Raw genomic sequence first — 72,089 nt, forward strand, 5'->3', positions numbered from 1 at the left:
CTAACTGTACTTGCAAAATTATTACCTCAGAATTGTAGTAATAATATTTTGCAATTAATGGTATAACAATCTAGATCAGAATATGTTCCTTAAAAATGGATTTTAGACAATAAGTTCTCCATAGCAGGCACCATTCTTCTGTTGATATTAGGGGTGGGGAGAGCGTGTTTCTTTTGTCAGAATAACCAGAAAGGTGCTTTTATTTTCAGGTAAAATCACTGATAAATTATAATCATGTCATAATCAAATTGTTGTAATATGCAATATTTAGAAATGTTAGATAAAAATGTAGATCTTTTCTGTCTTCAACACATGATGGGCTCTGGGACCCCAGCTGAACTGAGTTGGAGGGCTATGACCATGGGAATGATAAACTCTCAGTTAACCCCAAAGTCGCGTGGGATTTGCTGATCCACCTGGATGCATACAAGTCCATGGGCCCTGACAGGATTCATCCCAGAGTAGTCAGAGAGCTGACTGATGTCATCACAGGACCTCTCTCAATTATTTTTCAGTGGTCTTGGGAATCCGAAGAGGTCTCCGTTGACTGGAAGCTGGCAAACATGGTCCCAATTTTCAAGAAGGGCAAGAGAGAATATCCTGGCAATTCCAGGACTGTCAGTCTCACTTCAGTGCCTGGTAAAATTATGGAGAAGATTGTTCTGAGAGTTGTTTAAAAATACTTAAAAGACAATGCAGGTGCTGGTCAGAGCCAACATGGGATCACTAGAGGACGGTCATGTCTAAAACATTTAACTTCCTTCTATGATGAGATCACCCAGCTTGTTGACCAAAGTAAGCTTATAGATATAATCATTCTGGATTTCAGTAGAGCTTTCAATACTGTCCCTCACAATATCCTTCTGGACAAAATGACCAGAATACAGTTAGATAAAAGTGTAATAAAATGGATGAACAATTGGTTGATGGGTCGGGCCCAGAGGGTTCTTGTATATGGGATTACATCAGTCTGGCAACCTGTCACTACTGGGGATCCCCAGCGCTCCATTTTAGGATCAGTCCTCTTCAATGTTTTCATAAATGATTTGGATGAAGGACCTGAAGGTTTTTTGAGCAAGTTCATGGACGATATCAAATTGGGTGGAGCTGTTGACTCCATCAAGGGTGGTAAGGCCTTGTAGAGAGATCTGGACAAATTAGAGAGCTGGGCAATCACCAACAATATGAAAATTAACAAGATCAAGTGCCAGATTCTGTACCTGGGAAGGGGCAACCCTGGTGATATGTACTGGGGGACAAGATGCGGGAGAGCAGCCCCACAGAAAAGGATATGGGGGTTATGATCAACAGCAAGCTGAACATGAGCCTGCAGTGTGCCTTGTCAGCCAGGAGAGCCAACTGTACTCTGAGGTGCATCAGACATGGCACTGCTAGCTGGTCGAGGGAAGAGACCAGCTCTGCTCTGCACTGGTAACACCCTGAGCGTGTTCAGTTCTAGGTGCCACAGTACAAGAAAGATAAAATTGTTTGAGAGTATTCAAAGGAGGGCAACAAAGATGGCAAAGGGTCTAGAGGGGAAGATGTATGAGGTGTGGATTTAGTTTAGTTTGTTCAGCCCAGAGAAGAGGAGACTGAGGGGAGGCCTTGTGGTGGCCGGCAGCTTCCCCACCAGGGGAGTGGAGGAGCAGGCCTTGAGCTCTGCTCTCTGGGGATAGCGACACGATCCAAGGGAAGGACATGCAGCTGGGCCAGGGGAGGGTGAGGCTGGGTGTTAGGAAAAGCTTCTGCACCAAGCAGATGGTAGGGCACTGGGACAGATTCCCCAGGGAAGTGGTCACAGCACCATGCCTCAGACACATGACCTGCTTGTCTTTTGTATGGCCCTTTGGGAACCCAGTAGTTGGACTTCATAATCCTTGTGGGTCCCTTCCAACTTGGATATTCTATGATTCTCTGAAACATAATCTCTGTCTCTAAAGAGAAAATTGAGAAAATATTTAAGAAATGATTTATGATCTGATTCTAAGTTTTTTAAAAGAACATCGCTTATGAAATGTAATGTTGAGTATATTCCAAAATGATGCATTTCTTGAAATCCATCATTGTATGTTTAAAATGCCAATGTCTATTTAACTTCTATCCACTCTTTAAAACATTTTTTTTTCAAATTATAAATACTTTTCATTAAGCAAGCCTATAGTCTATATGTGTGCAAATTTCTATATATACATCAATCTTTATGTGTTGCTATTCTTTTTTCTCTTCAGAAATATTTATACAGAGATCAACTTGATCTTATTGTCTATGATGTTTGGCAACAGCTCATTGGACAGTTATACTGTTTTAAGTGTCATACTAAAAGGGAGAACATTAACAAAATGTTTTGCAAATGAATGCATAATACTTCTAAAATTATAATTGTGTGGGTTTGAAACACACTTCAGAGAACACTATTTGCATTCTGCACAATAAGCAATTAAAGGAAACATTAAAAAGGGACAACAGATTCATGTTTTCCTATTATGTATAACAAAGGGCCAAGAGATTATTTTTATAAATTTTGCTTATCTGCTTTTATGCTTTGGCTGTGAGTGGGGTCCAGAGCTGCAGTTCACTGTGGCTCAGGGATACATCTATAGCAGTGATAATGGCTCTGCAATGTTTGTCAGGGTAGACCACTTTTCCTTCAGCTCTTTGCTCCAAGGCTCTTGTACCACTGAAGTAGGATCCAGCAGCTTCTGGGAAGGCATTCTTTGGTTGCCAGCATTTAGAAACACTGCAAGAGATGATGCTGAAGACAGCTGGAGCCCTTGAAAGTTTCTAAGTCCCCAGGCACTGAAGGCTTTGTAGTAATCACAGCAATTTTTTGCGCCTACATAGCACTTTAGAAACATTCATTTTTTAATTGTCAGAAACTTTCTGCGAGTGTTATCCTCACAGGACGAGCACATAGAATGAAACAGAGAAATTAAGCCAATACTTCTGCAACTGCCTGTGCATAGCTACCCTTGTGAATAATGATTTGCTGCTCAGAGCTGCTCAGCTTGGACACCTCTCACAGCCTCTGTGGTTTGATACAAACGATAGGTGTTCAGGTTTCCCAGAGCAACCTGTCAGCTGTGACAAATGCTCTGTCAGGATTGGGACCATTTCTTTGGTCTTCATTCTTTGTTCAGCTTGCTGGAACTACTGCCTCTTCACTGTGAAACTTCATCTCCTCATGGCTGGAGGAACACAGATGCATGGTGAAGTTGCCCAAGGCTGCGCTCCGAGCTGGAACACCTCTCAGGGAAGGGGTGGCATTGCCTTCTGCAGCTGCCAGCTCAGTGGTACATTTTTAAAGTATCAAATGCATCATGGGTATGATTTTCCCCTAGCTTCAAAGTTCGTAATTATGAAAAACTCTAGCCATTATGAAAAACTCTTGCAATTTTTTCTCCTTTTTTTAAACACAATAGCTGAAATAACAAAGTTAGTATGTATCACCTCATATTTTTAAGAATTATTTCTACAATAAAATGATTAATTGGGTCTATTTTGTTTCATATTTCTGTTTTCTTAAGGATGACCTGCAGAAATCTGAAGTTTTACATTAAAAAACTCATAATAGCAATTTTAACAAGTCTAGATTTCAGAACAGAGTACAGGGAAGCAAATAGCAAGCAACATTCAGAAGGCCTAGGCAAAGGACATTCAAAAGCCATTCAGAAGCAACCTGCTGTAGGTGACCTTGCTTGAGTAGGGGAGTTGGATCAGATGACCTCCAGACATCTTTTCAAATCTCAGCCATTCTGTGATTCTGTGACATTACAGGCTTAGATCATATCAAAGAAGGACCATATATAAATTAACCTTGTTTCAAGTAAACATGTACAAAGCTCTGAAAATGATCCTAAGACCTTATATTAGTATTCCTGAAAATACAGGCAGTGATCTCTAAGAAATTAACTCATATCAACACTGAGAGACTGAAATGATGTTCAGACTTTATGAAAATAATAATTTAACTCTAATTCTTTGTTTACAGATCATGCAAAATAGATCATAGTCTACCTCATAGCCAGAGTTACAGGCACTTATCCCAAGACTACCACTACTCCTGAAACAGTTTGTTCACTGTTGTGTTCATTCCCAAGCATGCTCTAATGATCTACATACATTTCATGACACATGACTTTACAAGTAGTGATGGTCAAGGTATTTTTATATGAATTATACGTTTATATAAACAGAAGTCTGTATACCAAAACCTGAACCTTGTTGGGAAGAAGCATTTAGAAGAAATAACTTAATGATTTTCTTAAACTTAATATTGGTTGAGATGTTAGCACTTTCTATTTATTGTCTAGACAGAGACATTAGCACTTCTCAGGTTGGGGCAAGAAGGGCAGTCAATAAACCTATAGGCACAATGTTACAAACTGACATCCCGATTAAGTGATGAACTACCACAGAGTTGTGGTGCAGCAAGGACAAATGTCTGAATCTGAATGGAACCTGCAAAAAGAAAAGGAGTTTTGTATAGTGACAAATGCATCCCACAGTCTAGATCTCCTTCAAGATAAAGCAATAACCAACCTGCAGGTCTTGCCATACAAATGGATTTCAGCCAGTAAATCATGTCAGCATGATTACAGCTTGTTAGCTAAGTGAAACAGATAGACAACCTGAAGTGTAATTGTTGCTTTTTTGTTTATATATATATATATATTTCTCTAAGCACTGTAGTGCTTTATCTTGGTTAATCTTTAGATTTCTAAAGATTAATTACCTACTTCTACTTTAATGCTTGTCTAATGCAGAGGTGAGCTTAAAGGACCAGCAAACTGTGCCTAGATTTGAAGTGATTCTTAAACCACTTGCCAAACATCCCATAAAAGATATATTAAGTAACAAATGATAGTGGGAATATTCTTCAGCTAACTGGCTTTTTATTCCATGGTAAAGATGCTATTGCTACGGCAGAAAAGTTTCTTCCACTAGGAAATCATATTCAACATATACTTGGTATGGGGCAAGACTGGGAAACGGCCTAAATTTCAAGGATCAGTACCATTACATTTGTTACTCGTAAGAAATCATAGTAGGATCTGAATTCTAACCAAAGTTAATAGTGGATTTCTCATACAACCTCTCCTCCTCATCCACTAAAGCTAACAGCAACATGACCAAAAATGGTGGAATATGATTCTGACAAAACAGTTACTAAATATTTCAATAAATATTGAAATAATTATTAAATAAATAAATATTGAAACATTTGCTTATTACTAAACTTTGAGAATTTTTTGAACTACAAAATTATTTGAATTTAGTGGACTTTAAAACTAATTTAAAAATATCTAATGGGCTTAAGCTTCACTTAATCCTTGGTTGTTTTCATGGCCCAGTTACCTGCTTGGTTAATGGTGTTGCCCTTTTAGATGTTCTTTTAGCACTAAGTCTATGAGGAAAATAGATATATATTTGGATTTTCCAAAGGGATCCATGACATTAAGAGCTGTTAAAAATAGCTATTATTTATAAAACCATATGTTTTATGGCTGGAGGATTTTTGGAGAATTTTATACTGCCTTTAGTAAAGAATTTGGTGGTAGATCAGTTAATATAAATTTAACCAAATATTCTGTAGTTAAAATCATTTAGTTATTAAAGGCATAGTAAGTGAAGGTCAATGATGACTCCTCTATGTTTAGATAGCAGAAGGTTTTATGGCAATTAATATTTCTAGTATATCCTAGATTGTACCTTTACAGACAAATGCAAGTCTTTTCATGGAAAAGCTTCAACTACCACACTGTCTGGAAGGTGATGTTCATGGTGTTGTTCAATAATCCTCTAACAAATCAAATTTGTTGAAAAATGACAATTTATTGAGCTAAAAATGACTAATCTGAAGCACTTGGGATTCCAGAAATTCTCACCAAAATAAGAAAAGGTTTTGAGTAAAACCTTCTGTACTGGGTTTATGTGGCAAGGGTTTGGCAATATGGTGGCTGCAGGGGTGGCCTCTGTGAGCAGCGCTTTTTTTTTTTTTTGACACGGTTCTAATTTTGTTATCACAGAGGAGACTTCAGCATCACTGATGGACTCAGCTTTGGCCAGTGGTGACTTCTCCTTTTGGAGCTAGATGGAATTGGCTGTGTCCAACTTAAGGACAGCCCCGGCCTCTTTCACAGAAGCTGCCTTTGCAGCTCCCCTATTACCAAAATGTTTCCATGTAAACCCAATACAGACTAATATTGAAATGATAGATTATGGGTGCATATAGCCGATTGCACCTATACTAGGATGCTTAATTTATGCAAAAATGTTAAGCCAGACCTTATGAATTGGCTTTACATTCCTCTCCATTCCTTATTCTCTTCAGTATATTTTTATCTATTGGTGCTTTCTAGGGCACCAGCTGTTGGAAGGTGGTTGTGGAAATTGCTGCTTTAATCTCTGAAGCCTCACATAAAAATACTGTTAATTCTAAAGACAGAATGGAAAATGTCCTTATAAATAATGTCTATTTGTAATTAGTGTTGAGCTTTTTTTTTTTTTACATTGGATTACACAATGTAAATTTTCATCCTTTTTTTAAGCCAAGCTTATGTGTAGAACACCATCCAACAGTGACAAATTTCTGCTGCCTCACATCAATTACTTATAAAACAAATGGAATCAAGACAGTACTCTTTGTCTGTTCTCTTTGAAATTGTACTGTCCTCTTGTGTCCTGCAGGATAAATTATCTCCTGATATACTATCTTCTATCAGATCAAAAGTATGCCCTCATGATAATGTGATTTTAGTTCATCACTGCCATGAGCCTTTTCTCATTTCCATAGCCATCCAGGCTCAGTAGTTGATTGAAAAGAGTTTGGAGTTATGTTCTAGAGAAATCCACATGGATTTCTAGTATGGCTTTCATGTGGTCATAAATGAGTAAAACATCTTGTGTGGGTATGAAATGCTCTCTAGTGAGTGTAGTAAGTACAATTGTGAAAACAGATTGGTAGTATGCTTATTTTGTTAAGAATACAGGGTAATCAATTTCCAGCAGGGGACTAGAACAGAGGGCTAAAATTTTGCCTTTCATGTCAAACTGTCACTAAGAGTATCTCCACTGAGTTAAGTCAGATTTACAGATGAGACAGTATTTGATACTAAGTCTTGAAAACAAACTAAAAGAAGAAAACTGCTCACTTTTGAAGGCATGGCTTTTATGTATATTCCTGAGCCCCAAGGTATGTCAGTTTGTGAGTTCACTATAAAATTGAAGGAAAGTTGAGCTGAAGCAACTGGAACACTAAGCACCACAGAGACTTTTAGATACAGGAAGGTCAAAGCCTTTTTTCTTACCTTTGGTTTCAGATCTGTAAAGATAAGCCTATGGGCTTATCTTTTTGCATAGTGACATATCCCACTGAGGTAAACAGTACTGCTTAAGTTATATGAAATAAAACACTTGCATAAACCTTTGTAGAACATCTGTAAGTAGTTTATAGTAACCTTGATGTAGCAGGATTATTTTGATGCAGTATGCTCAAGCATAATAATTAAAATATTCAGAAGAGAGGTGTAGTTTAAGCAGCATAAAAATTAAAGAGCTACAAAAGTTAAGTAGGAGAATAAAGTTTAAATTAAACTGAACAGTAATGAACAGGAAGAAGAGTTATGTGAGTTGAGTGCATGAAGATCCCCCCCCCCCCCCCCCCAGCTATTTTTTATTTTTTTTTAAACAGAGATAAATATCACTGAAGGAAGAATGGGATGGCCATTCTGATGAGGAGAAAGTCCTGAGATAAGAACTGAGATAAGATTAACAGTAATAAGTTAATTCCATATAATCTATACTACCTATATATACTATATAAATACATTGTATACATACTATATCTATATATTATATACTATATATATATATACACTACCTTTATCTACTCCTTGAGCAACAGCTGAGTAGTTTTGGATGACAAATGAGGAATTTACATTAGAAAAATTAGTCTGGGATTTATCTAAAATATATGGATTATTATCATCCACATTTCAAGAGCTATATTCTATTCAGATTAACCATTCATTTAGAAGAAGTTAAAGAAGGTGAGCTGTTTTTTATATCCCACTGCCCAGCCATGAAAAAATGTTGATGTTTTTGTTTCTTTTATTATATGTCTTGCTGAAGAGAGACAAATGCTGAATGCATTGAATGAGAAGAAGTTATCTGACTCCTTTCTAATGGCCAGACTTTTGTCCAAACCCAAGTTGCCACAGAGCATCTTCCAAAGGGAAACTTTAATTTTCCTAATATAAGTAAATTATATAAGTGAGAGTATGAGGATTAAACAATAGAAGTTCAGCAGCCCAAAAAGACAACCACATCCTGGACTACATTAAAAGACACAACACCAGGAGGTTGGGAGAGGTGATTCTTCTCCTCTACTCTGCTCTTCTGAGACCTCACCTGGAGTACTGCATTCAGCTCTAGAGAAGCAACCCAGAAAGGACATGGTCTTATTAGAATGAGTCCAGAGGAGGACCATGAAGATGATCAGAGGGCTGGAGCACCTCTCCTATGAAGCCAGGCTGAGGGAGTTAGGGTTCTTCAGCCTGAAGAAGAGAAAGCTCCAGGGAAACCTTAGAGTGGCCTGCCAGTACCTAAAGGGGATCTATAGGATAGCTGGAGAGGGACTCTTTTTCAGGGGGCATAGGATAAGGAGTAATGGCTTTAAGCTAAAAGAGGGCTGTTTTAGATTAGATATTCTTTACTGAGGGTGGTGTGTGGTGAAACACTGGAACAGGTTGCCCAGATAAACTGTAGATGCCCCATCCCTGGAAGCATTCAAGGCCAGGATGGGGTTTTGAGCAACCTGGTCTAATCGGTAGCATCCCTGCACATGGCAGGGGTGTTGGAACTAGATAATCTTTAAGGTCCCTTCCAATCCAAGCCATTCTATGGTTCATAATTAACGCTGTAACCGAACCTAAGGCAGAGGTCCTGTTATTATAATTATCTTTGATCCCAGTTATATTTTTGAGAGACTTGATGTACTTCAAAAGATTCATTGAGTTCTACTACATGCCCTGTAATTTAAAATGGATTTTCAATTGAAATCAGATTAAAGCATAAATTAAACAAACAAATGATAAAATACACATATTATATATATACACACACCTGGCATATAATATACACACTTAGCAAATGAGAGAAGACCAGCATTACAGTAAATACACCTTCAATCTAGAGACGTCCTAAGCTGCATATCACTCTTCCAAAGAAAAAAAAAAGGGGGGGGGGGGGGGGGGGGAGAGACAGAAACTAACCACTGCATCTCTTTTAAGCCTAGAAAAGTCACTTTTTTTTTTTTTTTTCACTCTTATGAAATGCTGCCAAAGCAAGTTGCTTGTCGAACAGCATCAACAGACAGGAATGCTACAGAAATATAAAGACAATCTTCCCAGAAGCTGTTAATGAAGGATTTGAAGGTGTTAATAAGCTTCTCCAACAAAAGAAAATGAGGCAATGGAATCTAAATAGTGAGCACCTGAGTAAGTTCTCAGGAGCCAAAGTAATTTAAGTTGATTAAGATGTTTGTTTCTAATCATTAAAGGAATATTAGGTTTTTGAAAGAATTAGAGATTTTGTTAGAAAATAGAAGAGACTATAGTATCTGGCTAGCAGTATAGTATTGGCTAGCAGAAATATAACAATAAACTTTATTATATGTCAAGCCACTAAGATTAACCAAGAAGTCCTCGACAGCTTAGCAGCCAACAATATATATTGGCATACAGCACTGGACTCTGCATATCTGGCATACACCTACAGAGTTAAGACTGTGTGATGTAATGTATGTGTGGTCACACTGGATCAGCCACCTATGGTACTCTGCACTAGTTGTACAGTTTTATAGCAAAAATAGCCAGCCAATAAAAACAGTAGAAATAAAAGGGTATTGAAGATTGGTATTTTAAAATTGTTCCCCCACTGAGACATTATAATGCCTGCCACTTATATTTCTGGCAAGCTGAGAGTTTGAGTGAAATTGCATGCATATTTTTTTTATTATTACTGATTTTGATTTTTACTTTGTTTAGGTTTTGGCTGTGAACACATACAGCTCAACAAGAAGCTTTTTATGTTTGAAGTGATAAATAACAAGTGAATTGTAACAGAAATAGCAAATGAATTTGGAATTTAATTTACTTTGCTTTTACCTAAATGTTCTTATGAGAATGGCAAAGGTTATTTTAAAATAGTACGTTAGATCTGAATTTGGATTTAACCACAAATAATCATAATAACTAAAAACAAAAACAAAACAAACAAACAAAAAACAGAGAGGGATAACTCTGTAACAGGATTTAGAAAAGAATAACCAAAACTATTCCATTTCTCAGCTGAACCTCTGATATTTGTACCTATTATTTATTTTTCCTTCTTATCTACTTTTTTATTATTTATTTATTCTTGTGTCTTTCTATAGCATTTATTTCCATATAAAATAACTTCTGCCTCTTAATATCTTGTTATGTAAGTGGTGGAGGCAATACATTTTAGAAAATTATCTGATAAATCAGATAATTTACAATAATAATACACGTTCAGTATGCACGTGTATATGTTTATATGCTAACACAAAAATCTTTTTATGTATGCAGACTAATAAATATATGTTGTACAAATATTTGTATCACAAATGCAGTCATTGATCCCAGTATTTTCTTTATGATCATAAAGAATTGCTTGATTTTCAAGTACATATAGAAAGATAATAGAATAAGTGTATTCTGTATTAAAACTTTAAAATAGTATAAAGCACTACAATTAATGAAAATCGGTGTCTTGAGAATAGCTGTGAGGCTGGAAGCTTTCTTTTTGCCTGTACTTTTACATTTCACTTTTGGAAACCTGTGCTGTTCTCACATCATTATTTTTTTTCAATAGAAAAAAATGCTACTTAAAGTACAACTGCATTGTTTTTCTGATTTTTGTAGAAGGATTTAAAATACAGATATGGTTACTAGGGCTTTGAAATAATGGAAAAGTTTACAAGATATATCAATTAAATCTGCTAAATGCATCTTTTCTTCACAGTACTGAGTAATAATGAAGGTATTTAACCATCACTGACTTTTTATCTTCACATGCTGAAGGTGTTAAAAACAATTAAAAACAGTTTAGGAGAAGCTGTAAGAAGAAAAATCTGAATTACTAACTTCCATGGTGGTGATATGCAGTTACATGAATTACAGTATGCCAACATATCCAAATTTGTCCAGAACTAAGCCCCTATCAAGAGCATATCCTTTAAAGGACAGTCACATCACCATGAAAACAGTACGAGAAGAAGCTGACAGCTATCTCTGTCAAGTCAAATTTCTTTCATCTCTTCCTGATTGGAGGTAAAGAGAAGGACTTATTCAGAGGGTAAAATGTTGTTAAATATTTAGCTAAATTAACAATAATTAACCTTTCTTTTTTCTTTGCGTTGATGGTGTTCTGAACTGCATTATCATTTGAAATGATTGGTGATGTATTTTTTCTTTTTTACAAGCTTGTTTTCTGTTTGAATTGTGCAAGATAAGTAGTTTATGAGAAATTTGTTGTTTTATTTATTGGTTCTTATGAAATTGTTATTATGTTTTACAATGTACTGTTTGAGTTTTAAAGCCTTTGAGCTTAATGCTTGCTTTGTACTTATTCCTGCCAGTAAGGCTCAATTACTTGAAAGAATACTGAAAGCAAACATGAAACAGCAATGTTACGGTTCTACTGAAATTTACCTTTGAATTCAAGTGGATCATCAAAGGAATTTAAGAAGATGGGCTTTGCGCATTCTTGCCCCCTTTACATTGCCAAGCAGTGTCAAAGTGTTTTAGAGTGAGTCAGACTCCAGCTCTGCATTTATTTAAACTCACAGACATCAAACTACACCATTACGAGCACTTCCTTTCCTTACGCATAAATGACTGCCTTGGAGTACATGACTTTCATAATCTGAAAGGCAAAACTTCAGAGATGCCAGGCTGTTTAATTACCCAATTTTTATTAAAGACAAAATATTCCCTGACTATTTTTCAAGATGTTTTGTTGTTGTCCCCCCCCCACACACCCATTTCATAGTCCTAAAGTGCAACTTAATTCATTGTATTCTACCCAAAGAATAAAACAAATTTATTTCCTGCTTTCTGCCAGGACTTTCATGCTAGCTGCTACATTCATTGAACCTTTCTTTGATGCAAACCCCAAAAAGCTGATGAGAGAAGCCCAGCTAGTACTAATTGTCTCTGGATTAGGCTCTCTGTATATTAACAATTTTCAGTGTCCTAATTACAGTTCTACTTCAGTTCTGCTGGTACTGATGGTTACAGCTGATGGACAAAAGATTGGAAAATGTAAATTTGAAAAGCTTGAAACTTTATTTGAAAAAAATAATTATATTTTTCTTCAGAATTTACAGTAAATCAGTATTTCTTGGAAACCCCCATTGCAGATGGAGCTAGCTGTTTTGTCTGTTCCCTGGTAAGCATGTCTAAAATTTACAATATTTATTACTGAAAAGCTACAGTAAGATTTAATAGCTGTGCTCCTAGGACTGAATTCAGTACAGATTTCTTGCTTTTTACAACTGCAGCAAATCAGCAGAAATGTCCAGAGTTTTTCTCCAGATACATACTTTAGAGACCTGCTTTAGTGTGGCAAAATCTCAGAAACCCTGAAAATAATAAATAAGCAAATACCCTTATTTATTTATTTAATGGAGCGCTATTTTCATCTGAAAATCCTTTCCTGAAGTCCAACCAACCTCTACGACTCTACCTGGCTTCAGAAAATAGGCATCAACTATTGCTGAGTTGAGTGCTCTGGCTCTTTTTGATAACATCTTAGAGTACAGTTTTCCAAATAGCCTCTAAGACACTGGAGAGCTGAAATTAAGTCCTACATCTGCTTCTGAGAATTCCAGCTTCAGTTTCTTCTTAGAAATCTGCAAGAACTATGCCCCTAACATAAATCATTTGTTGATTTTCTACAGGGAACAGTCTGTTTAACACCATTAAATATTTAAATCCTTAAATAATAAAGAAGTGAAGAGAGCTTAATTCTTCACTGGGTGGTTATGACATAACCTTAGCACAGGAAGAATTGTTGGATTTGTCATTATTCCAGTAAATTCTTCAGATAAAAATACAGAGTGAAAATATTGAGTGACTTATTCATTAAAACTGTTTGGGGCTTAAGTTGCATGTAATATAATGTGCTTGTGGTATGGAAATGAATGGAGGACAAGATGACCCTGTTTCCCTTTGTTCTGATTTGTTTTCTGTAAACTTGATCATTACTTTATGTGAGCAAATTTTTGTAAGCCCCAAACAAAAGCTGTCTTCTGACGTTGTGCAGGGATCCAGCAGTACTCAGCATCATTACTTTTATGAATCAAAACCTCAGATGACCACATACTAGAATGTGATACCAACTATTTCTAAGGCCACATATTCTGGTTTGCTGGATTATTGAATACTGAAAAACTAACTCATCTCAAACATATACATAAGCAGTTAAAATACCTTGCTACTTTTCTGCTAATAATACATACTAAACACCAAAATAATTCTGAAGAAAGCCACAGCTGTATCTATTAAAAAATAATAGAATTGCTTTTGTCCTTTTACTTTTTCTTTTTCTTTTTTTTTTTCACAAAATCAATTTTTTCAATAATTTCTAAATCTTGAATATGGAATTTCTCATCATCTAGAATTATAATATTTTAGCCTTGGAACACAAATTATTTCATAGTGCAAAACGATTTTAGGCTGCTTTTCCCAGTGGTCAACTGTTGGAGAACTTTGGGGTCCATGAAAGACTACATTTTTCATCAGATATTACACGATGGAAGCTATTATGACTAAAGGAGAAGATATCATATCACCTCATCAAAGGGCAACAAGTCCTGACCTGCAGTGTTAAAAACAATTTGCTGTTTCCACAGTTTAAAATGAATTCTTCTGGATAAATACAACAAAATGAAATGAGATGTTTTAATTTTATCTATATCTGGCCAGTCTCAGCACCTGAGCTCTCACCTGAGCATTATTGAAGACAAATCATGCTGAATGTCCATCCAGTGACAAATTCCCTATTATATCAGGAATATTAATGATGAGGAATAAGGATCAAGAATAAAATGATGAATTTCCTTTGTATAGCAGAACATACAAATATCCTTTTATTCTAATTTTAACATTGTTTTCATCAACATCAATATTGTGAAAAGAAGTAAACATGATGACAACTTAACTGGATTGACATTCAATATTGGGTTTTATGCAGCATGACACTTACATATGCTTAAGTCCTTTCATAATAAAATATCAGATTGAGGGTTTGTGGAGTGGGTTCAGAAATAATTTCAAATTCTGCTGTTCTTGTTCTGCCATCTCTATGGCAGTAACTTCTTGTAAAGGTAGCTTAGCGCTTCAGACATCGTGAAAGATATGCTTCACAAATACACGTTACAATCTTCCAACTCATAAATTATCTGTAAGCAGTTCAGTATGACTGTGCTTAAAAATGCTTAAAAAATAAATGCAGCAACACCCTTAATGCTGGCTGAAATTCTTCTTGAGGTCCACACTCCATTCGGAAGAAGATGAAGATAACTATCATCCAAATTTGCCCACTTTTAACACAATTAGGTCAAATTAGGTCACGGGCTACCTTATCACTCTCTATAGGTACCTTAAAGGAGTCTGTAGTGAGGTGGGGATTGGTCTATTCTCCTACGTGCCTGATGATAGGATGAGGGGGAATGGGTTAAAGTTGCACCAGGGGAGGTTTAGGTTGGATATTAAGAAAAACTTCTTTACCAGAAGGGTTGTTAGGCATTGGAATGGGCTTCCCAGGGAAGTAGTTCAGTCACCATCCTTGGAGGTCTTTTAAAGACATTTAGATGTAGAGTTTAGTGATATGGTTTAGTGGAGGACTTGAGATTCTGTGAAAAGGGCTGCCTCTGGCATAGGGGCTATGAGAACCTGCACACTCTCTGGCACATATGGGGAAGCTACAATGGCACATCCCATGAATATAGATCCCCTCATGTCTCTGATGCACTTTTTGGTAACTATATGCAAGAGAACCTAACACAGCAGTTTATAAAAAAGCCAGTGATTAGAAGTTATTTGGGCTGTAACCTGCCCATGTTTCTGACTCAAAGTATTCAGGGATATGAGGGACCTGGTTCTTAAAATCTGCAGTTCTCTCAGGTACAAAGAACATGTCTAATAGTGGTGGACAATAGTAGAATTTAAAGAACAAAGGACAGTGAGTCATTATTTTTTTCATAAGTTCTTCACAACACAGTTGCCATCAGAGATGTCAGATATATGCATTTTAATTCTCTCTCACACACAAAATCTCCAGAATTCTTACCAGTTATGTGAGTTGGTTTTTTGTTTGTTTTGGTTTTTGTTTTTCCTTTAGTTCAGCTATAAAGTTTGAGCAATAGAAGTACCCAGACACAAGATGGTGCAACACCAAAAGACTACTTCATTAAAATTGCCAGCCAGAATACAGCTTAAGAGTTTGCCTAATGGAATTCTGACTTGGGAATCACAAATAGTCTCAGTTAGTATTCAGTTAAACTGACAGTATGTAGAAGGTCCCTTCTTACAAAGCACCCTGGTTCATGACAACTTATTATTTTCTTGACTATAAATACAGTGAATTCCTATTTGTGCAGTATGACTATTAATTTCCTGGATTCTCTGTATGTGAATGAGAATGAGATTTTTTTATTTTTTTTTTATTTTTTAACTGTCTTGCATTCATGTAATTGGTGCTGCCCCTATGAACCTGCTCAGTTCTTTGAGAAAATTAGATGGCTTGTGAGGACAAGAAAGGTCAGTGTCACTGAGAATATCAGCATGACAAGGCCAGACCTGGAGCTGGAATATCACCAAGGTAAGTGATTAGGAGAGACCAAAGACATGACCAAAGCACAAATCCTGAATTAAACAGAAATAGACATGTGCATACCTCTCTTTTGGCAGAGGGATATATATATATATTTATTTATTTATTTATTTATTTATTTATTTTTTCATGAAGTTGCGGGTAACTTGATTTTGCAGGCACCTCTGTTTAAAGAGAAAATTTCTTCTGTTATTTTGTGTCCTAAAACAAGCTAGCCACCAGGTTGCCGTGGGCACACATCTTCCTCTTCATTTGAATCAGAGGGGTATGTATATTGGATAAGTTTATGGGGAACAAATATGAGGATTTGGTTAATGCCAGGACAGAAAATAACAGTACTCACATGAGTTCTTTTTGAGTTACGATTACAATCTGATTATGTACACTAGAGCACAACCTCACCTATGCAGTTTGGAACCACAGAACTAATAATTTCAATAAAAGCACTCTCTGATGCAGTTGATTTGTGTGTAATTTGTGTAACTCTGGGCTAGAAGGAGGTTAGTTATTGATATTTGTATCCTGTGATTTGACTAAACCTTAGACCAGCAGCATTTGGGCTGAATTCTTCCCCCTAATCATCCTCTACCTTATAGACACACATAGTGCCTATACAGCACTTTAAAATAACCATTTAATGTCTTTTACAGTCTAGACTTAAAAGTGAAGATTAGTGATAAGCCACATGTATGGGAACAAGTTTACAAGAATAAAAGGAAGATTAGGGAACTTTTAGGCTCTAACTATCATTGGGATTGGTTGATACAGAACATGGTACCACATTATGTGAGACATTTTGTAACTGTGCAGCTCCTACCTTTAATCTTGGTTGTATCTTACTCTTTTTATATTACACAAACTGTACAGCTAAATATATCCCCTGAAATTTAGTTTTCCTCACTGTAAGGTAGCTGTATTAATAAGGCCTGATTACTTCTACATTATTTCTCATGCAAATCTTCAACCTTCAATTGACATATTTCTGGTACTGGTCTACCAGGCTCTATCAGATTCCTTGCCCACAAAAACTGTGTTTCAAATAATTAGCCAAAATGACAAATCAAAAAACTTTGTTGCTAAGAGATTCTTTCCAAATTTTATCCCTTCTCCTTCTACAACAAAAATATACTTTCTTAATAGTTTTGTAATTTTTTTAACCCTTCTAATATTGCCTACAGGTTAGAGGAGTTATTGGATGACCTGGATTCAGCTCCTGAATTTCAGTCTTTTGATTTTATTTCTGCATTACACTTTAAATATAATCAGGTTTTCTGAAACCTTTTTTATATAACAGGTGGTACTGGTCTTCAGTTGAGTGGTGTATGCTTAATACTTTTCACAACTAGGTGCTCAGGGAAAAACTCCTTCAGGAACCATAAAGGGCCAGAGTTGGCTTAAGTTCAGCACTGTGAAAGAAGACAAATATGCTGCTTTAGAAAGCAGAAAGCCTAGCTAATTTGAACTCAGACTCCCTCTTGCTTTAGTTCCCATTGAACCATAAATGCCTGCCCAGGGCAGAGAAATAAGGAAATATGAGGAGTCTGCATTTCAAAGTCATTCTACCTTTACAAAGAAAGAATAGCCACTGATTCAGATGCTGATTATACATGGCAGTTTTGTACTTAAAAAAAAAAAAAAATCCCTACAGACTAGATATAGCTACATGTATTTTTCATTTCCAATAGCTAGGAAACTAGGTTGTCCTAGATCATCTGTCTTCCACTTTCTTCCATTCATACCCAGAAGCAGCCGCAATCTGGAAAAGGAAGCAAACAAACAAATAGTTATGGGAATGCCAGCCCTGTCATAATTAATGAAGTATCTCTTCAAATGTCAGCTAGCTAAACATATCATGAACATTTCTAATCTATCTAAATACTGCCTCATAAATTTTAGCCCTAGGTATGATATTGCCTTGCATTTATGCCATTGTCTATTGCAGCAGGTTCAACAGCACAGAAGATGCATTCTGGAGTCTTGTTTTATTTTAATGTGTGCCATAAACAGCCCTAAAGGCGTGTCCATTTCTTCCACACATGGTTTCATTGAGTGAATAATTTTTTTATTTTTTTTTACCTTCAAAATACAGATCCATTGGATACAAAATGACGTCATCATGCTTGTAAGTCATTCTTTACAATGGTAACTAGAAAAGCTTTAAGTCCTCCCAATGTGATGTTCATACTTGTCTTTAGTTGCACGTGCAGTTCAGTTGAAAGCTTTACTTTCTGCACCACACAACTTGTAAATGGAACTGCTCAGGCAGGATGCAACATTTTTTTCAGGTGATTTCCTGCCCAAAGAAACAAGTTATTTTAAGAAGTTATCATGTTCCCGATCCACCTTTTTTATCATTTTTTTCAGTTGTCTCATGGAAAGTAGAAAGCAAGGAAGTAAACAGGACATAAAAATGGCCAGGAAATTAGATTTTAAATTCCTTCCCTTCCTGTAATAACTTTGCTACATAAATCTCACGTTCTAAATACCAACATGAACTGGTAGGTAAACCAGAGCTCTGAGTTAATTTTCATGTCTAGCAATAGCATACATTTTGCATCTCACATATATATTAAAAGAAAAAAAAAGGGGGGGGGGGGAAGGAATAAATTATATTTCCATTGAAATATAAAATGAACATTTGCTATTGTGGTGTCATGAAAAAAAATGCCCAATTCCTGAAGGTCCATTTAGGTCCATTTAAGGAAGTAAATTAGTAGGACATCAGAGACTCCTTTGTACCTAATAACTAACTAAATCTCACCTGGAGTAGAATAATTAATGGAAGGTGAAATATTGCAAATCAGTGAGTGAACAAGTCTCCAATCAAAATTAGGTGATGATAAGTATTCCATCATGACAATAAAATCAATTTCTTAGGGAGGGAGAGAGAGAAAAATATATGGAAGACCTGTGTGAAAACTAATGTTTGCCTTCCTTTGGCTGTTCTTCCCTGAAGAGAAGGTATTCCCTTGTATTAAAAAATGGGCATTTTTTTCTGCTTTTAGTGCACTATAGTCAAAGAACCTCTATTCAAAATATCTAAGGAGCAAAATTTTGTAAGTTACGGTCATTTAAAGAAGGACGACTATTAATGGAGAAGAGCAATCACCTGTTTTATCATTTCTCTTCAAGGAAAAAAAAAAAAAAAAAAAGCAAACCTCTCAGACTGCTCATATCCCTTAGGCAAAAAAAAAAAAAAATGTAATAATGTTAGAAGTTGTGTAAAGATTGTCAAACCGTACAAATTTTAGAAAATTGAAATCATATACAGAATAGGTCAAATTCATCCCAGATGAAACTCTATTGACTTGAATGGGCTTAGAGTAGATATTGCAATTGTATACTACATAATAATTCAGACAGAATTGTTTGTGCTTCAGTTGTTTCTAAGAGCATCTGTACTTGAAAACTCAAGAATGCTGAATATCACATTTTCATTATTCCCAGAACCATTGTTTTCTATTGTGTTTGATGGGAAAGTAACTTGAGCTACATTTCACTGCTGTTTTGCATTAATTTTATCATTAAAGTGCATTTTCTCCGGAGACAGCAACAAAACCCATGATGAGAGAGTCCAGACGTGTTTTCTTAAAAGCAAGGAAGTACTTTTATAATGGTTAGATAAGGCCCAATCTGAAACATTAAATCACCGACAGAGGTCTGTGGTGGTTTTTGTTTGTTTGTTTGTTTAGTCGTTTGATTCTTGTTTTGTATGTTTGTTTTTGTTTTTCAAGGAAAGGATCATTTACTTAATTACTTATTTACTGTAAGCTGGATCTGGACTTTAGCGTCAAGTCCAGATACCCAAAGCTGTTTAGGTTTAATTGTTCTCATGGGAATTAGGATCTTAAGCAGCTTTAAAAATTTTCACATAAGAACCAAGGAATCAGTGTGAGGCTGAGTAATTTCAATTCCCTTTGAAGCCAGTTGAAATCAAGCAGTCCTTAGACAACAGTCTGTACTTTACAGGTTTGAACTATAAGACAGTATCTCTAGTTTTTAAAGTTTCTCACTTTAAATAAACTGGAAAAAAAAAAAAGAAAAAAAAAAAAAAAAAGAGTGAGAGAGAAAATATTGAAAAAAATCAATTTAGAAATGAGTCTATGTATGCAAAGGGTTCTTTAATCTTCCATAATGCCAGAGCAGGAAAACACAATGCATCTAGAGCAAGACATTTTATTTCTTTCTAGCTTCTGTTTCCTATATTGTCTTAATTTTCATAATGCCTCAGTTGCTTTTACACAACAGAGAAATGTGAAATCATAAAGAGGAGAATTTCTGCAAAGGGGCTGCTGTCACACTGCTAAATATTTCAGTAGCAAAGATTTTAACAATCTTGTAAACAAATGAAACCTTCAGCCTCAAATTTTGTGTTTCTTCAGAGAGCAGGGGAAAAAAAAAGTTAAAAAAATAAGTTGAAAAATGATGTACTTACACTCATCAATAGAAAATGCTGAGGAGAGGCATCTATTCTAGACTAGAAGATAGTTCAGCTACAGTTTTATTCTATTTTTTGTACAGTCTGTGTTCTTTTTCACAAAGTCCATGATTAACAGTATACACAGCTTGACTAAGTATATCTTCACCAGGTTTAGGAGAATGAGCCTCATTACAAGTCTCTGCCTGAAGTGCTCATTGAGAAGAGCAAAGAGAAAATACAAATGGAAACTGTATACTACTAGGATATTGCAAATAATGTAAATATATTCTGTTGCTATAAAGTTTTTGAATGAAGAAGGGGTGAATAGTACAATGTTTCATCTCATGAAATAGCTATATCTAATTACCTCAGTGAACCCTAATTACAACAATTAAGAGTTATGAGAATATTTTCTGCCTCGAAATATTTCTGGACTAGTCTTTTGTGATCACACAGGACTTCCATTAACAATAAAAAATCCTTGGTTGTATGTAATAATACATGCAAAACAGATTAGTTAGATTGAACTCCCAGTTAAAGACATGTATTAAAAGTCCTGTTTATGGCTTTTGAAGACAGTATAATGGAACATAAATATTATACTAATTCTGCCCAGCTCCCCAGTACACCGCCAATCAAATTCATAGCATGTAGTGACAAAATCAAAGGGTAGCTTTTCAACACAATTTTATTCATTAACAGTTTAGGCTTATAACAGAAGAATGGCAATACACTAAAATAGAACAAATACTATAAATTATTTATTGGACAGGATGACATATTTGCAGTCCAGCAAGATGTCATTTTGCTTTGCACTCAAAACAAAAGGAGTCGTGCTTGGGATACAACCTGAATGATTCTATGATTCTGTGATTCTACAATCATTAGAGTACTTTTCTCTCTTTCAAAGCCATGAACTTCCTGGTTAAAATTAAAATCTTACTGCTGATATTTAAAAGGAAAACAGCTTTTTACCTTTAAACAGATGAAATCATGAATACTTAAACGCAAGAAAAACAAGACAAAAATCCTTTATTCTATTCCTGTAATTGTCCTCTCTCACTCTCTCTGACTCTAAGTTTATTGAAATCAAAACCCCATTTCCAAGCTCAGCCTTCCAGCTCTTTCTGTTAACCTTTCGGGTGACATTACTTATTCCCGATTTTTTTATACATTTTCTTCTTTCAACTCAATTTATTGAGTTTATGAACTATTTACTTGGAATATATAATTATATAGTCATAAACATTCAAAGTCCTCAGGGTTAGGGAGCACTCCACTCCCTTTAGTTAGGGAATGGGAGGAGGAATGACCATGGAGACTCTTTGTTAGAATCAGAAGTCTAAGAAGCACCAGAAAGAAAAAGGGTGGTCTCAGCTATTGTCAAACAGAGGAAAACATAGATACCATAAAAGCCGGTTTATGAATTTTCTACAAGGACATTTCTGAATATACTAGAATATGAGAATAGTGTATGCAGAACTGAACTGAAAGACGAAGGGAAAGAATCTTCCTCGTGGTGGCAAGAACCCTCTTCTGGGTGTTAGTCCTGGCGTTCCTCTGCTACCAGGAGGAACTTATCATGTGAGGTGATGCAAAGTAGCTCTTTCATGTTATTCAATGCAGACCTTTGGTGACGTTGCAGAGAATACATGCAGAGATAGATGAAAGACTAAGTACTTGTTTGCATAAATGTCTTTTGGGATCCTGAGATTGCGCTGTTCACAAGCCCTGAACTGTGAGTGGAGTTTATTGGTTTGGTAAGGAAAAAGATAAGGATAATGAATATTTCACATCAGAATGTAGAAAATTTTAGTAATTTTGGTACTATTACCAAAAATGGGTAATGGGTATTATTTTTCATTCTTACATTTAGAAATATTGCTACTTTGTTTTCCCATCTCAATGCAACTTTCCACCTTACCTTATTATTATTCCTTATTATACACTCTGTAAGGATTTATGAGTAGCAAATTACTTCTTTTTAATAGCCCCAGACTTCTGGATGAGGGCTGGAACTAATGGTAACTGACTAGGTGGCTATGAATGCATAAAGTTTCCTGTCTTCTTTAACTTACCTTTGGAATGTGTCGTGGTTTAACCCGGCCGGCAGCTAAACACCACGCAGCCGTTCGCTCACCCTCCCCCCTCCCTCTCTGGGACGGGGGAGAGAAATGGAGAGTGAAGCCCGTGAGTTGAGATAAAGACAGTTTAATAAGACAGGAAAATAATAATAACAAAAATAATAATAACAATAATAATAATAATGATACAATGGTGATAATATGAAAGTAATAGTATGTACAAACAAGTGATACACAATGCAATTGCTCACCACCCGCTGACCGATGCCCAGCCTAACCCCGAGCAGTCCGGCCCCCTCCCCCCAGCTAGCCACCCCTATATATTGTTTAGCATGACGTCAGATGGTATGGAATACCCCTTTGGCTAGTTTGGGTCACCTGTCCTGGGTCTGTCCCCTCCCAGCTCTTACTGCACCCCCAGCCTGCCTGTTGGCAGGACAGAGCAAGAGGCTGAGATGTCCTTGGCTTAGTATAAGCACTGCTCTGCAACAATTAAAGCATCGGGGTGTTATCAGCACTCTTCTCATCCTAAGCCAAAACACAGCATTCCACCAGCTACTAGGAAGAAAATTAATTCTGTGCTAACTGAAACCAGGACAGAATGTTAAGCTGTATAAAAAAAATCACATAACGATGAGCACTAGCTAATGAAGAAAAGAACTCTCAGCTGCCCTTCCCATACTGTCTTTTCCTGTCTGTTTTTGTTGTATTCTATCAACAGCACTACAACACGATCACCTGAACAATCTCCTTCATATTTAAACATTTAGAATCCATGCTATATTTGAAATACTAATAAACACTTTCCGGAAAGTCACGAGATAAAGAGCTTCTGACACACAGGCAGAAAGTAGAAATATGCAGGTGCATAACCTCAACCAGCACATAGAATCCTTTCTCCTACATGTATGGCTTTGCCAGATGAACTGCCATCTCCTCTCCTACAATTTAGAGGTAAGTTGGAGCCCTTTTTCCAGACTGATGCTTTAGCTTCTCTATGTACCATGAGTGGGAGCAGAATGAAAATGAATCTGAACAAAATATATACATTTGTAACAAGCCTAATCTAATCTAATTATCTGGTTCCATTTTATGGTAAATAAAAAGGAACACAAATTTCTAGGGACAATTCTACTTATCTACAAACAAATGTCTAACATACATCAAATTCATCAACCTTAGTAGGTTTCCATTCTCCCCTTGTGTGTAATGGGACTCTTCTTGACTAACGGATGTCTAGAAAGATGTCTAGATGTTGGAGACTGGGTAGGCGCATCCCTTTCTGAATACATACAACTGCTTCTGCTAAAGTCAGCAGTAAAACACACTGATGTCAGTGTGAAATAAAGAACTAAAAATCCCCTACAGAGTTTTTTTTTAATATATTTTTGTTTTGTTTTGTTTTTCATTCTTGCCTCCCACAGGCATTATGATTACAATAACATAAGAGACAAAAGGAGGAGATTATTTTGATCAGGATTTTTGAAAACTCTGTTCCTCTTAGATACTTCACTGATAAAAATGGCTACTGATTACAATACAACAGTTGAAGAGTCTCTGTACTAAAAATATGTTTCTTCCTTCCTTTTTTCAGCCCTCCATCAGACTGCTCTGTAAATTCTACACATCAGGATATGGAATAAAATGACTATTTTCTGAGTTTTCTGCAAACCAAATACTTAGAAAAACTGCAAAGTGTTCTGTAAGAAAGAGATCTGGCTACTTTGGTTCTGTAAATTTTGAAAGGGAGCTAGAGAGGAGCTTTGGACAGGTCAGCTTGCTTTGTAACATAGATGAATTATCTAGGTATTGACAAAATAGATTTCATTTAAAATACAGGAGAGATGATAAAATCATCTATTGTCCCAAGAACAACATTTTCCCAGAATTTTTGGTATGAAAATTACAAAGAAAATAAACATTTGTTTCCAATATAACTACATTGTTAGGATTTTTTTGTTAGTTTTAATTTCTCTCTTCTGAACTGCCTTACATAAGACAAAAGTCAAATGAATAATGAGACTTTTTTAAACAGTTTTCTGGATTTTATCTTCAACAGTATTTAATGTTGTGCAAAAGACAGTGTCCACTCATTCCATCTCACTGCAGAAACAATCATTTCCTATATTAGTTGCAATGATAAAAAGTAAAAATACGTTTTCCTTTGTATTTTTTTTTTCCTGTTAGTTTCTCTTCAATGGCAGTGAAATTATTTTAGACTGATTAGTAAATTAGGCAGTAACTATAAAAGCCTTTTATGGATGCCAGTTTCACACAGATAAGGCATTTCACTGCATTTTACTGCTGAGAAATTGTGCTCAAATTCTTCTTTCCTCTATTCCAAATTGCCTGCTCCATGTAATTCAAGACAAAGAATTAACAAGAAGCACTCAGATAAATGTATCCTCATATAGTCAAATTACTTTCATGTTCTTTTGGTGCCTTTTCTATTGTCAAGTTTTTCTGTATGTGTGTGGTTTTCTTCATGTTTTCTTAATTATACAAACAAACTTCATAATTACATTGTTCGTTTTCTGAAAGTATTTCTTATGAATTGTTACATATTGAACTCATAATTGTTACTATAACTTATGCTTAAGAACTCATGTTATGTTATTAAATTGTGATGATAATATGGTCATTTTTATAGGAAATATAGAAGATAAAATAAATTATCACAGTGAGCTGTTCTTCCACGAGACTTAAATGTAAGACTACAGATCCTCAGGTGATGCAATAATTTCCAAAATCTTAAAATTCTTTTTTTTTAGGATATTTTTGTTTGATTTATATATTATATATATTATTATTATTTATTCTAAATAGAATCATTCTGAAGAAAGATTATTCAGATAAAATAATCCCAGTATAGATCATAAAAATGAAGATTAAATCCATATTCTATCTGGACATATTTCTTGTGGAAATTTTCTTCATATCGTTCATCAAAATGTCTTCAAAGGAAACCGGATCCTTCATTTAATGGCACTTTTTTCATTGACTTCAGTGGTAGATCATTAAAGTTATGGTTATAATAAAACCAAGAACTACCAACTGTATGTATGCATCTCTCAGTCTTTCCAGAAGAAAAACAAACAACTCACTCTAAAGCAAAAAGTCTCATCACTTACAGAAAGCAGTAAATGGCCTAGAAATCAACTTGGGTCCAAAGCTAGCTCAAATCATTCAGGCTGAATCTGAAAGCTTGGTTCTGGGATTAAACACCTGAAAAAGGAGCTGAGTCTTCTTTGATACTGAGCAGCTACTCATGCCATGAAGGTAATCTGAAACTGCTCTCAGACATTGTATAAAGCATCTTTATGGCATCTACTGAATGCTGCCATTTGATGTTCCCTAATATAGAAAAGACTTATACATGGCTGAATTACTTTGTTGCTTTGGTCCAAGGATGAATTATATAATCGCTTTTTTTTTTTTCTTTCCAACAAAAACAGAGCATTAGGCATGATGTTGATGTTATAAGTAGATATACAGGGCATATCATATAGATATACAAAGCATTAGCAATCGCATAAGTTTATTTTATGACCAGAAACGTATCACCTTTCAGAATATATAGGAAGAATGTATCTATGTAAATGCATCCCAAAAACTTCTTGACAACATAAACCAATTACTTTCTATATTTCTATGCAACAGGCAAACATGCTGCCACTTGCACTACCAAAATAACAAAGCAGGTGATTTATAAAGTTCTATACATGCTTCTGATCCTCAAATACTACATTTTGTATTCAATACTGAGTAGGTCTAGAACATCTAAGACCAAAATATAAACCAGTGCACTATTCCAAAGCTGTAACACTCTGTAACCAGCATTGATTTTACGATCATAAGTTGTTCAATGAATCAGTCAAATTTCCAGAAGTGTTTGCAAGAGGAAAATATTTAGCCTTCCCAAGATACAAACTGCCATAAAATCTTCTGTTGTTGTAACACATTTTATTACTATGGTAACTCATCAGTATAATTTTACAAAATCTGTCACTACAGATATTCTTTACTTTTAAAAACAAAACAAAACAAATACAACCAAAAAGCTCCCTCTCATATGTTTTAATTTACGTGTGACAGATCTAGATACGTCTACAGAGGGAAGTAACTCAGGGAAATAGGAGTGTAACAGTGAATTGAAGCCTTTAAATCTCAGGCCTTACATAGACCATAGGTTTTATTTCAGCCTAGATTTAATGCAGTCTCCATGGCAGAATGTCCCTACTGTGCATATGGGTTGAGACTACTTGGTGTGCAGCAGCTGGTCTGTGAATCCAACCAGCAAACAGGGAATGGAAATTCTGTGAATTCCTTTCAAAACTGGACTAATACTCAGGACCAAAAAACTGAAGTAAATGTAGAGTATTGAGGGTCATTTTCTTCAATGAAAGAATGCTCCTTTTGTCAGGGAAGGGTATTATTTTTACAATGAACAATGCTAAACTACTACTGCAAAAATATTTACCTGCGCTCATATTTCCATAATTCTGTTAAAGAAATATTACAGTTGCAAAGTAATGAAATCAGAAAATGAAAAGGAAAAATGGGCTTCAGTATTTTGAGACTTCACATTTTAATAATGCTTTTTTCCTAGTTTTCATGACACTAAATGAGCTAGGACCATTCTTTAAAGGTCCTATAAAACATTAGGAGATAATGTTAATATTATATTATCCGTTGCTTTCACAGGAAATATATTCAAAGACATGAAAACAGAGAGAATTTGAATAACATTGGAAAGAGAAAGTTCTAGGACTCACTGACAGGCAGACAGTCATCAGACAGTCATCTCCATTTAAATTAGTGATCTAGGTTCCTTTATAGTGTATACAGGAAAACAAGCATTTTTATGGTAAAATTCCTTTTGTTATAATCTAGACGTCAAAAAACAAAAATCAGATGACTCACACCATAGCAGTCCTTCAACTTCTTTCTCATCTGACTATATAGGAATTCTAGATCACTATCTCAGTTGTAGGTGTCTTCAAGACAGACATCTAACATTTATGCTTTTTGTGCTCTATGTCATTGTCAGTATGCATATAATGTTGATATGATACATATTTTTAAATGTAAGGAGGTCCTTTTTTCCAAACATCTTTATTCTGTCAGAGCATTTTCTGCATTATCTGTATGTAAATCAGTACTAGAAGGCAGAACTGAACATTTAATACTGGCAACATATTCAGCAATTAAAAATTAATCTTTCTGATGTTAAGGAGGGAGGAGGAGTTAAATTCTTGATTAAGGTCTTTTGGCCAGCTCAGAAATTCCAATTATTTTTTAAATAATCTTTCTCCTCCTTTCCCAGAAGTAGAGGAATGTGAATACAAAATCATAGTAGAAAAATTCCTACTTAGAATCATTTGTACATTCGGAAAAATACAACTTGACATTTTAATCCAAAAGATAAGGATAATCATATTCAAAAACCATTTTTTGCACAGCTCAAACAAATTTGTTCATTTATTCCCTCAGTTTTCCTTCTGGCAATAATCAGCTTCAGTCCTTAGCACAACTGAAATTTGTGGGGAAAGACATTACTTACCTACTTCAGTTTAGAAATGGAGGCAGTTTTGAAGCTTGCTATACCTATTTAAAGAAACAAAAATGTACTGATGAACATTCAGAAAAAAAAATAAAAAAATTTGAAAAAAAAAGAGGTGATCTAAGTATGCATTTGTTATCTCCATCCTGGATACCTCAAGTAACCTGAAAGTCAGCTGGAAGTAGGCCTCCTAGATGTCTTTACATATATTGAAGAAATCCTGGTCTGTGACCTCATGCTTTATATGAAGACAAAGCCATGTATATATAAAATATTATATAATATATATATATATGTTATATATATCTGTATTTATATATATCCGTATTTATATATATCCATATATATAACCATAAATATATATGTGTGTGTGTGTATATATATCCACCAAATATAATGATTTCATAACTGAGGCAAATTTGGAGCTACTACAGACAGAAACTGATACTTAACTCCACAAATACAGTACCATGCTGTTCACTATGAAATGGTCGTCCGGAAAGCACAGATTCAGCCCCTGCTACACCCTCTTCCATGTCCATGATGGCCCAGTCTCAACCAAAGCTCCAGATCTCCTTCAGGCAGCCACAAAGAAGCATCTGAGCCTGGATTGTTAGCTAAAATAAAAAGGCACATTTTTACCAGTATACACTAGGGAGTGAGCACTAGCAAACAATTGTTTATCCTAATAAATTGTTAGAAATGTCTGGCTTGGTTTTATACTGTGGTAAACTATTCTCTGGTGCTGTTTAGGAATCAGACTCAGGAAACTTCCAAACATGTTGTTTAAACATGGTCTTTTCACCTTGGAAGCTAACAACATATGCAGACCATTCTTTCCCAGGTTCAAATATAGAGGACAGACCTTGGTACATTTAATCTCCTAGTAGATGTATAGCCACTAAGCCCAAGCCTTGAGAATTCAATCAGATACGTGCTTCAGTGAGGGAAAAATTTACAGGGTGTTCTCTTCAACATCTTCACCATTTAAAGTAGTCAGTGTAGGATTAGTGGATCAGAGAGCCAAGGTACTTGCTTAGCAGGAGAAAGGACCAACAGCAGGGTCACCATTTATTTATTTTGTGGAACTATTTAATTTTTTTTTAATATTTAATAACTAATTCAAAGAAACAGTACTGCTTATAGGAAGAAAGCTCATTGTAGCTGAAGTTGAAGGACTAGTATACTAGAATACTAAGGACTAGTATTCTGCATTTTTGTTTTCTTAATTTCTGTGGACACATAACGAAGCTATAAAGATATTTTGCTTAACATTAAGATCCACAGAACATGACCTGTGTTTAGCTTCCTTGCCTTCTGAGTAGTTCTGCCTTAGGGTATAATCCAAAGAGCACTTTGCAAGCAGTCAGTCTTAACGGATTTCTGAATATATCTACAGAGTCTATGCTCTTGAACTCTAGAAAGTGTCCTAAATGTTTTGCATGAGTCTCTAGTTCACTTAGACCTTTTAGTAATGCTTGAACCTTGTCCCTCTGGGAACATTTGGTTAGTATACAACACTGCATGGATGTTAAAATTATCTAGAATTTTGGACCTGAGCACGAGTATTTTCAGGTTATGTTGCACTCACGCAGTCATTTCACAGACTGTGTTAAAATGTTTGCAAATATCATTATTTTGTGTATCTTTCACTTTTTCTGCCCTTTTGTACTTCTTAGCTCCTCTAGTGCTATGTGCTTAAAAAAAAAAAAAAAAAAAAAAAAAAAAAAAAAAAAAAAAGTCTTCCTGCTCCTGCGTGGGCTCCTCCCTACGGGCTGCAGCTCCAGCCTGGGGCCTGCCCCTGCGGGGGCTCTCCGTGGGCTGCAGCCTCCTCCAGGCCACATCCACCTGCTCCACCGGGGGCTCCTCCATGGGCTGCAGGGGAACTTCTGCTGTGTGCCTGGAGCACCTCCTGCCCTCCTTCTGCACTGGTCTTGGGGCTGCTTCTCTCATATTTTCCCACTCCTCATTCTCCCAGCTGCTGTTGCACAGCATTTTTTTTCGTCAATCTGCCCTCCAAGAAGTACAACCAACACCTCTCCTTGGTTTGGCTCTGGCCAGCAGCAGGTCCCTGTTGGAGCCGGCTGGAGCTGGCTCTGATCTGACATGGGGCAGCTGCTGGGCTCTGCTCACAGAGGACACCCCTGCTACCAAAACCTTGCCAGGTAAGCTCAAAGTCTGTTCCAACCTCAGCTATTCTGTGATTCTGTGATCTCCATTGACTCAAATTTTACATTTGATTTATCATCAGCCACATAAAGACCTAAATTCAAAAGTGCTTTGTTCTGGGTAAGTCAGCCTCTCTGTGCTGTGAGTTTAATATTACAAATTTTATGAAATTGCTTTGTTTCATAAGGTTCAGTTGCTGTCAACACAGAAAAATGCTAAAATTCAAAGTAGCTTGTTTGCTCAAAATACTGAACTCTTAAATTGATGATATATATATTAATAGCACTTAGCGTTCACAGTAAATAAACACTAAGATGAAATTCTCTAATTGTCGCTGTGTATTTGGATTCTGAAAGATATCATGGAGGCTTCTAGAAAAATGTATGTGAGTGTTATGGGACTGAAAGTCTGTATTGTCAGTGCTTCATCATAAATATTACAGCTTAGGTTTGTGTAGTATTCTAAATTGGTATGAGCTAGGAAGTCATTTTATAATTGATATACCAGTAATTTTCTGAGTAAGAATTTTTATAAAGTTACTGCTATGGAAGATTATATACAAAAGTCATACCACAATGTTTGCTGGCATAGATTTTAGAGAAATGGAGGCAGCAGATGCCTTCCCACTATTCCATGACTTCTAAATCTTTCATCCACGCCATTAAATTTTTGGCTCTAGCTCTGCCCCTTATTTCAGAATTTCTGCTCTCCCCACCTTAACAAGCAGGTTCCTCAAAGATGGGCCTCTACAAGTTTCTGTGTACCCACATCCATGCTAATAGGAGTTCTCAGTAAGAACTGCAACACTGGACAAAGAGGAAAATTTAGAAGGTGAAAACAGCCCAAAAATCTCATGGGAGATTTTAGCAAACTGCTTCTAGGATACCTAACTTATACTCCAAGCAAAATTCGTTCTAGCCATAGAAAGAAACTACAATTGGGGATTGTGTGAAAGGTAAATTTGATTGACCTTCTCTGTAGAAAATAAGTGACTATTACTATGATTACTTACAGAGGTCGTGATGGCTTGGCATCGTTATATGTTGATCCTGACCCCAAGCGGATCAGAAACTGTTAAATTTCATCTGCTTTACCTTTAAAGAGGTCAGTAGCTTGTCTTTAATCAAAGTATAATTTGTTTTCAGTTAAATAAAGGAACGTGCTTAGCATAGATTCAGTGTGTTTTGAGATCAAAATTGGTTAAGATGCCAGAAAGGGCAAAAAAAAATAATTAAAAAAAATATATATTCTAAGTATTCATCAAGTATCATGATGCTGGATAAAACATATGGTGCATAGGAATTTCTCACTTAGGAGCATAGATATGACCTATTGGGTAGTGTTAAACCTTGCTGATAGGATCTGTGTGACTTGGTGTTAAAAATGAACTCTTTATGATGACTCTTCATGACTCTGTATGCATGAACTCTTTAAAATGAAGGGTGATCATTTATCTGCAAAGAGTAGGTATCTACTGTTATGTGAGAAATTGAAATGTTTGTCATCAATTTATCTCAAGTAGCCCCATCACCCTATGTTGCCCACAGAAAATCCAAGTTGCCGTGAAAAAGTATTTTGGGGGGCATCAGCTGTGAAGGAGGATATCCAATATAGCATTTTACCAAGGTTTATTATAGACTCTACATCATTAGAAATGTGTTTTTAGATGGGTTTTTAAAAATAAATTATTTTCTAAAAATTAAAACTATGATCCATTGTTGCAATGCACTCCTATGGTTAACACTATGCACAAGGTCAAGCTAGGCAACGCTGTGGCCATTTACTAGCTTTAAAAACCGTCAGCCTAAAGTGTCCTCCAAAAAATCATAAAACTTTGAGATGAATACATCAGCCTGTAAAGAATTCTCCATTCCCCTTGGTACTTTGTTGTAGTGGTTCATTACCATTAAAGTGAACACCTTGTTTTTATTTGAATTTGTCTTTCTTCTATATTCTTATTACAGCTTTTATCAATAAATAATTGTCCTTGTAATATTTGATATTTCTGCTTTGTGAAATAACTGTCATTCTTTAATCAAGTTACTTCTTCATCCTGATAATCTGAATGAATTGAACCCTTTTGATCTCCCTTTTGAGCGCACTCTCCTTTGCTTGTTTTTGGTCTCTTTTTTTTTTCTTTTTTCCTGGTGAGTCTTCTAAAAGTATGAACTCCAGGAATGGTTATGGTGATCTAATTTATGCTTACATGGAGGAAAAACATCTTTGAGGTGTTGTTTACTGTTCAGTACCAGAGGGGGGGGAAGATGAATAGAAACATCAAATGTACTAGCAAAGCAAAGTGAGTTTTCTAATTTACAGCCTAAATGTATGGAACCTAGAGAAACTCCTTCTGGAAGTGTACCTGCTAAGTAACAACCATTAAGAAATATCTTTACACCACCACCATCCTTCCGCACCTGATAACTGGAGGTAGGAGACATTATTCCCTTAACTGTGACGTACCTCATTATAGTGCTACTCCAGGCTATACTGTAATATTTTAAGAAAAAGAAGGAAAAAAAAAGACAAAATGCTGAGTCAAATTCTTTTTTTCATATCTTAAGTAGTTCTTCTGCCTTTCACAACTTAGATGACAAATTTGTGTGAAGAAGTACAAAAAAAAATGAAGTAAATGAAACTGATCTGGTGTTTTTATTTTAAATCTCCTTTGGTGTTACCTAAATAGTATTGCACCATTGATCCTGTTTAAAGTCATGACAAAGAATTTCATCTCTGCACTGAGGACATTTCCTTATTTTCTTTTTACATGGCAGTTTGGTTAACACTTTAATAAAATAAACAAGTAAAAGAATCTGGGAACACTGAATTTGGCATTCTGGATCAGTGCACTCACCTATCAAATCTAGCATACTATCCTACAGGGTATGTAATGGAAATTGGAAAGGTACCTTGTAGAACTCATCATTATACAATTTCTACAGAAAGGGCAAACAGTGCTTAATATAGTAAAAATCTTACTGCAATTTGTTCTTTGAAAATGAGACTTAAAGACACTTAGATTTGTGTGCCTTGAGCTTCAAACAATTGAGGAAAAGTAATTCTTAACAGATATTAGTACCTTCACAGTGTTTTATAGCTTCATAAAGGCAGTATGGGCTGTTGTGATCTATCTAGACTAATTTCACCTAAAAACCATGTTAAGGCATTTCCTGAATTATTTCCTATTTCAGGTGTTAAGTGAGGTAAAGGTCCAGCCTGGGACCATTCCAGTCTGGCCACTGAGGCCCAGCTCAGTGCCCGGGGATGTAGCTGCCACTTCCCCTTTGCAGGTTTAGCCAGTAGCAAATCTGAGCAAATCCCAGAGACACACAGACATGCAGATAGAGAGAGGACACTGCCACAGCTGGGCATACACACTAAGGGCTGGCTGCATTCAACAGCACCTACACACAGGACTCCAGTAAAACATAGCCATAGGCAGCTGAGACCCTTGCTCCTCTGTGGCTGGTAGAGATGGAAGTTCACTGGTGCAGGCACACACACAGCACACTCCAGATTCACAAACGCACAACACATTTGGATCATGGACGGATCCATTGAAATGGAAGGATCCATTTGTGGATCTTTCGAGTACCTGTCATGGCCCCTCTATCCATCTAGCACCCTTGCCTGTATCACAGGCCCCCTTGCCTCCTTCATGGGTCTCCTGCCCTCACCTCACTCAACGCTGGTTCCTTTACCCCAGTAACTATTTTGGGAACACTAAAGGCCCTCACCTGCATCATTAGCTGACACCACAGACTGAGGGTACCCACACACCCAGTCTGACTCCAGTAGCTGGCATCCAGTTCACTGACAGTGGTCCCCAGTAGCTGGCACTCCAGGCACAAAGTCTGTAGGACACTTGGAGATGAAGACAGCAATCCCTTCCCCTTCTCCCCCCAATAACTGATGCCAGACCCCCACTTGCTCCAGTAACAGGCACCACGTCCCACAGGCCTACACCCCCAGACATGACCCCAGTTGCAGGGGACAATTTTGCTCATGCACACAGGTCTCGCCAGTAAGCAGGCATGTTGTCCTTGCCATGCACATACACACAGGAGAAAGTGCAAATAAAAGGAGGGAGAAGTAAGAAAAAGTTTAAGGAGGAAATACAAGGACTGACTGCAGTGATCAGGAGCTGGGCTCAGCCAGTCAAGCATACTGACCAGTCCTGTTTTACACACAAACAGTCCTTTTCTACCATTTTCTACCTATCCTCCATTTTGTTCCTCCTGCTTCCCTTTCCCCCTGCACACCTGCAGCAGAGCTCTGTGTTTTCTTCAGCCTCCCAGTCCAGAGCCCCCTGGTTCTTGATCTTATCAGCTATAAAGTCCATGTTGATTGTACTGAAAACAGTGCCTGTAGTTTCATAGCCCACCAATTAGCGAGACCAGGGGTCTGGTCATTGTGTCTCGTCTTAGAAGTCCTCAACCAGATAACCCTGCTGTAGTGGAAACTCCTACATTCTCACGTGCACTCATAAATTATTGTGACTGACCAGACTCAGTTCACATCACTGCCTCCCGTGTGGCCTTGGGAAAGGTCCTGGACCTTATACCCTTAAAAGAGCATACACTCTCCTTTTACATACTGTTATATCAAATGCAACATATCATTTAGAAACATTGCCAAACAGAGGTGAAAAAATGTCATTGAAGGTGATCCCTTTAAAATGCATTGTGTTTTTTTGAGTGGCTAATCCTGATTACAATGAAAAGTTATTCTTCCTTAGTGCTCATCTTAATTTGTCTTATTTCTTTTTCCAGTGATTGGGTCTTAATTGTAATTTTCCTTCTTCCACTTCTTAATATGTATTCTACATAGAGTTTTTTTGATAAATTTAATGAACTGTGCTCCAAGAATGTAGAGTCTGCTTTTCAACAAGTACATACATAGCTTTTCTCTAAAACCTCTCCAGGTAATCCAAATAAGATTTCAGTGCTTATGAGTCCTCAAACCAGATGCAATATTCCAGAATCAACAATTTTCTCTTTTTTTTTTTTTACTGTTTTTAGTAAAATTACCTGAATAAATATATTTGAAACAATTGTTTAATGAGAAAAAAAAAGACCGATTTCCAATCTTAGTATAAATCTTGTAGGCCTTTAGAAATAAATTAAATTCTTAGAGAATATGGCAGATTCATGATTTTATATTTCATGTTTATTTTATGAAGAACATTCCTTACAGAAGAAAGGAAACAATATAAAAAAAATCACTTAATATAAAAAAGCATGAGAAAATGTGCTGATTTTTTCTACTATTTTTTTTTCTAAATCATGTGTGAGAAGAAAATCATGGAGCTACACACCCAGGAGAAGAAACAGCTTCGTAGATAAAGCATATTTCAGGAATGCCTAATTTCTTATCTTGAAGCATTTGACATAATTTTATTTGGTTTAATAAATAGAACTAATTTATTTCTTTCAAGAGTTTTCAGGTAAGAAGCAACATGTATGGTTCCCTCAAATTTGTAAGCTCTTTATTGTAGAACCAACATGGAGAGATTTGGACCTTGATTATCACAGAACAAGATGTTTTAACCAAGTATTTATTAGTACAATTGATACTGCAAAGCTTCATCCTCATCACGAAGAGCAACCATTGCTCAATGTTTCTGGTCTGTCCAGGCCTCCAGGCTTTTAATGAGTGAACAGCTTGCACTGCAGTTCAATTTAGTTAAATTCTTGTGTCTCAGATATTTTCCTTTGGGGGAACTAAGAATTTGATTATATGCTCAAAATAATTAATACCAGAATCCTCATGAGTGTCATTTTCTTTTTATTTCCTTTCCTAAAGTTGAGGTGACCCAGCTTTTTTGCCTTACTTGCAGTATTTTCAAGCTAAATAGTACCTAGGCAGGGTATGTAGGATCTTGAGTTACTGCACATCTAGAATTTCTGCCATAGTGTCATGACTAAAAGCTGAGGAGGCAAGGTGAGCATTTGCCACTTCTCCCTCAAGTTCAAAGTTGGACCTTTGGGTTTTGGTTGGTTGGTTGGTTGGTTTTTAAGTTCAGTTTTACAGAACGCTGCAACTGTGCAACAAGAACAAACCAGTTTTAAGCTTTAAAACTTCTTATTGCTAAAATCATATAATCATACTAGCAATACCAAGCCACTGATTTCTTATTCCTACTTTTAATCTTTTAATTTCTTCAGTACAGAAGGTAAATGGTGAATAACAGCTATCAGATTTAGGGACAACAGCCTTTTTTTTTTTTTTCCCTTGGAAGCAGACTTTCTTATTACTCACGACCTGTGTATATAGTTATGTAACATATCTAGTATGCTGGAATACCTTACTTGGTTAGTCATTATATTTATATTGCTTCAGCATTAACAGGTACATAGCAATAACCTAATGTGCGGTTTTCAGAGCCTAATCTGGCAAGCATCTTAAAATCTTTAGTGTTTACTCCATCATCTCATCTAATGTTCAGTTATTGATTGCATCTCAATCAGTAATCTATTGCAATCTTCCTGCTATTGGCAGCAGGAAGATGGAATTTCCAAAGCCTTACTTCTCATTCTGTGTGTTATAACTTCAAATTAATTAGGTCTTTCAAGAGGTTAGTTACTTCCTGCTTTTGTGAAAATTGCAATATAGGCAAAACAATCTAAAACAAAAAAGTTCCCTATTAAAATGTTATGAAATCTCCTGCTCTACACATCAATATGAACAGTCATTAGTTGTTTTCCTGTTTGTTTTCAGTGATCTACAATACCCATTTTACCCACTTTTTTTTTCAGCTTTGTATGGCACCAGTTCATCTAGAAGAACAATTTTAAACCATTTTAAACATTGCAGACCTTTTAAACAGTGCTAGTTGCCATATACCAGGTTTCTAAACTGCTTCTCTCACAGACGCTCCTTGCTTACCCTTCACCAGGCCCAGCTTAGCTCATATATTTAAAATGACTTTCCCAATCTATTTCTGCCTTTCATTTCTCTTTCCTTTAACAGAAAACCTAAGATCATTCTTTCTCAATCCTCATCTTTTCCCCAGCCTTTCACAGATCCATACAGGGCCTGCTTTCCTATCGACTCTTTGCCATTGGGAAGTGAAAAAATACACGCCAGGCACATTGGCCTCCTACTTTTCTGTTTCCCTACATTCTTAGACACACCACAGCTTCTAAAATACTTTGAATCAAACTTGTGACAAACTGCATGATCTGGATCAGTCTTCCATGGGAGCAGACCATTATTTTCTAGATGTCTTAGAAGGAAGGTTGTTTGGTAAAAATGCTATTCTTTTGTTGTTTGTGGCAATTTTCATATTAGCTAGGAAGAATGAAGTTACGGTTGTCTTTTAGTGAAAATGAAGTACATTTGATTCAGCAAAACCTGCAAAAGAAAAAAACAAACATTGACTTGAGAATTTGCAAGAACTGTAAAATTTAAAAATTAGAATTGTAGGTGAGGCTTAATTTGAAACTATTGTTTGAAAATGTTGAACTCTATTTCCAGTCATTTTTATTTTATTATTCCATTTGCTTTTTCCAACTCTCTGTTCATACTCCTGATCTTTTGGTTCTGATCATGTTCTTCGATTTTTCTGCTTTTACTGTCCTCCCACCATAGCATTATCTGGTTGCTTCTCTACAGAGAATCATTAGCTCAGCTAAAAGCTGCCAAATAGTTCAGGAAATTATTGGTGGGCTTTTTTGTTTTGTTTCGTTTTGTTTATTTCTTTGTTTGGTTTTGGTCATAGTTATTGAAGGATCTCATAGAGTATATAAAAAGTAAATTTTAGCCTTGATTATCTTAATAGCTCTACAAAGGTAGATATTCATCTGAAGGTGGACCATAATAAATGACAACACTGATGTTTTCAAATGTAGTTTTTCCTTCAATATCACAAGAGAGTTTATGCTTTTTGTAGGATGAGCACTTTCCGTGTGGATTATACAGTTAAAAGGAAAAGCGCTAAGCAGGAGGAAATTGGTAATGTACATCATTTTTATGCTTATTGTCATAGAAGCAAGTTAGAAACTAAACAGAATGAAAAACCTAAGGCAAGATACAGCAACATTTGACTCATCCTGGAAGCCTGTATCAAGAGTTTAAAACATATTTGTAGAGTAAGATCTAGTTTAATGTTCTGTTTTGTGTGAAAATATCTTAGATTGTTGGGTGGATATGATCACAAACAACAAAATAACATTTTTTTCAAAGAACCTTAGGCTGTTGACATTGCTGTTGTTTTATTATTTTTTTTTCCCCCAGAATCGCAGCATGAGAACTGGGGTATCAGAATGATGCAAATAAAAGACTAACTGTAAAGGAACTATTCAAGCTTTCCAGGAAGATCAGTTACAAATAATATCTTTTGAACACATTAAATGATTAAAAAATGATCTCCAGCGCTGTGCCATTCTTCTTAGATACATAATCCGATAGGACGCGTTTTTTTTCTAATGCGAAAAAATGATCTAGTAGATCTAGAGGCTTTGATCATTTGGCACTACTTTACCATATTCCAAAGCCAGAGTGCTTTTTCAGCTGTTGCTAGTCAGTCTAGACAGTGATGACCACAGGTCAGTGCATGACATTGCTTTGTCATTGTGGATTCAAATGAAAGCAGGAATACAAGCTGAACCTCAGAAAGACTAATTGTGTCCTAAAAGCTCTTTTTTGTAGAAGGCTACATAGATTTCATATTTTGAGTATGGTGATTAGTCATAAGAATTACTTCAGATTTACATATCAGGATTAGGATTTAAAGGAAAAGCTATTTTCATCCAACTGAATCTCAGAATTGGCTATCAGCTCTGTATTTAAATGGAAGCATAATTCACAGCAAGAAATTGTTTGCTGGTATATATTGTAAAGCAGTAATTTTTCTTGTCATACCTTTTAATTCCTAAGATAATAAAGCACTTATGAACATATTCAATTTACTGATATGGAAGTTAGTCCATTATAGAGTTGATTTTAATGAAAAATACATTCCTTTCTGATTGATAGTCTTCTCAGAGAGAAGACCTTGTTTCAAACCATTGATTTAATCGATGTGAATTGCCCTGTTGTGTGGCCTTTCTCTCTTCACTGACTACAGAGGGGGACTACCTAACGATGTTCCTCTAACTGAGGTGTTTCAGCTAGGCAGCTTAATTAGAGAAGTAAATCCACGTGAAAATGTTCTCCACAACAGCTCTCTGAAGATGATTAATGCTTGTTTTGATTAGCACTTCCAGGTTGACACAAAGATTCGATCTTCATTCCATTAAATGAACATACCACTGGATAACTATATTTCAGGCCTTACTAGTGAGGAACAAAAAGAGGTTAAGAAAAATAAATTGGAGGTTAATCCACATAAGGGGAGTTAATGAAATTCAAGTAAAAGATTCAAAGTGGCAGCCCTATTGCTTCCATTCAGCTGTCATTTAACTCTAGAGACACATAAGCACTAGGTGCTCCATTTTTTTAATTTTTCTTTTCAAAATAAATGGACATGTTACTGTTTTGCTCCTAGATACACATGGAAACACGTCAAGCTTCTCATGAATAACCAATGCAGTGCTTGCTTGTCTATCTCATTTTAGCACTTCAGCCTGGTGGATGAACAAATGCAGGCTATTAAACTCAGCTCAAAAGGCAACAGTAATTAATATGTGACTCCTTGTACAATTAAATACTGTACAAACCTAAAGTGGTAGATGGTCTCATCTGTACACTACATACTCTACACAAAGTGGGTAGAAGATGGAAGAAACAAGTAAAGTGAAGGTAAATGCAGTAAATACTCTGTGAATTAAATGCTTTTATCATAGTATTCAGTGCAAAGTATCTATAAGATGCAGGATAATGTCCAGTCAGGATATAAATTGTCTGTGTTTTATTTTCTTTTCTTTCTGAATAGCAAGCTAACAAGCAAAAAACAAAACAAACAAAAAAACATCTGTTTTACTTGTCTCTCCTTTGTATCACATGTAATGCAATATTCATTACAGAAAATGCACTCTTGGGAAGAGTTTCGTTATGTTTATTTTACCATTTGGGTGATACAGCTTACATACTGCAATATTCCCTTTGGGAGATCTCATGTTACTAGAGTAAAATCACGTGATACTCTAGCTGTAGTGTATCTCATGTCTATTTTAATAACAGATGAAAAAAAAAAAAGATAAAAAGAGTAGACAGCTACTCCTTTAATTTTTATGGATTTAGACAGAAATTATATTACACGGGGTGATATAAATCCTATTTCCTGATCATTTTTAAAGATAGCCATCAGAACTTCCATAGAGATGTCTTCCTCTTTCCCATTCTGCTGGGTTTCAGAAACAGTACATGTCACTTAGACAATGAGTTGCAAGTCAGTTTATGAAAAAAATAAAAGATTGTGCATGTAAGATGGGAGAAATTAGAAGGTATTGAAAAAGACAGAAGATCTAAGTATCATCTGAGGTTTATCCCATTACTGTGGTGGGGAGAGTGAGGATAAGGTTTGGCTCTAAATCCATCAGAATCAACACAAACCTTTTATTCATTTAAACTCAGCTTTGAAATAGACCTGAAATAGACCTCTGGACATTCTACTCATTTTACAACGTCTGGACTTGTAAATCTGTAAAATAGGAAGGCTTTGGTAATTATTATGTTAATGCCATTTAGAGGTGATCAAATTAACCCAAATACAGTAACTTCCTATATTGTCTAAACATCTGAAAATCATAGTGAAATACTTGAAACCAAAATTAGAATAAAGGATTATTTTGGTCTGATATCTTGATTAAAAACACTTAGTAAACAAAGCATATTTCAATAGGTTAACATAAAACTACAGCAAACCCCAATTCAGAGAACCTGAAGAATAATCAAAGGTTACAAGAAGATCTCAAATTAAAAAGGAGTTGGAGGATTGTTTTTCTCTTTCCTCCACATACTCTCAATGAGCATGGATGTCAATTACAAAGTTAATGCTGTGATGTTTAAGGTTGAAAGGGTTTTTCTAATACATACTGCTCAAAGCATTATTCTCTAGAAAACAAATTCTTATGTACTCACTGTGTAAAACTCAATCAAGCGCTTCCTGACAAGGTGCAAAGAGACAGTGTTTTGATGTTTCTTCCCCTGAAATATAGTTTTAAAAGATTTTTTTCCCTGTTTCTTGTTTCTGGCTTTCTTAGGTTTTATGCTTTATACTTTCAGAAATGTTCCTGCCTTTCCAATTTCTTTTAAATCCTACAGTTATTCCGTAAGTTTGAGATATTTTCTTTTAATCCTTCTTTTATTGTCAATCATACCATGTGGCTTTGATGTCAAAAATACTCATAAGTCACTTAAAACATAGTCCAATTAGTATGTTTACTGGCCATGTTTTTGTTTATGTATGAGCCAGCTTTGGTTCCCTTAGATGTGTTCAGCCTTTCTTTCCAAATTTTTACCTTTCCTAATAGCGTTACAATTTCCCCTAACAATGACATTTTTTCTTCATTGCTGTGAAGTCTTTGTGACTAAAATGTAATTTGTGAAATACATTTATCTGCCAAAATAACAGCAGACACCTGAATGCATCAAGGGATATATAATAGGATACATGGAACTTTCAACTTTTGGACATTGCCTAGGTCAGGACTGAACAATTCTTGTGACATCTTTTCATATCCTAAATTCATTTCTTAGGCCACATCTGAGACCGCATTGTGATACACGTAGTGGTAAGTTCAGCTGAAAAGAATTGTGTCACCAGTGATATAAATAGGAAGTGTTGCTCACCAGTATTGTACAAAGCCACAATGGCTTCATATCTGAATACCATGTCTGGTTTTGGACTCGTAACCTCAATACAAGTGTCTATGTGTGGTGTAAAAGTTCAGTACAGTAAAAAAAACTATTGCAACTGAGTCAAAAACATTCTGTGCATAGATAAACCATTAAAAAGCAGACACAAAAGGTAAAGGTAAAAATCGTGAGTATAAGACTGAACGCATACATTAGCTTATGCTTAACAGATAGTACAGATCATTTTTGTTCTGTGGAAGAGCGGGATTCTTCCCAAGAGGATTTATGGTTCATTTGAGTCCCTGTGCAAAGTACCCTAGAATGTTCGTGAAGCCAAAGCCATGATGATTTAAATTTGAAAGCACAGAGAATCATTTTAATAAGATAACTAATAAGGAAATATCTACCTATTATGCCTGCGGGGTCAAAACAAAAAATCACTTGTCTTAACATGGTACCATGAGAATTCCTGGTATTTTAGTTTCTACTCTCTTTTTCTTCTGAAAAGTGAAGATTTACTTGGCTGGCTGTACACTAGTTTGCCGTATGACAGACTTTTCCTACTGAATGTATAATAGATAGAAATAACCTCAGCTACCCTTAGGTATTATTCAAAAGTGAAACATCTGAATCTCAGCTAGGCACCGTTGGATCCCTTTAAAGTCAATAGAAGAAATAAGCATTTCTGAAGCACAATTCGTGCTGCATAATCTAGACACATGTTAGGATGAGATGAATAACCCTATGAAGATGCCCATTTTTCTCTACTGACTACAAAGTCTTCAATGTCTAACTTTTAGATGTATAAATTAGAAAAGTTGAATTCCACCCTAACTCATTAGTGTTTGTTGTTTGTTGCCATTTTGATAGCTCATTAGTGGACTTTGCTTTGTGAAGCTTATTCTGCAGCTAAATAAATCAAAACAAATGATGATAAAACTGCATTGAATGTTGTAAGGTATCTGGTAATTGCCATTTTTTTTTCCTGTAGTTTACATAATTTTCTGTCCTCAGGTTACTTTGTCATCATGGGGAGAAAAAAAAAATCTCCTAGTATGATGGCAGTATTTAGATATGACAACCATTTAGCAAGCCATGAGAACAATACTGCTAAGAAAGGAACATAATTTACAGTAACTATCACTCATTCCTCCTTTCTCTTTCCCCCGTTCTCCCTTCAGGGTTTCCATTTAAAGTGCCTTTTCATAAACATTTTTCAAAGTTTTCTTTATTCAAAGGAAAATTAATGTATTTTTTAAGTCTCAGAAATGACATACACTTGTTTTGGTGTATGTTCCCATTCTTCCTTCTTTCTATATTTGTTAATACTATAGTGTTCTCTGAAATGATTGCCTAACACTCCACTACAATAAACATTATGCATGAGGTAAAAAGTTATCTCTATGTTACAGTCCAAAATGAAATGAGATAAAATTATATCATTGTCTTTATCGTATAATATTTAAAATGTACTTTGAAAGATTGTCATTTGCATTGTGAGGGACACAGGAGGCATGAAGTTTTTGAAATAAGTAGCTGGATTTTTCCTTCTATATAATACTATGATTTGACTCATTTCTTACAGGGAAAGCAACTGACTACTTGAATTAGTTGTGTGCCTGGCAGACCCAGTAAATCTGCTACTGAACTGTTACTTTGCTCGCAAAGACAGTGTACCCTAATGACAAAATTCAAAAGCTTCAGTATGACTTTTGCATAGAAGAATCTCCTGTTTACTCAAAATCTGAATTGAGGAGCCTGAGATCTCTGGCTTTTGGAAAATATTGAAGCTGCAAGGTCTCGTGTCCCCTTCTGGTCTCGGGAGACATTCAAAATTGCCAGTCTCCTGACTGCTTCCAAAGCTCTGCAGATTTTCTTTAAAGTTCTCTCCATACTTACTTGACATTTATGTTCTTTTCTGCCCATTTCTCAGCTATGAATAAAACCTTCTCAAGTCCCCGACACGATGCTATACTATGATTTAAAACAAGCAGAAGGTTACTGTTTAGCTCATTGTCACCAATATAATTCTGGCGAAAACAGATACTATGAAGGCCATACTTCTGACTTCCATAGGATGCAAAGTCTATATTGCAACAGTTTATACTTTACTGTTTATATCTTACTATTTATTGACCTTTCTAAGTAGTAAACACACAGTAAAGGACTATATAGATGTTATTATACACAGGGATGAAATGCTATCTTTTCTAAAATATATCTTTTGTCAAACTGCAAATGATGCCTTTTCATTACTTTTTAAAAATGGTTATGTATAAACCTCTACTGATGTTTATGACTGCCTGACAACTTCACATATTCCCTCTCAATCGCTCTGTAATTTATACTTTCCTGCCATTTCCTATGTGTATTGTGTGACAGGTTATTTATAAACATCATGTTTATATTACCAGCCTTTTCTGGTGAAATAAGACTCCCTGGAAGTGCACATGAGAGCTAGCTGCATGCTTCTGACACCATCACTGGAAGAGCTTGCAGTTTCTTCTGCAGGTAAGCAGAGCTTCAAATACCTTCAGCATTTCATTTTTATTCTCTTGCCCCCTCCTGCCTATTTATCACATAAACAGTATCAGGCTTTGTGCTACTCCACCTACATCCAAACAAATGCATGAACTTTTATATGAAGGAATCATTTACTTAAAAGTGTATTTGTATAGAGGAAAGATGCACTCTGATAGTACAGCTTCACCTATATGTAGGAAACTTCTTTTAAAAAGTAATATCTGAATACAGTAGTGACTGTTCTGGCAGTAACTGCCCCAGGGCACCACCAGTCTTGTGCAGCTGTGGCTCAGGATCCCAGAGGCTCCTTAGCATCGTACCAGTAGAGATGCTGTGGGAAAGGAAGGACTGGCAAAGGCTTACGCTCACACACACCCATTCACTCACGCATGCTCACATACCATTTGTGGTTGTTCTCTTGCTGTCCTGTGCACCCAGTCTTTCTAGGAGCTAGTCTTTCTCTAGAGGTTAGAAATGGACTCTTGTTGGGGCAGGGGCCAGGAGCTTAAAATGTTTGGTTCGTTCTAACATCTGCAAGCAGAGTTTCTGATGTTGAGAAGTAACAGGTAGTTTTCTACTGACTGGAAGCAGCTTGTGGGGGGGTCTAGGGACCTTACGACGGAACTCATTGATCTCCAGTGGTCACCTTTCCCCCTGGTCTAAACCACATATCCATGCAGTCTGTGTATTGCTCTAGCGGTGGCAGTGTTTAATAGCTCCTGACTGATGGCAGAAGAAGCCGTCTTCGGGGATGAAAAGCAGGTCACAAATGTCCTGATTTTCGGAGGAGCATAGTATTGCAGTGCCTACAGAATTCAAAGTAAGATTAATCTTCATGGGCAGCAGGTTGTTGTTATCATGACATAATGGTAGCCTGTATGTAAGACCTGCAGACTGGTACTTTGGGGATCCAGAGTTCTTCCTCTGATTGTGCTTTTCACCGTTTTTCTTTTAGACATGCTTTTGCCGAAGAAAGATGGTAGAAGACTGCTGAGACTCCAGGCAAGAGAGACAGGCAGCAAAAGTTCAGACAAGTCTGTTAGTTTTAAGTCATTTAATCTCTTTATTGTCAACTTGTTGTGCATTACTGCACAACACACAGACTGTGACACTTGCGTCTTTGTTCTTCAGGTTGGAGTCTGTGGTTTTGAACCCTTGCACATTCTCTGCCAGAAAAGCAGCTCCTTCCTGGTTTGGATATCTTTGAGAATGTTTTTGATTCCTGTGGATTTCATTGATTGCTTTGATTCTGGAAGCCACAGAACTGATTTTCTTTTTGGGCTGTCTCAGTGGCTCCCTCATCTGCAGCTCCATAGGCTTAGTGAGCATCTGAATAGATTTCACCTTTTTGACACTTTGGATTTTCTCCTTGAAAGACATATGGAACTGGCAGCCTAGCAGCTCCTTGGTGATGTGCCCGTCTTAAATAAGACGTCTTGCATGGTTCTTGATGATTGCATTAATGGCTCTAATTTTGGAAGCAGCAGACGGCATGGTGCTTTTGGCCTCACGTAGTGCTTCCTTCCTCTGTGCCCTTGGAATTGTCTGGTCCGGATAGCACTCACCTTTTGGACACTTGTCTTCAGTTTTCCTCAAGTTGAGAGTTTCTGTGCATCTCTGAGAAACTGGTGACAGAAAATGTAGACCTTTAGAGACTGAAAACAAGGAAAGAAGGCTGCCTTCAGCAGAGAAGGTGTTGTGGTTTAACCCGGCCGGCAGCTAAACACCATGCAGCCGTTCGCTTACCCTCCCCCCTCCCTCTCTGGGACGGGAGAGAGAAATGGAAAGTGAAGCCCGTGAGTTGAGATAAAGACAGTTTAATAAGACAGGAAAATAATAATAATAATACAATGATGACAATAGTACTACCACTAATAATATGTACAAACAAGTGATGCACAATGCAATTGCTCACCACCTGCTGACCAATGCCCAGCCTAACCCTGAGCAGTCCGGCCCCCTCCCCCCGGCTATCCACCCCTATATATTGTTTAGCATGACGTCAGATGGTATGGAATACCCCTTTGGCTAGTTTGGGTCACCTGCCCTGGGTCTGTCCCCTCCCAGCTCTTACTGCACCCCCAGCCTGCCTGTTGGCAGGACAGAGCAAGAAGCTGAGATGTCCTTGGCTTAGTATAAGCACTGCTCTGCAACAATTAAAACATCGGGGTGTTATCAGCACTCTTCTCATCCCAAGCCAAAACACAGCATTCCACCAGCTACTCCAGGAAGAAAATCAACTCTGTTCTAACTGAAACCAGGACAGAAGGAAAGGAAAAGCAGCAGCATTTGAGTTCTACTTTCAGTCGTGTTTGTGACATAGTGGAATTACTTGTTGAGTTACAGTCTGTACTAAATACTGCGTTGTGTACCCCTGATCTCTAAGCTCCGTATATTCCAACCACTTTCACAGGTTCCATTTTTAATTGCAACTACATAATAGAAATTCAGACTATATTGGATGGACTGATGTCTAATCTTACAGACTTCTGATTTACACAGGAAGATACCTTAAACTAAAAGCACAGACCTTGCCATCATTATATGTCACCAAGAAAAGCCTGGCTCCGTCACCCTCTACATTCACCCTTTACATATTTGTAAACATTAGTAAGGTCACCCCTCAGTCTCCTCTAACTAAAGAGACCCAGCTTCCTCAGCCTTTCCTTGAAAGGGAGATGATCCACTCCCTTATTCATCCTCGTGGCTCTGCACTGGACTCTCTCAAGCAGTTCCCCCTTCTTGAACTGGGGGGCCAAGAACTGGATGCAGTATTGCAGATGTGGTCTTACTAGGGCAGAGTAGAGGGACAGTAGAACCTCTCTCTACCATACCCCTGCTAATACACCCCCAGTTGCCGTTGGCCTTCTTGGCCACAAGGGCACAGTGCTGGCTCATGGTCATCCGGTTCTCCAACAGGACCACCATGTCACTTCCCCTTCGCTGCAGTCCAGCAGGGCAGTCCCCAAGTTAACCCGGTGTATGGGGTCATTCTTGCCCCAATTCAGGTCTCTACACTTGCCCTCGTTGTATTTCATTAAATTTCTTCCCACCCGATTCTCCAACCTGTCAAGGTCCGAGAGACCGGCAACAAAAGTTCAGACAAGTCTGTTAGTTTTGAGTCATTTCATCTCATTATTGTCAACTTGTTGAGCATTACTGCACAACACATAGACTGTGAAGCTGCTGTTTTCATTCACAGAATCACAGAATTTCTAGGTTGGAAGAGACCTCAAGATCATCGAGTCCAACCTCTGACCTAACACTAACAGTCCCCACTAAACCATATCCCTAAGCTCTACATCTAAACGTCTTTTAAAGACTTCCAGAGATGGTGACTCCACCAGTTCCCTGGGCAGCCTGTTCCAATGTCTAACAAAATTCTTTAGGTTGGAGTCTGTGGTTTTGAACCCTTGCACATACTCTGCCAGAGAAGTAGCTCCTTCCTGGTTTGGACGCTTTTGAGAATGTTTTTGATTCCTGTGGATTTCACTGATAGCCTTAATTCTGGAAGCTGCACAAGTGCTTTTGCTTTTGGGCGCTCTCAGTGGCTCCCTCATCTGTGGCTCCTGAGGCTTAGTGAGCCTCTCCTCTGAACAGATGTCACCTCTTTGAACCTTTGGGTTTTCTTGTTCACACCTTGAACTGGCAGCCCAGCAGCTCCTTGGTGATGTGGTCGTCTTACAGAATGTTCATGGCTCTTGATAATTTCGTTCATGGCTCTCATTCTGGCAGCAGAAGGCAGCATGGTGCTTTTGGGCTGGCATAGTGCTTCCCTCGGCTGTGCCAGTGGAATTGTCTGGTCCAGATAGCACTCACCTTTTGGACACTTGTCTTCAGTTTTCCTCAAGTTGAGAGTTTCTGTGCATCTGAGAATCCGGTGACAGAAAACATAGCCTTTTAGAGGCTGAAAACAGTGAAAGAAGAGGCTGCCTTCAGCAGAGAAGGAAAGGAAAAGCAGCAGCGTTTGAGTTCTACTTTCAGTTGTGTTTGTCACATAGTAGAAGTACTCGCTGAATTACAGGCTGTACTAAATACTACTTTGTGTGCCCCTGCTTGCTAAGCTCCGTGTATTCCCACCACTTTCACAGGTTCCATTTTTAATTGCAACTACATCGTAAAAATAGAAATTCAGACTATACTAGACAAACCAATGTCTAATCTTACACTCTTCAATAAAAAGCACAGACCTTGCCATCTTGTGCAGATGTTGCAGTCTCTCTGTTTTTGGGAACAGCATTTTCTTCTGTTGTCCTTTCCATCTGATGGTCACAGACCTCTGTGGAAGTTTTTGGGACCTCCTCGTTCATAGCTGCATCTATTACTGCAATCAAAAAAAAAAAAAAGTGAATGAACAATGAACTACGTGAAGAGAAGAAATATGAAGGAAGTGGATGGAAGAAGTGTTGAGAGACACGTTTTCTATCACCTGCTGTTTAACCGTACCTGAATTGCCTGAATGTCAGGGCTCACAGAGCACTGAGGTCTTTGTGTTAACCGAATGTGTGAATTCTAATGGCAGCACTCGATTGCAGAAGCAGCACCTCAACACCATGCTCATGGTCTCCAGGCCTGTTCAGCTTGGCTATAAATTGAGCCTTTATCCTCCACAATTTTGGCTATACAGGGGCAAGCATTTGCGTGTGTCTTCAGACAACTCTTAAAATGCCCTGCTCTTTCCAGCAGCTCAGCACATATTTGAAGGTACTTCCTTCTGCCAAACTCCTATCTGTGTGCCAACACGTAAACCCATTTCTTAGGTCCTGCTGAGACCAATGATTGTGCTTAGCTGAGGAACGAGGCACAGAACAACTTGGAACAATGGCCTGTATCTGTATCCTAAGAGCAGTCCCACATTTGTTCAAGACAGTTGCCAAGAACTTGGTCTGTTGTGCTCCTTTGTGAGCCTTTACTCTCAAGCCACTTCTTACCTGCTTCATCAGTATGCAGGGTCAGTGTAGAAACCCCATTTGTCTCTGGAGTCACTTGCTCCCCGAGAGAAACCTGTGCACAAAACCTTCACGTTACTGTGGGATTTAGTGCAACATGGAAGAATATTCCATATTTCTGTCGCTGTCTTTGAAACATCACAAAGAAGTCTAAATGGGAAGCCCCATTCATTACCACATCCAAACAACCCTGTCGAGGACACTGTTCTAAAATCATTGTTATGCCCTGCCAAAGGAGGGTGGCAATCGGCACAACATCAAGCTCTTGCTGTACCAAGTAGTGCTGGAGGAAGATGCAAAGCAAATAAGGATCAGCATCTCGGTATAACTGCCGAATGATATAATTGTTAATTGATAAAGTTACCTCTTGGCTTTGAAAGGCTTCCAGTGGGGCTTCTTTGGTGGCCGTTGCACTGCACTCAGCTTCCCTTGTGCTGCTTGATAGTGGGAGCTGAGTGGTACTCGAGGTCTCCTGAACACAAATACAAAGAATTGCAGAATTAACAGTAATACAGATTTTTGTTTCTGCCTGTGAAGGACTGTCACAAATCAGTTCTGCTGTAACAGGTGTTAACCCCAAATGGTTCCTTCATGGCGGTGTACCTTGATGATTTAGGGGGTTACAAGCACCACAAGGAACCCATATGGCGAGAAGTTTGAACTGTCAAAGTTAGGTGAAGCTCAAGGAGGGCAAGTTGAAAAGAAAATGGGGTGCAAATTTTTCCATGTCTTCTCTGTTTAAGGAAGATCGTGGAAGATCATAGAATCACCAAGGTTGGAAGAGACCTCCAAGATCATCTGGTCCAACCATCACCCTACCACCAATGTCACCTGCTAAACTATGTCCCTAGGCACCATGTCCAACCTTTCCTTGAACACCCCCAGGAACGGTGAAACCCAGAATAAAGCAAATAATGGTATTTTTCCCTTGAGCTTTTAACAAAGCAGACCTCATTTGTTAGTATTCAAAATGCCATTGTTACCTCTGCAGATCTATGCTAGTTCTGGGAGCGAGCAAATGTCCTTGAAGGGGTCATCTGCCTATTCTCGAAGTGTTTCCTCACTCCATCCAGGCCCCTGGGCACAGTGCAGGGCTTGATTTCCTCTGAAGTCTAGAGTGATCAAATAAGGCCAGGTGTTTTGCATTGGTAGTAAGAACGTACCTTCCATTTCAACAAGAAAGGGAAAGGGGTTCTAGAGCCTAAAAGGAGTAGCTTCTATGTTCTCAACATGGTTCTGTTGGGTCAGGCTTCCTACAGTTCTTCCTTTTGGTGACAGAGAGCTAACGGCACCATTGTTGGTAGTGTTGGGACGAGGGAATAGGAACTTTCTTGGCCCAAAGAACTGCAGGAATCTGCTCCGAATACGCAAGGGCAATTTGGAAATCAAGAAGCCAGTAGGCAGGAATTACATGGTTTGAAACCACCTAGACTCTGAAGGTGAGTGTGGCTGGTGGCTGATTTCCCCTGGGTGGCTTCTGGGCTACCTGAGGACCCACACCTGAGCTATTTTATAATGCGGTAATTTCAAATTCTTCAGTTTGAGCAGCAAGAGCTCTAAAGTCACAGCACTCCTGAATATGATTTTATTATTTGGCGATAGAGAATAGTTGTTGTGATAAAGAAACTGCCTTGTTTTTTCATCATGAGCAAATAGGATAACCGTGTTGCTGATCTCTCTCACGCCAATGGTCCTCATACATGAGGTTAGGCAAAGGTGGACTAAAAGGAAGAGCACTTCCATGAAATAATGGGGATTGTCCAAAAGACCAAAGACATACAGCGTGACAACTCTCATTTGGTAGAGACAGAGACTGATGGATGACTGTTTGCTATGTAGGTTTCCTAATTTGGGATTTAAATTTTGATCCACCCTGTGGATCTGATAGCTTGCTTGTAGAACTAAAGATGGTTACAATCTGTCCCTGGGCAAAGCAGACGTAGAATTAAGAAGATAATGAGACATTGGTATCTTACATTGGCGAAGCGGTTGCTGCTCTCTGCCTTGGACACTTCAGCCTGATAGAGAGCCATTTTGTCTTTCAAGGAGACATTCTCCTGAAGTCCATCAGTGTGTTTCCAGTGTTGGGAGGGTTCTCTTCTGGAAGTCCGCCTACAGCTTTGCAAGCACCCACTGCAATGACAAAGAGATGTCATAGTTGGGGAGAGAGAGATGGGTGCATGTGTTTCAAATCTTGAAAGAAAAGCAGTAAGCAAAACAAACTGTTGCCAACATTTTACCAACTGTTTCTTAGTTTTACTTTAGAGCACATCAAGTATGGAGCATTTGATTTGTGGAAACCAGAAAGCCACAAATAAAAGTTAACACATTGTTACCAAAGCAACACATTGCCAAATCCAAAGTATCTTCACCAAATGAGAAAATGAAGATGTCACTTTTTCATAATTTATGAATGCTGTCCATATTTTTTATATCATACTTGTAATTTGGGCTGTCTTCATCAAAAGTTATCTTCTCAAAACATAAGACTGTGGTGGTTTTACCGTGCTGGGCAGCTAAACCCCACAACCGCTCTCTCACTCCCCCTCCCAGACCCAGTACAAAGACATCATTCTGTTGTGTTTTGTTCAAAAAGTATTTAATGGGCATCAGGCACTCCTCCATAATACAAAAGACGAAATGGAGAAGGCTGGAAAGCTTGTTTTGCATTGAGAAGAACACCAGGTTCTCTCACTGGGCAGCCTGGGGGCTGCCCTGATGAGGTGAGTGTGCTTGTCCCTTGTCATGTCAGAGATGGACTGCATTGAACTAAAGGGAGAAATCAGATCAAAGTTGTAAGGCTAACCTTCAGCGTTGATGGTCTTTCCATTGCTTGAGGACATCTTCTCAAAGATTGCCCTCCCCCGTTCCACGCTGGACATTTCCGTCAGATAAATGTCTGTCTGGCTCCCAGGCTGAGTGGTCAGTGCTGGTGGCAGTGAGCTTCTGCCACTTTCCTGTTGGAAGACATGGAGGGGATGTGAGTTAGAAGCTACTGGTAGGAGCCAGGTAGGATTTTCAGGGGGAAGAAAAGATATGGAAAGGCAGCAGATCGGAAGGGGGTGCTGTTCTGGCAGTAGGGCTTTCCAAGTCCTCAGTGAGGGTGCGGGAATCATTTTCAGCTGCAGAACCTGTGTGCACTCACCTTCCTGCCACCGAGGCCCTCAAACTGGCTCTGCAGCTCCTTGACAGTGATGGGGAAGGTCTCAGTCTGGCAAGGGCCGCCCAGGGGCTCTGCCTTGGTCACGTCTGCCCTCACGCTTTCTACAAAGACATCCTCCTTGGTGTTGCCACAGCTGGTTTTCTCTAGTGTCAGGAACCGTGGGGCTGGCAGGCACTGGAAGGCCAGGGTGAGTGTCAGAGCGCTGGTGGACTCCCATGTCTTCATGAGGAGCTTCACAGAGCCCTTGTGCGTGGGCAGCTCCATCGCACCCTGCCAGTACAACAGGAACCTCATGACATAGCTTGTACTTCAGACTGAGCTTCTGTCTGCGTTGCTGACTTGTTAGGACTTGTTTATTTGCTTTCTTTGTTTTGGGACAAATCTTTAATCAGGATTTGAGTGGTCTGCAGTATTTCATGGGGGAGGAAGAAGCACAGGAGAAGTGCTAGGTTTCTGCAACCCAAAGGTTCTCACGAACGAAATTCCCGTGTGACGTGCACTTCTCAGCATAGACTTTGACTTCAGGTCTCAACCCAACTTTAAGCCACTTTCCCAACCTGCTCGCTTAATGGTCGTTTAAATCACTACAGAATGCTGATGGCAATTCATTCTTAAGTCAAATACTTGGTGAAGACTTCATGTCTGACATTGTCAGGGACTTGAATTGTTTCCTGGGCTTCTAAGCCTTTGTGAAAGTGCAGGAAGAAAATCAGGGGTTATAAGAAAACCCAAAGAGATATGGAGTTGGGCTTCAATGGCCTTTAACATTTCATACCACCTTTGCTGACTGTACTTCTTAACTTTGGCCACTTGTAAAGTTACCATGCTTAAATCGTGGCAGAGGAAGGCACAAACTAAGGGTTTGGCTGCTTTTTGTTTGGTTGTTCCCTATTTCTGATGACTAATATTCGCTGGCCACGTTACTAGAGGATCTCTTCTCCACTAAAGACTCCCTGAAAGTGCACGTGAGAACTAGCTGCACGCTTCTGACTGGAAAAGCTTGCAGTTTTTCTTCTGCAGTAAGCACAGCCACAAGTATCTGCAGCATTTCATTTTTTTCTTTTGCTCCCTGTTGCCTGTTTATCACAAGAACAGTATCAGGCTTTGCGCTAGGCCACCTATGTCCAAAAAATTGCATGAACTTGTGTATTCATAAGGAGCTAATCTTACCGCTTGGCTCTTCTCAGTTGAATTTTCCTCTTGTGACACTGCTGCACACATTGCGTGCCTGTTTAAAGGAAGGCAAATTTAAACATTCTCTTATTCAGTGGTCTCATTTGACTAATGAACATGAAGCTAGATCAACAGTTCACAATATGCATTGGAGAAAAGCCTCATCCTACTTCATCTGTCACAATCTCACTTCCAAGAAGTGATGACCGCAGGAAGAGGTGCTGCCTTTTACCCTGCCTATCTGTATTGTGAGCACACGATCAGTCCACAGTGTCCAAGTTACTGCCTCCACGTGTGGGCATATGGAAACCAAGGCAACCAAGACAGCATCCTGGCTTTCCTTATCCCAGAAGACCGGCCAGAGACTCCCCAGGGCAGAATCTGTTGTTGGTGCACAACTTCTCTCAGAAAGAGCGTGGTGTTCTTAGGGACAAGTTCTTGGGTGGACCATTATGGTAGATAACAAAAGCGCTCCAACAAAGAGAGTGTTGGTTTTTTTTTTCATTTTTATTCTCCACTACTCATCTAACTTCAAATTTTGTCTTAGAGCTAGCTGGCAGAAGTGTTTGACCAGCTCTGGCATCCTGTTCTTGGTTTTCTTTCACTTATGCATGTTGGTGGTTTTGTGTGTGTTTGTGCGAATGGTGCAGAATGTGAATGAATGTGCATGGTTCTTGATGATCACATTAATGGCTCTCACTTGGGAAGCAGCAGACAGCATTGTGCTTTGGGGCTGACGTGCTTCCCTCATGTGTGCCAGTGGAATTGTCTGCTCCGGATAGCCCTCACCTTTTGGACACTTGTCTTCATTTCTCAAGCTGACAGTTTGGACAGTCTGGATAATTTTAATCCAGAATTATTCCATTTTATGACTCCTGGTGTAGATATGTTTACATGTCAACTAATTCTAAAAACTTTAGAAAGGTTCCAATTATTGTATTACGAAGATGTGTGTTTTATCCTTTTCATATCCTTTTTTTTTTATTTTGAAAAATAATAGTAACACATTACAATAAAAATAAATACATAGAAACTCAATAAAACCCTGTATGAAATGTAATCCAAGTTGTCATTATTTTTATATTGTAGTACCCTATGTCTTAAGAATCAATTACGATAAATGAGGTAAATACATATTAAAAACAAACAAACAAAAAGCACAATACAACTAAACCTAAAGATCTTAAAATCTCAACAGCTGCATCTAGAGGTCCCTTCAGAAACAACTATTATTTTAATTGCTCAGAAACATAATCTAGGTACCAGCTTTAAAATATTTTGGTAACGGACTCTTTTTATTTCATGCATCTACTGTAACCCAAGGTATAACTGGACCATTTCAGAAGAATTTTTAAAAATGCTGAGTGTTTGTATACATACATATATATATATATATGTGTGTGTGTGTGTGTGTGTGTGTGTGTGTGAAGAAAAAGTTGAAAAGTTGCATGGAATAATAACCTGACTTTCAGGCAGCTATGCACAGTATTTCTGTGCTGGAAGATAAAAACATCTTTGTGAGATTTTCTACATTTACTTTCCCTGCAAATTGTAGTTATTTCATACAATTGAATGCAGTCATACAGATACTTCCAGTCTTGGGTGCATATTCCATGTGTGAAAGGTTCAGAAAAGGGGTTACTTAGCATTAAAGTAATACTTCAGTGATTCTTTCTATGGCTTTCAGAAGAAAAAGTGCGACCAGCTCATTATACTCACTCATTATTGAACATAGTAAATAAATAATTTAGGTGTTACATTTCTTCATATTCCATTTTCTTTCTTCTCAATATTCTATGCCATGCGTTATGCAGAAGATGAGAATTAACACTGGGAAAAGGATAACAGTGATTTCACTTGGTATTAGCATATTTACAACAATGTATTTCAGATGTAACTGTAATAGAATTTCAGATATAGATAATTTCATACCAAAAGAACACCAAATGCACGTGTTAAGAATTCTTTTTTTCCCTCAATCAAGTTAAAATCCTAATTACGTTAAAACTGTGAAGTTGTCTTACTGTGCTATAAAAGGAAAACAATGTATCCTATTGTGGCTTTAGTTTCATGCACATTTGACAGTGAAAACGGTGGAATACCAGCAGGATTATTTTCCAGTAACAAATAAATGTTCTAGAATATGAAACAGATAAGACTAATAACTGGAAGCCATAAAATTCAGTAAGATTTTGAATTTACATTTCCTTGAACGTGACTACTTTTCACATATACATGCATAACCTTATTCTTTCAGAGGACTAGCAGTCTGTCAGTCATCATGAGAAATCATCTAGATTTGAACTTCTACGTAGCATTTTTTTAACATCTTTGAAAGTAAACTCAGAGACTTAGTCTTAAGTCAGCCTATTCTACACTGAAGTCTTTTTAGATAGGAATGTTAAGAAAAAATTATCACATATTCTACTGTAACTTCCTGAAGTGTAGAAGTAACTGGCACTTTTCTTAACTGTTTGGTTCTTTATATAGTAATTCAGACACTGATTTTCTATTTCAGACTGTGCATTATTATTTTAAGTAAGTGAGTTTGACATACTTTAGTTGAAAGTGAAAATACCTATCCATCATATTAATATATTTATATATTAGTTTATATATGTAATTGTATGTTTTCCTTCTGTGAAAGATGTGTTGCACACTCTGGCCATGAAGGCACATAAGTAGATTGGGTGAAACATCAATAAATGCATACCAGAAAGGTGGCAACAAGACCGTGTTATCCAAAAAGCCAATACTTCAACAGAGAAACAATTTGGTGGTATAACAGCCTCGCCCCTTCCTCCTCTGCCCCCCCTCAAAAAAATAAAAAAATAAAAAAAATAAAAGCTATGTTAAGCTTGTCCATCTTTCTCACCATAACTGCTTAACTGCTGTGCAAAAGTTTTTCTGGAGGCAAAACATCTTTTTTACATTGCATCAGTGTAATACCATTTAATTTTTTCCAATATGTAGCAACATATAGGTGGTACCTTTTAGGAGTATCAGTCCAATTGTACTCCACAAGAGCAGAACCAGGAAAAAATAAAATAAATAAAGCCATGCACCTACTTTTCTCTTCAATGTGAGCAGCATGTCTTACAGAAGCTTCTGGATTCAAATACAGACTCTTCTGGCCTTTAAAACAGTACAAAGCAGGAAGGTGAGATACACACGAGCTCCCTTCAGTCTATCTCAGTAACGTACAAAAAGACCAGGCACAGCAAATTAGTGTTACAGTCAGCTAATGAAAGGAGTGTGACTTCTGAACCTCTCACTTCTCTTCCTTTAGGAATAGAAGGAATCTTCAACATCTGTAATTAACCACTAGCATCTGCCACTCAGCCTGCCTTTCAGAATACTAAAATTGCTAATGAAGCTTATCTATAGGAATAATTCTTTCTGTGCCTTTTACGAGGTAAATAATTAGGGCCATTGGAGTTTTTTTTGTACAATCTCTGAGCAATTCAGTGTTTACAGTTCCACACTTTTATTTTAAAGCATCTCAGACATTTTTAAGACTAGTAAGGCTTTTTGAAAAGATTCTTGAATTTTACTGATGAGAAGTACCGTACAAATGCTTACAAATGTAGTTTTTTTCAATAGATCAAACTGGTGAAAGAAAGCAGTTGTGCTGTAATGAAAACAAAGAAGGAAATATATACCAGTGTTACGAAGGTCACTCTTAACACTGGAAGTCTTGTGATAGCAGCTGAAGTACTCAGTTCCTCTCTTCCAGGAGCAGAAATTGAAATCCCTCAAAGCTCTTTTAGTGTCTTTAGCAGCCTATACTGGACAATGGACAAGTTCAGCAGGTTCTAGAGATCTACTGTATTCTCCACATCACCATGGGGCTGAGGGACTAAGCTGGCAAAAGAAAGAGAATTTACCTAATATGTAATTAAAATAGTAATTTAGGCTTATCTTTTGGATAATCTGTAATTTTCTCATTTGCAAATGTCCGTAGACGTTTTCAAATGTCATTTTATTATGTAAGGAACAGAAAAGCCTTTTCTTAGACTGAGTAAGTACCTTGTGCCTCTACAGCCAGAATGCAACTGTTATGCTTGCAGGTACAGTTCTTCCAGAAAGCGTGTCCTACATTGTTAATGGATGTATCCAAATCTTGCATACAAAAGTGCTTTTCCTCTGCTTTTATACTAAATTAAGAAGCAATTAAGTGATTTTTATTTAATCAGGGCTGGAACAATAGGATCCTCTTCCCAAGGAGCAGACCACTGTGGCAATGTCTGAATAGAAGCTCAGCCGTGTAGTCTGAAAGGTTTCCTCTGGGACTTTTTGCAATTGTTAAAGCTTTGGCATTGTTTTGATTACAGTTAACTATCTGAGTATACGTGGGAGGAACCAGAAAGCAAGCTAACAGTAAGATAAGCAGCGTGAATTTGGTCTTGGGAGAAATAAGGTTCTTTTAAGCACAGGACTGTATGGAAAGAATTTTAATTTCTAAACAAGGAAACTTTGGCATTTTCTTTTTCCCCGTATAAAGTATGACTTATGATCTCCCTAGTCATGCTAAAAAGCTTTTCTGCTTATGCTTGCTATTAGAAGACACTTCTTCCTCCCAAAACACTCTTTCAATGGCTCTCTGGGCACATTATTTGGTTAAGTGGAAAGGCACGGATTTTCCCACTGGATGCCTTGAAAATTATGCATGTGGATCCTAGCCACTGGAAAAGTGCTCCAAAAGCTTGCTTAGAGCAAGGTTATCGGTTGTATGAAATCCAGCCTGCTGGATGTTTGCCCACAGGTACATTGCACGTTTTTAGAAGTCAGGTTGAAATAAAACCAAATGAAAGCATTTATCCACAAAATATATAATATAACAGGGATTAATTACAAGGACATGAGTGACAAGGAAGAGTAACCATACTAAATTTACTTTATGCAAGATCAGTTCCAAAAGGCCTTCCCCTGCCCCCAATTTTCTGACAACTAGTAATATCCCATGCATTGAACAGCTCTGACCCTAGTTCATCTTCCACATGTGCACTGCAAAGAATCTTCAGCTAAGGAAGAACATTACCTTTTTGGTGATTTTCAAAAGCCACCTGGACATGGTCCTGGGCAACCTACTCTAGGTTTGCGTCCAGCAGGGCAGTTGTACCAGACAACCTCAAGAGGTCCCTTTCAACCTTAACCATTCTGTCATTCTGTGATCACCCCTCTTTTTTTCCTAAGGTTCATTAAAATTCAATTCATTCATTCAACAGGCAAATCATGAGCCATAAATAGTAAAATTGTCGAAGAGTAGAATGCCTATTCCAAGTCATTAAGATAAAGTAAATAATAATGTAAAACCTTCAACATAAAATTGTAAATTGAGAACTGTGATTTATGTAAGGCTACAGAGGGATGACTTCCTGTGACCTTTACATTCATTTTGGAATGAGAATATACTTAGATTGATTGATGTAATCCCCAACTATACCTTAAAGTCTGTCACAACTACCAGGAAAAGAGAACTCTTTGAATCAATTCTATTTAAATAACTGTTGTTAAATTAAATAAATACTTGATTCTGCCAATAGATTCTTCTTCCATAGAAAATAATGTGGCAAGACCTTGTAAGAGTTAAGGGATAGAGTGTCCTGGATATGCATCTGTGATTGATCCTCTGTACTTACAGAATAAAGAACATTAGTAAACATTAGTAAAGCAGTTAAAAATGTTTCTAATCAGCTGGTTGGGAAAAAAAATAGGCCAGATTAAAAGTGAGTTTTAAAAGTGCCATTTTCTTTCACTTAGGCACTATCTCTGTGCCATTCTGCCCTACAACTGCTTTTCATCCAACTCACACATCCCAGTCACTGCCAAATCATCCTTTTATTTAAATAGCAGATTACTTAGAGAAGACTTTTCTTCTCAAGGAAGTGATTTTAGATTTATAAGATACTTGGGTTTTATTTCAGAATTCTAAAGTGGCTGATCTATTTGCATAAGTGACATGATCTTTTAATTGTATTTTCACTAAAAGAAAACAAAAGGCTCAGAATGATTTCTTCTGTTTCACAAGCAAACATCTGCTGCTTTAGGACAGGGATCTTGTTGCAATCATTTGTACCCAGATGGAAAACATGAAACAAAGAACTGTGAATCACTATGAATTACTGTAAGTATGCAGGGCTCAGCATAAGAAATTTCTGTAAGACCCTCTTTCTACATGCTGATTGCTTATGTATTATGTTGCACCAGAAACATCTGCTACTGTTTAATACCTATTGCTTGTGTATGCACCAGTGATGTGGTTCATATTTATAACATTATCTCAGCTAATGGAAGGAGGCACTAATCGGGTTTGTAAATTTAAATAGGGAAGGTAGAACTTCAGGTTAGCTGTGACACTTGGTAAGAGGCATCAGGTTTGTGAAATTGCTTGGAATAAGCTAACAATTTTTTTGTTTGAATTTAATGATTGACTCATTCACTTTTATATGTTCTGGTTGTCCATTTTCACTGTGAGGGCTTGAGACAAGCATATTCATCATGTTCCAGGTGGAACTCATCTTCACTAATATTAGCTTTATAAAACATCAATGGGTGGTTGAAAATAATTGTTTAGGCCTCTGTTGTAAATAGAAGGAGACAGGTGCCTTTAGAGGGTGATTTTTGTCCACTCCAAGAACAAGTGTATCTTGGAATGGGGTGAAGTTTCCTCAGAATATGTTTCTGTCTCTCCATCGATTAGAAAGGTAGTGTGGTGCACCAACTTCATTGTCTAATGTGTAGATGGTACATCTGGATAAGATAAATACCAAATAAATGTTTGTCTACAACCAATAGTTGTGAAACACTCTTCCTGCTTATGTCCTGATAGATATAGATCATTTCCGATCAGTTATTGGGGTACAGGTGCAAGGTAATGTTTCCTTTTTTTTTTTTTCCTGCTTTTTCCTTCTGACACTTCTTGTTTTCATTCAGTGTATGATCCAAACAGATGAAAATTTCTTCCACAAAAATAACTAGACATGTCTGGTTAAGAAGGCAAGGCTTATGTTTTGCCTCAGGATCTGCTATCAGCTCATGAATTGCTTCTCCTTCCTCATTGAATTTCATGTCTGTAGTTACAGGCTTATTTTAAATGTCATGCCTTAGAAACCATTAGTATACAAATATATAAATAAGAATCCAGATAAATAATTCAAAATACTTTGGATAAAATATTTTTTGTACAGTTTTCCAGGCTAATCTGCAGATTTCTATTGCCCTAGCCATCGTATGTCTCTCGGGTATTTGCTCTAATAGGAGTGAGATACTTAGTATTTTGAAAGCAATCTCTATTCAAAAGAGTAGTTTAAAGTTCACCAAAATAACATTTTGTTTTGACATTTATGTTTTTTAACTAATTATTATTTTCCATTTATACTTTTTTTTTCCCAAGGAAAACCATATATAAATATTTAAGAACTAGATCTTTAGTAGGAGAATAAATATCATGTTTAAGTTTCTTCTTAGTTGATAGGAACTTTTAAGCATGATATTGCATCCTGATTAATAATAAAATAATGAAATAAATCAAGAAGCTGTACATCCAAAGTATGCATTCTATTTCTAGATACATAGTTGAATCATAATTTGAGTATTTTCATAACTCTTGAGGGATTGATTGTTAACCTATCAATTTTTAATATAAAATTATAGTCATAGAAACCTAATGTTTATTCCATGTAGTCTGCTAGAATAATGCATAGTTTATTAAATTATAGATATATGTGAAATTGTGAAAAGAGTAATTTTTATCTAAGTTAGACTACTTACTGACTTTGCTATTAATTTAACAAGCAGTTCAGAAACTTTATATAAATGCATAATTACTTCTGATAATGCAATGTAGAGAATCTGCTTTGGGGAATTTTACATGCTTAGCAGAAAAGGATGAATGTTAAGAATAGTTAACTGAAAAAATATTTTTATGCAGTATGGAATGAAATTACAAAAATCAAGTATGTTCAGTGTAATGATTGCAAATTTTTCAGCTTACGACTGGAGAAAAAAAAAGTTAAAGCTATTAGTGGATCTTTCTGGAAAAGAACAACTCTCTTTTGCAATAAACCTAGAACTGACATCTAGTCTTGTGTTGTTTTGAACTAGTGGACTCCATAACCATGACATTTGGGTCATTGTCCAGCAATGAATACAAGAGTTTCATCTGGCAAGGTTGTTTCTAGAAGCATTTTGGAATGTTTAGCCAAAAGTTTGGAAACATGGAAATAAATCAGCTCTGCTGAGTGATCCTGGTCCTTTCTGAAAGGACTAGGGATTATGTCTTTGTCAATTTATACTGTCTAGGTTTGTGTGGCATTGTGTGGCATTAGGACTTCTGTTCAGTGGCAGCAAATACATAAAGTGAAATGTATGTGTGGAAAGTCTCAGCAGTGTACTCAAGGACTTAACAGCATTAAATAGCTCCCATATGCCTTGCCTTCAAATAAATAGGCTGTATTTACAGAAACATATTTGGAGAGAAATTTGGAATATTTCTTTTCCCATTCCCCATCTCTGTGAGTACTTGAACATGGGCTTTGCATTTTTCTGCTGTAGACAATTTGAGTAAAGGAAAAGAGAGAGACTACGTAAAGGACAGATGCTGTAAAAACAAGGGGAAAAATCATCATTTACAAAGCCACAAGCTGGAATCTAGAGGTAAACAGAGGCTTTTCCTTACCCCAGAATGTTAACAAAATCTGATGGGCTGCAGGAGAGAGACTGCTGATTGGAAAAGTTACCAAAAATAAATTACAGCAAGGCCTAAAGGGCATTGCTCCAGGTACCTCAGTGGTAACCATATGACAACAAATATGCAGTTTGGTTCTTCCACTACTTCTGCTTCTTCTTGGACCCATCAATATATAGATGGGTCCAAGAAAGTTGGAAGAAATTTACCTGAAAAGTACCTCTTGTGACTCCTGTACCACATAAAAGTGAGATTCCTTTTGGAAATGGGTGAGATGGCTTTACCTTTAAACTATGTATAAGAGCACGGACCAAAAGCCTTAGGTTCCTCATGTGGGATATGTTCATCAAAGATACGTTCATCACAAGAACCAAATGACAAGGAAGACTAGAATGGGATTCAGCCAATATTGTAGTAATATATGCGAATACATATATATGATAGAAAATAGGTATATTAAAGGAAAACAGTGTTAGTTCTTTGCAAGAAGTTCACTTTTTAACTCTTTTTTTTTTTTTTTTTTTGAATCTGATATCATAAGAAAAATAGTGAATAGCATAACTTTTGTTTGGCAAAGATGCTTGATAACTTGTCTCAGGGCATTAAAATACAAATATTGATGTCATTCAAGAGCTTTATATAAGTTTCTCATTATTACTTTTTTTTCACATTCAAAAATTTCACTATCAAAACTGCATGTTCATAACTGCAGATTTATAATATGTACAAAATCACAGTATGTAGTTAGAGAACAGCTGCTTGAATTATAGGTTAAAATCTATTTATCTTGGATACTTTGTGTCAATATATTGCCTTCAAAAACATTTTCCCATTACATGAGATTCAATAGTGTCTGTTCTCTGCCTAAATGTATTATATACATAAAATAAGGGGGGGGAAAGTATTTATGACACTAACGCAACACATTCAAGAATATAAAGCAAATAGTGGCAAAAAGGATGGTTAATCAGAAGAATGTATATCAGATGAAGATTGTACATAGAAAATAAACAAACACAAAACTGCAGATTGTGTGTTATTTTCATGCACTAATCCTTCCAGCTTTAATCACCCAGAGCAATTATAGGTGGCAGATGAAGGTGGAGTGTAGTGGAATTTATATATAGCTTTATATATAGTATAGTTTTCTCATTGATCCTGGTTGATATGGTATGTCTGTCCAGGATTTCTAAATGCCAAATAACCCACTTACGGTAGGAATAGTTTTGAATGTGCTACATGGCTCCCAGAAATCATAGGCAAATGTTCATTGCATGTACAAGCTGATCTGCGTATCTGCAGTATATTTGATCTGTTCCTCTTCCACCCACTGTGAATTCTCTATAAATTTATAGTAGACAATCTCTGCACACTATCTACCTATGCAGTATTTATCAGTGAACTGGAAATATGCCTGTATTTCTGTCCAGGTTTTCCCAGACTGTGGTGGTTTTACTCGGGTGGGTGGCTGAGCTCCACCACAACTACTCTCTCACTCCCCCTCCTCAAAGAGGAATGGGGAGAAAATATGTGAAAAGGGCTCAAGGGTTGAGATAAGGATGAGGAGATCATGCAGTAATTATCATGATAGGCAAAACAGACTCAGCACAGGGAGACAGTAAGACTTATTGCCTATTACTAACAAGCTAGAGAAGTGAGAAACAAAGGAAAGAAACCAAAAGCACCTTCCCCCCCCATCCACCCTTTTCCACCTCCTCCCCCCGAGTGGCGCAGGGGAACGGGGGAATGGGGGTTGTGGTCAGTCTACAGCACTTCTTCTCTGCCGCTCCTTCTCGGTCACTCTCGTCCCCTGTGCTGTGGGGTCCCACCCACGGGATGCAGTCCTTGATGAACTGATCCGCTGTGGGCTTCCCACAGGCAGCAGCTCTTCCAGAACTGCTCCAGATATGGGTCCGTACCACGGGGTCCATCCTTCAGGAGAAAACTGCTCCAACCTGGGTCCCCCACAGGCAGCAGCTCCTGCCAGGTCACCTGCTCCTGCGTGGGCTCCTCTCCACGGGCTACAGGTCCGGCCCGGAATCTGCTCCAGGAGGGGTCTTCCACAGGCGGCAGCCTCCATCGGTGCAGGGCCACCTGCTCCACCGTGGTCTCCTCCATGGGCTGCAGCGTGGAACCCTGCTCCACCGTGGTACTCCATGGGCTGCAGGGGGACATCCTGCTTCACCATGGTCCTCACCACAGGCCACAGGGGACTTCTGCTCCAGCGCCTGGAGCACCTCTTCCCCTCCTTCTTCACTGACCTTGGTGCCTGCAAGGCTGTTCCTCACTCCTCTCACTCTCCCAGCTGTGTGGCGCAGTGTTTCGCAGTGTTTTTTTTTTTTTTTTTTTTTTTTTTTTTCCCTGTCTTAAATATACTCTCACAGAGGTGCAAAACAGCATAACTTATTGGCTCAGGTCTGGTTTGCAGTGGGGCCCTTACCAAACATGGGGATGCTTCTAGATCCTTCTCACAGAAGCCACCCCTTTGGCCCCCTGATATCAAAATCTTGCCAGGTAAACCCACTACACAGACATACAGATAGACATCTTAAAACATTCTTCCATGCCATGTGCTCCAGTCTCTAGGTAAGGATCAAGGCACACGTGTTCTGCATAGCTAGTGCACCTACTTAACCATAACAATCAAGAGAATTTGTTTTGTTTAGACTTAAGAAGAGAAAGAGAAGAGGCTAGTTTATTGCTGTCTTCAACTACTTAATAGGAGGGAACAGAAAATGGATCTAGACTTTTCTCAAAGACAAACAGTAACAGGAGAAAAGGCAAAAACACAACTTGGAACATGGACAGTTCCTACCAGATATAAGAAAAGACTTCACCACGCAAATTATCAAGTATTTCAATGGCCAAATATTGGTTCAAGTTTCCAAGAGGGGTAGTGAAATTTCCATCCCTGGAGATGCTCAGAATTCAGCTGCATGATGCCCTGGGCAGCATCACCCATTAAGCCTGCTTCCAGCAGGAGGCTGGATTAGGTAGCTTCCAGAGGTCCCTACATGATTCTGTAATTCTATAAACTGTCTGAAAAAGATTGAAATTGGACTCTGTTGCTAAAGGTCTGAAAGTCACACTGTATCACTTTGTCATTTATATGGCAGTTGATATTGTTTAGCATAAAGTAAATGTAAATGTAATAGAAAGCCTTTGTTGATTTCTGTCCCTTCCAACAAGACAGTAATTTATTCCAGAGACTCAGTTTGTCCTGATAACTATCCCATGCTGTTTTCTGTTCTTTCTGTGGTTATTTCAAAGAAAATAAATTTCCAGAAACCCTTGTCAGATTCCCGTGTTAGATTTCAGGTTGATTAAATCAATATTTGATTTAATAATTTAAATAAATTATTTATCTAAATAAATATTTGGTATTAGAATTACTGTGATCTGCAGTCCTATTTTTTTTCAATCAATTTGTGTTTAATTGATTTTTTAATTTTTATTTTTTTTGCAAATTAACATTGAAATAATTAATTGAATCAGAAATTTTAGAAAAGCTTTTTTTGAAAAAAAAAATATCTGGAATTGCCTACCAGATTTTTTTTACCCAAATCTTTACTTCATCAAGCAATTATTAATACATATATATATATTTAGTACAGATTACTACTAGCAGAACTTAACTCATTTGTTTCCCTTCAGTGATGTAAGTCCTTCACCCTCTTTAAATTGTGTAGAATAATCTTGGACTCTCAAAACATAATTGAGCAGTAGGATTTAGATTCTAAGAACATTTTTAGGCATATAGCACCTAGTGAATTTCAATAGAAAATTAGAGTTTTATGCTTCTGATTAAATGAACAGCAGCATTTAGAATCAGGATTTGGATGAAAAAACAGAGATCAGATAATCTAAAATGTATTCTTTATGATTATTCCCCAATAAACTTTATCTTTTCCATAACACAAGGATTCATTCAGTAAAGTGTTAATGATAACTAAACATAGAAAATACCTCTTTTTTTGTACTCATGGTACTATTTTTCACATCTGTATGAAATTTCTGTGAGCAACAGTTGATGATGCTAACTTACACTCCTTTCCCAAGATATTCAGAATATATTCAATCTTTTGTTTCAGCTCCTGACATTTGGGAAATTAATCTTGTGTCAACATTGCTAGATTAAAAAGTATGTATGATGGTACTACTTTCTTAATTATCTTTCCTCTCAGAAAATACACCACAGTAAAGAAAAGGAAAATGCCAGAAAGGACATGCTCTCTGTTCTCAGGGAATATTCTGCTGCTCTAGGACAGAAACAAATATAGGTAGGAGTCTACACCTGCACAGATAACAGCAGAGGACATTATTCACTATATGTGTGTGGTCCTCCAGGCATAAGTTGCTACATAATAATCACATCTAATCAGGTCCTTTTTTGAGAATCTTTGTCACGTGTTCTTCAATGATGTATTTAACAAGAAGACTTCAAAATTACAAATGACCACTAACATAGTCTGTAGTCAGTCTTACAAGTATAATCCTTTATTGGTGTATCTGTACTAACATCTGATTTGGGTCATAACTACCTGGTTCCTTTTACAAAACTCTGAGTCTGGATATTTTTGTTGGTGTTGTTAGCACTTTAATTACCAAGCAAGCTAGAGTTTGCCAGAATATCAAGGCAAAAAAACTAACGTTTGTTAGGGACATATAAAACCTTTGTCAATGTTGTGCTGTTATCTCATAGTTACAGTTGTGGTAGCCATAAATATGTACAAGCAATAACTCCAAGTGCCAGAGGAAAACTCATTGAGAGAACTCAGTAGCCGTGCTTTTGCTTTCACTTTAATTTTGAGCTTATACTAAAATCTGGGTGGTTGTTTTTTTATGTTTGGCTGTTTTTCTTTTGTTTGTTTGTTTGTTTTGTTTGGGGGCAGAAGCTGTGTACATATTAGCAGCTGCACTCTATCTGGTGCAAAGCCCACCTCAGGATGTGTCCATAGATATTCTAGGTTTGGAACTGAAGTACCTGAAAAAGTTCCAGCAGTAAATAATCAAGCTGGCCTCATGTCCATCAGATCTGGACCATAAGCTCTTTCTGACCACGGCCTTCCTCTGCTGTGGCCTCATCCTAGGACAAGAACCTATTCTCAGCCCTGTGTGAAGTTTAACAGCTGCTGGGCCTGTGCAAATATGCCTGGGCGCATTCAGATATTTGGCCATAGACATTTGGCCATGACCACATGACAAGAAGAGCACATTATGTTTTTGTGTGTTCTCTGGAAAGGTGCCCTAACATTTTCTGTGCCAGACTTGGCACTGAAAAGCTCAGGCTTCAGCTGGTCATGTAGTTTAGCAGCACTGCTCTGCAACTAATTTATTTCTAGTTGAGGGGACTCAATGCCTACTAGAATCAGAAGCCTTGTGGAAGCACAAATGATCAGTTCAATAGCTATTAAAATGCTTCTTGGATATCTTTTATATATGTATATATATAAATACTTTATTATTAATAGAGAGCATGATGTGATTTATTCTGAATTTGTACAGCCAGAATACCTATGAACCAGGGCAGTGTTGCCAAGCTATGTTGTGTTAGTTCATATACAAAAGTCAGGGAAGACAAAAAAAAAACAAAAAACAACAAAAAACACATGGTTCTGCTCCAGCTACTTACAATCTAAGGACAAGGACAGTTGCAATCTGAGAACAAAACAGAGTATAGAGAAACAGGAGAAAAGAGTACAAAGAAAAAGAAAAAATAAAAGAAAAAAAAAAAAGCAAGGAGTTGATAAGACAGAAAAACAAAACAAAACAAAACAAAAACTCTGTGCATTTCTTAGATCCACTCAGGAATTCAGCATATCACATTCTATGTAAGAAACATGTCCAGCCTTTTAGAGCTTATTCATTAGCAAAGTCCTGTACTTACTGGCTAAGTATCCTAAGACTGCCTGACACAGTCAGCTTTGAATCAGGAATTTACTTGTACTTCTTTATACTGTCCATAAAAAATACTTCTATTTAAAATGAGAGGCTGTAATCTCAGCAGGCCAGCAGCCTGATTATCTAAAAGCAGATCAGAAGAGTACTTAAGCAAGATGACCAAGTAACTTTGCAGATATGTAGAAGAGTTTACAAAGATCAAACAAGCCTGTTTGGGGGAGGCTGGCATAAGATGTTGGCCAAGGGCAGGAAATGACCATTTGGTACAAACTGGAGGGCTAATTTGCTGAGCAGCAAAAAGGATCAGGAAAGCAAAGAAAAATAGTTCACCTCTGGAACACAAGGCAGCTGGCAGAGGCATGAATGGAGAGGGGATATATGGTCAAAGCAATAGGCTTTGCGGTATAGGTCAAAAGTGCAGAAAGTCAAGACAAGTGAAAAAAGTTGTTTCAGTAGCAGAGAGGGAAGATGTTAGGAGCTTGGCTGAAGATTTATAGATGAGCATCTCAACAGGAAGGATAATTTTTATTAGCCTGGCAGAAAACTCTTAGCTAGTTTCAACTATATAAATTCCCTAGTCTTACTGAGTTGCTGCCAAGACAGAACATTTAATCACTGCAGGGGGTTGCAAAGTCAGATGTAGTAGCTATCACAGTATTTTCAGATTTTCCTCTAACATATGTAGCCAGTTTGATGGTTTGACTGCCAAGGCTTGAGCCTCCATTTGCTATCTACTGGCTGCACATGCAAGAATTATCTCATCTGTTAGCATGTCCTCTGCCCTACGGCAGAGGCACTCAGGGATAAACTTGCTTGGCAAAACAATGGATGAAGTAGAGATTCATTTACACGCAACCAGGACAGTAGCACCAATTGCCTTGTCAGGCAAAGTTATTGGCAACATGCAAGGCAGAGGATGATTCAGTATGATTCCTAGTAGCAACACCGTCTCACTTCTGAGGAAAAATGGAAAACATTAAGAAAAAAAAAAAAAAAGAAATAAAAAAAAAATCAACATCAGCCAAACAAAAAAAACCCTGCAAAACCCCAAACAATTTACCAGAGTTCTTGAATGGTAAATGGGGAAAAAAATGATTTCCTGACACTTTATTTGCCTTCCCGGGGCTACTTCTATATTATTGAGTGACTAATTCTGCAACCAGTATAAATAAATTATTTTTTCCTTAAGTAAATATTAATATAATGATGGGAGATGTGATACACGGAGTAATAATTCATGTCAAGAAGATGGTTGATGTTAATAAAGAAGGGGGAGATGTGGGAGCGTGGCCATGGGGATCAACAAGCACCATGGTTGGTGGGATTGCTCGGCACCTGGTGAGCAATCTCTGAGGCCTTAAAAAGCCATATGGGGCCACAGTCAGAAATGTGTGGTTTGCCAGATAGTGAGGGAGCTGTGGGCTCGTCCACTGATCCTTCTGCTACACCATCGCCCTCCCCCGCTGCTACTGCTATTGCAGGTCTTTGTTGTTCTATTTGTTATATTTGCCAAATAACATAAAAAATATGTATTTGTTATATTTGTCCCCTGGTGACCTGAACGTGCCTTTTGACCCAGGCTCTATTGGCCTTGAAAAGGAGCCAGATCTGTTACCCTTCAGTCCAGGAAGAATAGGATATGTAAGGCCCGAAGGCCGAGTTACTTAACAACTTAAAGCAAGGCATATTGTTCCCACAGCAAGCCCTGGAATTCTCCGGTGTTTGTAATCAAGAAAAGGAATGGAAAATGGAGACTGTTATATGACCTGAGAGATATTAATGAAGTCATGGAATATATGGGAGCACTTCAACCAGGATTACCAACTCCAACTATGCTCCCCCAGTCATGGACATTAATAGTAAACACCTGGCAGAATTATTGTTTATTAAACACTTGCCAGAATTTGGAAAACTTTGCTATGTATGTGTTTCAATTGATACTTTTTCTGATTGTACATATGTATAGGCGGGTTTCGTATGAATATGTAAAAACAATGTTCTGTACTTGTATATTTAGAAAGTTCGATGTTAGTGCATGCGTTTTGGTAGACTGTAGACTCCCCATGCACCCAGTGCTGTTTACTTGCCTTTTATAAATATTTCTAAATTTAGATTGAGTTGTATCTTCATTTATAACAGAGAACTGAATATTTAGAGTTTACTTTGAGTGTCTTTTTGCTCATCTATTACATCTTCAAATTTCACCTTCAATCTTTACTTCCCTTTAATGTTAAATCAGGCAGTAGAAGTGAGAGTTTATATTCTCTACTACTGTTTTCTTGTCACAAATAAAACACATTCATAGCTTAAGCCAAATAACTTAAATACGTGAAAATATATTAAAAAGCATTACTTCTTTCCAGAGTGTATAGCATAACAAACTTTGATGTGAAGTCTAGAAGTCTTGCTGTAATACAAATTAATATTAGCAAGCTGTAATGCTAGTAGTAACAACAGCAACAATAATAATAATGGCACCCAACACTGGCATTAAAAAGCTGTAAGTGGTGAGGGTATTGAGAACAAAATATGGTATCCATAAAATGTATTGATAACATGACATATACTCTAAAAAATCCAACAAGCAGTTCTGTAGCTCAGAGACTCAAGTTAGAAGAAATTTCTACTCCATTCCCTTGATACCATTTCCTGATAAGCCCTAGTCTCAACTCAATCTGAATTTAGTAATATTTATAAAAGAATATTTATAAAAGGTATAAAAGGCAAGTAAACAGTGCTGGGTGTGCGGGGAGTCTGTGCTCCACCAACAGTTCCATGACTTACTAACTCAAGTACGCCTATACATATGTACAATCAGAAAAGGTAACAAACAATCCTTTAAGTTCCATGACTTAACAGTCTCTATTTTCCATTCATTTTCTTAATTACAAAGAAGTCTCCATTTTCCATTCCTTTTGAACAATATGTCTTGCTTTAAGTTGTCAAGCAACTCGGCCTTCGGGCCTTATGTTTCCCGTTCTTCCCGGACCAAAGAAAAGCACATCCATCTCCTTTCAAGGCCAATAGGCCTGGGTCAAAAGGCATGTTCAGGTCGCCAGGGGGAGTAACAGCAAAAGCCTTCGATGGCAGTGGCGGTGGGGGGGGCCGATGGTGTAGCAGTCGGATCAGTAAAGGAGCCCGCAGCTCCCTCACTGTCTGGCAAACCACACGTGTCTGACTGTGGCCCCACATGGGTCTTTAAGGCCTCAGAGATTGCTCGCCAGGTGCCGAGCAATTCCACTGCAACCTTGTCGTTTTTAGTTGCAGAGTCCCACACCTTGACCTCAATTTGGTCCCATGTTTCAGGCTCATAAACTGTCTGATTGTTAAGAAGGAGAATAAGCTGTAAGGTTACCAGGACAGTCTTTGTTCCTAAGGATGTTATGATTCCCCATAATGCGCAGCTGCTTACCAGTGAGAGGCAGTTGTGTGCACGGGTCCGCTTCTCTCAGCTTTAGCTTCTTTCCAGCTCCAGTGAGCCCATTTCCAGCGACTTTCAGTACGAGCTTCTCTGAGCGGTTTGCTGAGTTTGGCCGAACCCATCTTCATGAGTTGATCAATGTGCCTGTTCCCGTCCTGGCCTCCATTCTGCCAGCCTGTTCCTTTTCATTCCTTCTTTCTGCTTCTTTATTGATGACATAACTTCATTATATCGTGTTGCCTTTTTTTATCTTGAGGGCAGGCTCCCCTCTTATACCCTTCTCCCCACATCATTTTGTTCTTTTCAAAACAACTTTTCATTGGTCAAACAACTTTGCAAATAACAGCAACGGCAAACACCCAGAAACTTCC

General features: G+C 37.5%; 1 long non-coding RNA gene across 1 annotated transcript; it reads left to right on the forward strand.

Annotated features, from left to right (window-relative positions):
- The first annotated feature begins 29,787 nt into the window (after positions 1-29,787).
- LOC119716615 (uncharacterized) lies at positions 29,788-54,767 on the forward strand. Its single transcript, XR_011808550.1, has 5 exons — positions 29,788-30,153; positions 31,172-31,261; positions 32,477-32,587; positions 44,314-44,410; positions 45,378-54,767. It is a non-coding gene; the product is annotated as an uncharacterized lncRNA (long non-coding RNA).
- The last annotated feature ends 17,322 nt before the right edge of the window (positions 54,768-72,089 follow it).

Source organism: Anas platyrhynchos, chromosome 3, assembly GCF_047663525.1.
Source record: "Anas platyrhynchos isolate ZD024472 breed Pekin duck chromosome 3, IASCAAS_PekinDuck_T2T, whole genome shotgun sequence".
Taxonomy (NCBI): domain Eukaryota; kingdom Metazoa; phylum Chordata; class Aves; order Anseriformes; family Anatidae; genus Anas; species Anas platyrhynchos.